Source organism: Dipodomys spectabilis, unplaced genomic scaffold, assembly GCF_019054845.1.
Source record: "Dipodomys spectabilis isolate Male_0828 unplaced genomic scaffold, ASM1905484v1 ptg000566l, whole genome shotgun sequence".
Lineage (NCBI taxonomy): Eukaryota > Metazoa > Chordata > Mammalia > Rodentia > Heteromyidae > Dipodomys > Dipodomys spectabilis.
In genome coordinates this window covers 916,073-988,161 of record NW_024871243.1, presented here as the reverse complement: position 1 = coordinate 988,161, position 72,089 = coordinate 916,073, and the positions used below count along the sequence as shown (strand labels likewise).

At 41.2% G+C, this 72,089-nt stretch overlaps 1 long non-coding RNA gene and 1 pseudogene across 1 annotated transcript; both read right to left on the bottom strand.

Annotated features, from left to right (window-relative positions):
* Window positions 1–42,223: 42,223 nt before the first annotated feature.
* Window positions 42,224–50,993, bottom strand: LOC122100144. Its single transcript, XR_006146109.1, has 2 exons — window positions 50,954–50,993; window positions 42,224–42,328 (listed from the first exon to the last, which is right to left on the bottom strand). It is a non-coding gene; the product is annotated as an uncharacterized LOC122100144 (long non-coding RNA).
* A 15,120-nt stretch (window positions 50,994–66,113) lies between these two features.
* On the bottom strand, window positions 66,114–67,236 carry LOC122100142 (annotated as a pseudogene).
* Between the last annotated feature and the right edge of the window lie 4,853 nt (window positions 67,237–72,089).

Below are 72,089 nucleotides of genomic sequence, written 5' to 3'. Positions count from 1 at the left end.
AAAAAACTTGAAATAATGAAGCATGAATTTCGTGAATCTACAAAGTGAAGGTCAGTGTGAAAATATTCTTAATTGCTAACATCAGGTTTCTTCTACACTATAATAAAAGAACATCATTTTAATAGAAAAATGGTTAAATTTGTTGTTGTTAACATATTCCATCATCTTTAGAAAGTATACATTTATCCCCATCCTCTTACATGCATGCTTGTAGAGTAATTGGCAAAGGTGCATTGGTCAACATTTTATTTCCTTTTGAATGAATGGCTTCAAGAAAATGTGCTCTTTGACTCCTTAATATGTCAACGGCAAAAACAAAAAGCAAAAAGCAAACAAACAAACAAACAAACATAAGGATAGGAGTTGTCATTCCTTACTGACTGGGCAGTGCTATATAGTACATATTCTCAACAGACTGATTAAATTTTGATCTATATTTTACCACTGTTAATTTGTTCATTAAAAATATATCTAAACACCATAAATTTTGTTCTGCAAAAACATTTTCAGTGTTTTCAATAAAAATATATCTAGATTACCAAAAGATACAATTTAGTTGCAAAATTTTGTAATTTTTAGAAAGTGGCAAGGAGATAGTCATTACACACTGCACATTAAAAGCACCTTTATATAATTATATTTATATTTATATTATTAATCATATTCTAAAACTATAGTTATGTACTGATATTAGTTTGTTTCATTTTTGTGAATGCATTATAAGCATATAGTATTATAGTTGTGAATACTGTGTACTGTTTTATTATTTGGTTAGATCATGGCTCTTGTGACTAATCTATTGGAAAATCAAACTAGATTCAAAGTTTGTTATCATTACTATTGTTATTTGCAAGTAATCTTTTATAGGATGGCTAAAAACTCATCTATGATTTATGCATTTAATTCAATATTTTCTAAAATATAATTTGAATATACATATAAATCACACTTTTCAGTTCGATAATTATGTTCATTCAGCTTTATTCCTTGCTCTGGTTCATCTTCTGCCCTTTCTATATTTAAACCATCTCCCTAAAATATCTGGACTAACATTGAGTCAGCTGCACAATCAGTTATACACTCAGCCTTTTTCTAACGATTCACTATAAATGAGACCCAGCCCTTCCTGAATAACAATCCTGTAAAAACTTTTTTTTATAAATGATCATTCATTTTTACAAAGTAGTTGCTAATCAGCAAAGCACTTTGTTGGTAAATATTGCCTCTTTCAACATTCTCATCAATTCCTCCTGTACCCATCTTTTCATGCAAAAATTCCTCTTACCATTGGTGCTGCAGATGTCAGTATGTTTTCTCCTTACTTCTTTCTAACTGTTCTCTTTTCTTTTCCTTGGATGTTCCCTTCCTGTGGCAGTGGTCTCCCAATCCTCATTGCTCTGTTTTATTTTAGCTGGTGATATACTGCAATTATCACCCAAAACCCTGGCAGAGTTCTTGCTCGTTTCTACAGCAATATAGATGGTATTTTCAATTATCTTTGCATTCAGGTCATTAACATTTGCCTTTCCAGTGTGCAGTCATTTGTGAAGAACTCAGAATGTGGAGTCTGATTTTCTGGTTCCAAAACCTATCTGCAACACAAGTGTTGAATGTCTCTGCAGGTTATTTACCATCCCCTTGCCTCAATTCCCTTCTCTGTAGTATTGACAGATATTCTATAGTACAGTTCTGAGGACTGCTTGAATTTTTATGTGTATAATTATATGTATGCATTCATTAGATTACTGTCTTTATGAAGTAGGCTTAGTGAAAGTGTTTAATTCCATTGTTAAGTTCAATTTTTTTTTTATTTTTTAGTCCAGCTCAAAATAGATGTCATTCTTTGTTGCTAGTGGTAGTATTTTCAGGATCCTTAATCTCAGTTCCAATAATCTCATTCTTAATCTCTACAAACTCCTTTTCTGACTTTTTGCCTCAAGTGCCAAGTCCAGGATTTGTTGTCTACATGGATTTGCACATATTTGCTTCTACCTTATTGTTCTGCCATTCATTACATTCCCTGTCCTGACTTCTCTGTCTACTTACTTGAAGTCAGTCCTTGGAGCATGCATTACAATCAAACCAGTATGCGTTGCCTCTTTTTCTATTGCTCTCCCACCTCCACAATCCGTGGTGAAATTCAAGCCATCATAAATACAATCTTCATTTTGTTTACTTGTACATAGCTGAATATGAATTGGAAAAGCAAACAACCAAACATGATAGGCTTCATTTCAACTTCATGATCAGTAACCTCATAGTGTTTTCTCTTTATTGGTTACCACTCTTTACCTATTTCTTTAGAAAACTCTCATTTTCTATCTTGTTTCAAACTTTCTCATCTTAAAGACTTGCATCTCCATTCTGTTCTTACTGATTTTTTCTAATGTTTCTAATTTTGCCCGATGTATTAGTAAAATGTGGAAAATCTTCACAGGATTATGATATTTCTATACAGGAACACTTACTTGCATCACTCCTTAGACCAATTTTAATTCCTTCCTAACACCAGATAAAACTTTGTGTCTTTGGCTACCTGATGTAGGTGTTTATTATTTCATTACAGCTCTCCCATTCCTGGATCTTCTTTCAGTTATCTTCCTTCTTCTCTTGTTTCACAGGTTGCCCTCTCATTGAGTAGCCAAACATGTTCTTTTGTATCTTATTAACCTTCAGTAACAAAACATGTTCGAATGTCTAACTCAATGGCAGAGCCCTTTCCTAACAAGGCCAAAGCCCTCCATTTGATCCCCAGTATGGCAAAACTATTCTTGGATTAACATTTTTTGATTAATGAACATTCTATGCTCCTCTGTCAAGAATGAAAAATCATTATTAATAGCAGCGATAATTCTGTCTTTATTCAGGGGTGAGCCAACAATGATCAGAGACTCTGAACCTCTCATTCTCAAGATTTAGATAATAGCTTCCCAATATACACTCCTGCAGAGGAAGGTGTCCAAGTTAACTTGTAATTTTTTAGAATCTTAAGACTCACTGAAAAGGTTTTCAGAAGCAGACATCACTGTTCCTTTTTCATTTGGTGCTCAAAACCCATCTGGTCTTCAAGCTTAGTCACTAGTTGAAAGATCAAAGTTTCTCACACAGCTTCACAACACAGCCAGAGTCTGGTGTATTACAAACTTCTCCTCAGTATAGCAGCTCCATTTGCTTTACTCAATATATCCAATTCACAGCCTTGACATCTGTTATAATAACACAGTTCCCATCAAAATTGTTGACTTCCCATGTGCCACATGTGACCAAGCACATTCTTCCTCCTGTTGAAGATGCCTCCCCTCCCCATTTCTTCAGAGTGCAACGTGAAAATGAAGCCATTGGTTGATCATTTTATGGCAATTCTTCACCAACCCCAATTGGTATTATTTTCACATTTCTACTTTATTAAATTTTATTGTTATTACTATGATGATATACAGAGGGATTACAGTCTTTTTGGTCATGTCACCCTTCCATTGCTCTTGCTTGATCCTTTTTCCTCTCCCATCCCTGCCTACAAATTTCATAGTTTACTTTCAACATAGTAAATACCACTGCTGCATTTGTTCCTTCTTTGTCTCTCCCTTGTGTCCCCCTTACTCTCCCAAAGACATATGAAGTGAGAAACAAGACAAAATAAAACAAAAACAATAATAACAATCTCTTTATTCCATTTTCTGGAGTTTATTTTAATAAACATTTCATTTGATTTTATAAGGCATACAGACATTGAGAGCTTGTATTCCTCCACTAAGAATATCCTCCTTTGATCTCACTGTGTGTTATTTTCACATTTTTTATCTTTTATACCATATGTTCAATATTTCACTATCTGTCTTGAATAGTAAAGGTCTCCTCACAAATCCTAGGCAGCATCTATTCTAGCTGCAAGGCCTGGTTGATCGCCACAAAAAAATGTACCTTTAATGAAGGCTCTCTGACTCTGAGGTGAGATGGGAGACTTCAGAGGTAGAGCTGTGATGGGAGAGGAAAGACTCACACTTGTTCCAGCCATGTTAATGGTAGCCATGCCCTCCCTAGCTGCCTGGCATCTTGACGAACCTCAGAGATGTTGCTCTGGGCATCCAGGATGAGATTTACTTCTGCTCATTCTTGGCCCAGCTTAGAAAACTCTCCTGACAGAGAATTTCTAGGAGTACAGTCAGCAGAGCCTTGTCTGACCTGATGCTCATTCATGCTGGAGGACATGGTGAGTGGGGCAGGGACTGCGCTGTGGGCATTAGTGACCACGAAGATGTAAGATTTGTCATGAGCACCACTGACCCATGGGGTGGGGTGTTTATGTCTCCCATAAGTGGGGATGATGAGGGCCAGCACATTATGAGGATACTGTACTATCCCCTACTCTGGTTCCAGCTAGGGTTGGCACTGACCTGGGTGAAACTGAGTGTCACCCATCATAGGGAGAAGGCTACGTCCAGGGGTGATGGCAGCCACCGAGAATAATCTGCCATTATTCCTGAGAAGTGCTTTCTGTGAAATGCAGTCTCTTTGAGGAATTTCTGCCTCACCTGGCTTCTGGGACAGGCATGTGTGAGCTACAGCTGGACTCTTTGTATCAGCCACTGCTATGACTTCATGGTTTCCATCCCAAATGAACATTCCAGGGATACCTTAGGCTGGAACACTTGGATTGTCTGGCGAGACATTATCAGCATACAGATACAGGGTATATCTGTGTGCCCGGAACTTGTGATCACCTGTGTGGCTGGACTTAAACTTTCCTGGGCCAGTCAGGCTCTGGAGGGCATGATTCATGTTTTCTTGGAATTCTTCAGCACACCAGTGTGGCTTAAGAGTCCAGAGCAGTGTTGAGCCACGGCAATACATTGTCTACTGTCCTAGATAAAGTTCTGCATTGACTTGGTAATTCTCACGAGGACATGGGTCCTGGTGTCAATATTCCTAGCAGAAAGAAGATAAAGGCAGAATCTAAGGTACCCACTTAGTTACCTACTTATGGCTGTGACAAAATATCTGATATCAACCAAGCAGGAAAAGTTCCATTTGGATCATGATATTAGGGCTTTCCATGCTAGAAGGTTGTTCCAGAGCAAAGCCTTACACAATAGGAGAGTTGCCTCAGGCAGTCTGCACAGCCATCCTCTTGTTTATACACAGTCTTTTAATCAATAGAGATGGAGTGCCATAATCTTTATGCCCAGCTTATCTTCTATCACAGATGTCCAAATCTGCACCTCCTGAGTAGAATTACAGGTGTGAGTGACCATGCCTGTGATCGCTGTAGTTGCTGTTCACTGTCAAATAGAAGAGTGGAGACATACCCATGTGTTTCACAAAGCATATCTCTATTTGTGTCTAAGAGCATCTCAAGAGAGCATTAGTTCAGAAAAGGATAGAGACCTGTCCTGAATGTGTATAGTAACCTTCCGTAGACTATGAATCTGAGTGAAAGAAAAATGAAAACAGGAGAAAGCAGGGACACACAGGTCCCTTTCACTCCCCCCCACACCTTTGTGAGTTCCACAATTTGAGCTGTTCCCCTCTGTTACATCCTCCCCACCATGATGGACTGAAATAGCCAGGCAAATAACCTTTCCTATTTTCAGTTGTCTGTGTAAGATACTTTGTGACAGCAATACACATCTGACCTGTGGAGTTGACAGTGGGAGATATTTGGAAATGCTCGGGACTGAGGATAGAGAAGGTCCCTGATGCTGTAAGCAGATGTGAATGGGTAATTATAGTTTGAGCTTAAAAATGCCAGAATTATGTTTTGATTAGACAAGGCTTCTGCCTGTCCTGTATGGTCTTTGGCCTCCTTCCCTGAGGGTTGCCTGGCCGGTCCTTGGATCTCTAAGGTCAGTGTGTGAAGCTGCACAGAATTTTGGCTTTACAGGAGTGGTTTTGTGCTCTTGTTTCCCAAGGTTGGGACTCCATGTCCCAGCTCTTTTCCCTTTTGCTATTTTCTGAATGGAGGCTCTGTGGATGCCTGGGTAATGGCTGGATGGGATGGCAGTTCTCCTCTTCACAATTTTCGCCTATATGGGATGTCGGGTGTATACCATGGGTCCTAGCTTTTTATTATTGAGATGGTGTCTTGTCAACATCCCTTAGGCTGTCTTTGACTCCTCTCAGTCTCTTCCTGCCAAGTGCCTACGTAGGATTATAGGTATGTGCCACCATGCTTGGCCCCTTTCCCCAATTCCTGACAAAAGAAAGCTCATCTGAAACCCTACTCTCACTGGCAACTAGACAGCTGTGATGACACATAGGAAAGAATCTTGTTCTGGAAAATGCTTCTTATTTTTATCTCTTGCATTCAAGCATCTAAAACAGAGGCTCAGAAACCACAGGCCCCAAGTGTGGTTGCCATAAAGCTCTGGACTAGCTTCTACTGAATGTGTGGCTCTGCCACTGCCCCGATTCTCACCTCCCCCAAAGACAGCCAACATGGCTGTATTCTCCACTAACCCTTCAACTGAACAATGAAGAAACTCTACAAGAGTTATAACATATTGATATTTTCTCTAAACATTAGTCTCTTTAATTTGAGCATAATCTCATGGTCCCTTCTTGAAAGGTTATCGTCAGGCTGAGCTCAATATGTAGACACAAGTTCACTACTGATATTCCCCTTTACTTTATCTGAAACATTTTTTACTAGAATATGGGAAGAAGAAAATAGGAATATAGAGATTGAAAGGTGAATTAAAGAAAAAAGGAAAGGTGAGTGGGCATGGTGGTGCATGTCTGTAGTCCCAGCATTTGGCAAGCTGAGGCAGAAAGATCAGATGAACCTAGGACTTCAGGGGAAGCTGAGGCAATACAGGGAAAACCATCTGTGAAACATTTACTACAAAACAAGATAATTTCCTACAAAATTTAAAACTGAAAGCAATGAAAAAAAGAAAGAACATGTTCATGGGTACAGAGGTCAACATTGAAATGTAAGGAAAGAGATTTAAAAAAATGAAGTATGTGCTGATGGTCTTTCAACATCAAAGCAAGACCTTCCTGTGATGGGTAAAGGAGAAGTGAAGATGGAGAATTCCAGAGGGCTGACATGGAGGTGACTAAAGCCTTAAAGATACTTTACAGCATCCTTTGCATCACCACTCACATTTCATGGTTTCCTATCTGACCAGAGTTAGAGGCAGGAGTCCCGCTGTACAACCTTTCTTCTTCTTTGCTACTATTTTATTTTATTTTTGCCAGTCCTAGGGCTTGAACTCTGGGCATGGATGCTGTCTCTGAGCTTCTTTTGCGCAAGGCAAGAAGCACTCAACCACTTGAGCCACAGCACCACTTCTGGCTTTTTTGTGTAGATTATTGCAGATAAGCGTCTCCTAGAGTTTCCTGCCTGGGCTGGCTTCAAACTACGATCCTCAGATCTCAGCCTCATGAGTAGCTAGGATGACAGGCATGAGCCACCGGTGCCCTGCTCTTCACTCCTTTTACCCTTTGTTCTCCCCACCACAGCTATGGTGTCTACTTACCTGTGCTCTCCACCTGCCCCAACCCACAGATCTGACAAATGCTCTCCACCCACTTATTCATGTCCTCCTTTGTCCTGGCTAATAGGTAAAAAGTGTGCTCATTATTCTGAATGGCAAACACAAAGCCATCTGGTTGCCTCTCATTCTGGAAGGTCACACACACACCTCACGGAGGCTCAGGTCAATGTACCTCTGGGGCTTCATAGAGAGGTCATTCTTGTAGTATACCACAGCACCTTCATCATTGCTTGTCTGGCTGCTGCACTGTGTAAATCAGAATTTCCTCCAGACCTAGATACCACCAGGAAAACACACATGTGGGGTATAATAGGTAAAAGGTGGTAGGTGTTAAGGCTGCAGCAGGCTGCATTGGAGGCTGTCTCTTTTTTAGGATTTCTACACTGTGAGAAATGGAATACAGATTTAGAATCTGCATTTGTGAAGTGACAATCTCTGTCAAAAGTTCTTATCATATGTGGCACTGCATACTTCCAGCTAAGACATGGGATGATGTCACAACACCACAGAAAATGCATCCACCCAGACCCAACATGAGGGCAGGGATCTTGTACTTTCAGGTAGATTCATCCTTTGAGGCCATGAGATCTCAGTCTACAAACAGGGAGCCTCTTCCCATGAGGCATGAGTGGAGCCACAATAAATCCTGATTAAGCAGCTGATAAGGTTTCCTCTCTTCAGTAGGGTATGTTTTGAAACTGTGCATAGCTAACATTTGAGGTTCACGGTTTGAAGCCAGCCCAGATAGGAAAGTTTATGAAACTCTCATTTCCAATTAACTACCAAGCAAAATCCAAAGGTAAAGGTGAAGCTCAAGAGAGTTAGAGAGCCATCAAATAGAGGAATCACTATGGGACAGTGCGCTTGCACACACATCCCTAAAGAGTAAGTGGATACAACCTACAGCATCTACTCTATCAAGCCATGAAAACAATGATGTGATTCAACCTCTTTACACTGGCAATAGGCTATAATCCTAAGGGGCAGATATTGGGAAAGACCCCTCCACCTCCCTGCCTGTGCCCCAGCATGAGGGCAGCATTGGGTGACAATACCTTCCCTCTCTCCAAACCAACAAAACCCCCTCCACCCCCTACTTGGGGATCCATGCTCTCTGGTTCTGACACCTGAGGTGGGAACCTCATTCTGAAGTGTCTGTGGTGAGTCACTCAACACTTGGGCACATGAAGTGGCCTGTGCCATAACCCCCACTACCCCAGCCCCCCCAACATCCCCATCCACAACCCTCCCACAACCTCTTGTCCTGGGGAACCCTCCTGTCACTTCCTGAACTCACATGGAGTCCAAACTTTTTCTCCTGGGATGAATTCTTCAGCCAGCCAGAGCACACAATGAGCCCATGGTCCATGGCCAGTGCAGGGAACTGAGCCAGAGGCCAAGCTCCAGATGCTGAGGTCCAGCACCTGCCCTGGGACCCAGGTCCTCCCTAAGCACACATGTGTGCCCCAGCGATGGTTTTGCCCCTCCCCAGCCCATACCAGAAGTCCCCTACCCCCAGTGGGAACTCTCAGCTGGCTTCAATTGGCCACCTGACTCTCAACCCCCTGGGCTGAGATTGGGGGTGCAGAAAGCCTTGAACTCCAACAACAGGTGTCTCCCGGAGCCAGGCAGAAGGCAGGGTAGTTCTCACTAAGAGGTGAGAGAGCACTTCTGCACACCATCCTTCCCTGGTGGAAACAATGAAGAAACATCTGTGTAAGTATCAGGAGAAGAAGGTAGGACCCACATATGTCTCATGCAGCAAGGCTCCCATGGATGGAGATGGATGGCACACAGTCACTTTTTAAACAAGAAGGAATTCAGGAAAGAAACTAGAACTCTTTCAAGAAGAATGATCCAGCTAATCGATGTAAAGACATAAAGAGGTGAGTAGAACACTTTGTTTCAGATGGTAGACAGTCTGCAAAATCCATGGGGGAGAGAATGAAATTGAGGGGGTCTGAGGGATCCAGGCATAGGCACAGAGGTTGGGGCCCACGTAGGGTGGGGAGGGGAGAAGCCACAGGCTGGGGGGCAGACAGTGCAGGCACTGGGCCACTGCTTCTGGAGTTTGGCCTCTGGCTTGGGTGTCTGTGCTCACCATGGAAGGTGTGCACATCGTGTTCTCTGGCTTGCTGAAGAAAGCACCAGGGAAGATAAGTGTGGACCCTTTGTGAGTGTGGGAAGGGGCAGGCCCAAAGCTGCTGGGAGGGGCACAGAAGGGGTGCGGGCAGGGGTGGTGTAGGGACGGTAGGGGGGGGAGTCAGGGTCAAGGCACAGGTGGCTCTGTAGGTGGGATGGGTGCCCTCGACCCCTTAACCTCCCACCTCCACACAGACATGGCAACGTGAGTAAGGTTCACACTGCATGTGTTACAGCTTGAGTGCAGATCCACAAAGGGGGGACATCACCCCAATGCTGCCTGCTGGGGCACAGGTGGGGAGGGGCTCTTCCCCTGTGCCTGCCTCTCCATGTGGCAGCCCAGAGCCTGTGTAATCTGCTTGAATCACATTATTGTTTTTATGGCTAGATAGTGTGCATGCTGTAGAGTTTAACCATTCACTTATTAGTGTTAGGGGTGGGGTGGGGCACATGTGTTTGCAGATACTGGAATTTCGACTCAGGGCCCGGGTGCTATCCCAGAGCTTTTTTTGAACAGAGCTAATAGACCTAGACAGCTTAATCCACAGCTATACTTCTGGCTATTTTCAGCAGTTCATTCCAGTGTCTGATAGACTTTTCTGCCCTTGCTAACTTTGTACTGCTATCCTCACATCTCAGCCTCCTGACTAGTTAAGGACAGGCATGAGTTACTGGAACTGCAGAATTTTTTTTTAATTTGGCTCTGCAATATGCAAGAATTTTCTTGTTGTAAGATTGCTTTTGAAAGGGAAATATTCTTTGGAATTTTATATGGAAACAGAATCTCATTTGCAAATAAAAAAAAAGTGTAACCAGGCACCAGTGGCTCATGCTTGTAATCCTAGCTACTCAGGAGGCTGAGATCTGAGGATCACTATTCAAAGCCAGCCTGGGCAGAAAAGTCCATGAGACTCTTATCTCCAATAAACCACTAGAAAAACAGAAGTGGCACTGTGGCTCAAGCTGTAGAGTGCTCATCTTGAGCTGAAGAGCTGAGGGCCAGCGCCCAAGCCCAGAGTTCAAGCACCAGGATCGACCAAAAAAAAAAAAATTTTTTTTAAAATATCTTTGTTGTAAAGGTGATGAAGTATGTGTGTGGGGGAGTTCAGTTTCCTAAGTAAGATAATGAATACATTTCTTTTTTTCTGATCATATATTTTTAATGGAGAAAAATAATTTCCCTTAAAAACTCATAAATAAGTGCTTTGAAAAGTTTCAAAAATCAGTACCAACTTCTAGTGCAACAAAATTAACTTACTTGCAGAAGAAATGGAAAATGACTTTTAGTTCCAAGACAGCCCATGTAACAGGAGATACTTGCTTGGCTCAGATGTGAGATGCCATCGCACAGCCACATGGTCAGAGAACACACTTGCTTATTGTACGTCAGTGACTCAGGAGAGTTCAGTAATCCATGATTAAAAACCTAGAACCATCATAAATCCCAAATTTGGATTGTGGGTTAAGAAAACAATTTCATATCTCAAACACTGAAAAGCAGTATCTGGAGGCTGGGATGTAACTCAGGGCAGAGTGTTGATCTAACATATACAAGGCCTTGGGTTATAATGTCAGCAATACCAAACAATCAAGAAAAAGTAGCTAAATCTCCAATGGCCTTAAATCAACAGATTAAGGTGATGATCCCATCCTACAAATAGAAAATTCTACACCATGAAATTCTGTTTCAAATACATTATTTAAAAACACATATAATTACTACCAACCTAGAGTGCATTTCTTTATAAATACTGTTACATATTCCTCATTTTCTTCCACTTATCCCCACTACTCCCCTTCATTTCCAACAAAGTGTCTACTGAGTATCACTGTTTTATTATTTGATCCTTTGCCCTGGTTTTTCTTTGATTCTGTCTCCCTTCCATGGATCAGACAAACTCATATACAAGATAAAGGGTACAGAAAACTAAAACAGAAAAAAAATAGAACCATGCATAGGTAGGTAGATGTCATGATTCTGTAGTGAGGAGAACCATGCTATCTACTCGCCAGGGAAAATAGCCAACGAGAAGAAGGCACTGGCTGACAATCAGAGGGACTCCAGTCCCTGATGATAGTTTGATAGGCAACCAAGAAAGATGGGTTGTGATGAAGCAAAAACATTTTGTAAAGTGTCTTTGGGGCTCTAGACACTGCTTCCTTGGCAATCTGCCATTCTTCTCTTCATTTCTCTTGTACACCAACTACTTGCTGGCCTAAAAAGCACATAAAAAAAATCTAAAAGTACCAAGTCTTGACTTCTAAACCCAGTTCTTAAAACAAATAAGTTCAAGATTAAGTGTTACAGAGCAACCACAAACATACATATTGAAAACTACTACAGTTTTCATTTTGCAAGTGCCTATGTGGCAAACAGAGCTGCTTTTTCTATCATGGTATGTTCTCTTCCATTACATTGAAATATAAAGCAAGAGGAAAGCTGGGTACAAGTGGCCCAGGACTGACAACATAACTACTCAGGCAACTGAGGTCTGGGAATTTCAGTTAGAGGCCTGCCCGGGCAGGAAAGTCCAAGTAGGCCCCAGACTCCCTTCGGAGCCCATGTTTCGGTGAATGTCTATGAGCCATGGTGCAGCTTCTTTACCCCTTGTGCTCACCGCATGGGGCTGGAGGCTTTCTGCATACTTGGCTCAGGGGGTCACATGCCTGGGGGCCAATTGAGGCCAGTGAAGGTTCCAGGCCTGGGGGTGGGATGGTGTGTACCACATAGAGTGGGGAGGGAGCAAAGCCAAAGGCTGGGGCAAATGGGTGCCAAGGGCAGGCCCTGGACTGCTGCTTCTTGATCTATACCTTTGGCTTGGGACCCTGCACTTGCCATGGACGGCAGGTACTTATTTGAATGATCTGGCTGGCTGAAGAAAGCTCCCCAGGAGTAGTGTGAACCCTCTGTGAGTTTGGGTAGGGGCAGGCAAGATACCTCAGAGGCTCCTGGAGGGGCGGAGATGGGGATGTGGGGTGTGTGTATATAGAAACAGGGGGGGTTAAGGCATGGGTGGCTGTCCTAGAGGTGGGTACCTCTGCTCAGGGCAGAGTGAGGTTCCCATGGTAAGAGGAAGGAGGGGAAGAGGGAGTCCTGCCTGGGGCTAACCCCTCTGGATCACCCACAGCCCTTGTAAGGAGACTGAATCACAGAGAATACATACTGTACAATAAACTCATACAAGGTATTAATGTGGAAAATCTTTGCTCAAAAGACAGGCCTCTTGTGGGAAGGGATGACTGGAAAGACTGGGAGAGTGAAAGGGTAGTCATAACATTGTCCAAAAAGAAATAGACTCATGCCAGGAACTGGTAGCTAACAGCTGTCATACTAGCTACTCGGGAGCCTGAGATCTGATGATCATGGTTCAAAGCAACCCTGGCACAGAAGTCTGTGAGTCTGTGAGACTTTCATCTCCAATTGACCACTAAAAAACCAGTAGTGGCGATGTGGCTCAAGTGGTAGAGCACTAGCCTTGAGCTGAAGAGCTGAGGGACAAGATCCAGGCACAGAGTTCAGACCCCACAACTGTCTAAAAATAAATCAATTAATATATATATATATATATATATATATATATATATATATATATAAGAATTATTAGTAGAGAAAAATCCTATAAAAATGTAGCACATTATTCAACTGTTACCTACAATGTACCAGACAGTGTTTGTTATCATATTATAACTAAGGCTATCTTTCCATGTACTAGAGTGAATACTGATAAATTATTTCTGAAATATATGTACACATGAATTCTAGAGATAGAGTTAACATTGTCATTCATCTTGAAAACTTGGAGAAAGTACACATAAAATGGTTCAAGGACCTCAGGAAGAAAGAAGGGATCACTTCCCAGTGCTGAGGCCTTGGGCAGTGTGCCTGGCTGCCAGCATCACCTTCACACAACCACAGATCAGCCAGACTGCCTCTAAGCCTAAGGTACCAGAGCCAAGAGGGCAGAGCCAGGATTCTAATTTAAGTGCGTGGAGACAGCAGAGAAAGGGTCCTGCTCTTCTACTTGGAGTGGGGAATTGCATTGAGAATGTTCACCTGGCTCCCTCCCACCCATTCCAATGGTTTACAGGATCAAGGAAGGAAAAGGTACTAGCACAGTTAAAGGACAGGCTTTCAAATCTGACTCACAGTAAAACACCAATTCCCAAAGGCCAGAGAGCAGGGCCCTTGAAGGCTTCTGCTCCAGTGAACTACCTCACTATTGTTAACCTAATGATAGCCTGAGGCTTTCCGAGAACCTGAGGGAGGCATTTTAATTAAACTCATTACTTGAACAGGCTGAGAAAAAGCCTGACTTCTTGTGTAACTCTGTAACAAATTTTTCAGTTTCCTGCCAATGCTGTCCTTGTAACCAATTAAGTTGCTTTTACAGCCTGCTTCTGTTTTGAACATGTAATTCTGCCCCCTAATCTTGCAGACCTAGATCTCTGCACCCATTCTGCCTTTGTGAAACTTGTTCTTTTTTGGGGGGGGATCCCGTTGTGGGGCCTGAACTCTGGGCCTGGGCGCTGTCCCTCAACTCTTCAGCTCAAGGGTATCACTCTACCACTTGAGCCACAGCACCACTTCCGGCTTTTTTCTTATGTGGTACAGAGGAATTGAACCCAGGGCCTCATGCATGCAAGGCAAACACTCTACCACTGAGCCACCTTCCCAGCCCAACTTCTCTATTCTTGAAATATACTGTTACATTGAAGAGTTCTTCCTGCTAACACAGCTATGGGATGGATCCTGAAAATGTCATTTGAACCCAGGGTTGGTTAATGATGTCTCTTTTATGCTTCTAGATGCTTAAGAAATCTACAAGTAACTTCTTACTTATCACATAAGGCTTAGGAAGCAAATTTCTAAAAGTTTGACCTTTCAGAACCCTGAAGGACAGAAGGTTATTATCCTAGAGGCTGAGAGGTGGGCAGACAGATTTGCTGCACTTAATCCCTTTGTTGCACTTATTTCTGGCTCAAATCCTAGTTTACTTCCTAGCTTGGTGCGCTTAATCCTAGCTACTCAGGAGCTGGACCTCTGCTTCTGGACCTCTGCCTTTAGTTCAGGGACCATGCACTGGCCATGGTCAGCCCTGCCAGTGTACTGGCATAGGTGACTTTGCCAAGATTTGTCGTAGGCCTCTACAGCCCTTATGTCAGAGCTCTACATAAGCACACATTTTCCACTATTTATTTTTTTTACTTTGCTCTCTGTTTTGTTTTGCTTTGTGCCACTGCAGGAGCTTGAACTCAGAGCATTGTCCTTTCCCTTTCTCCTGAAAGCCAGTACTTTACCATTGAACCACAGCTTCACTTCAGGCCTTTTTGTAGTTCATGGGAGGTAAGTGTCTCATGAACTTTCCTGTCCAGGCTGATTCCTAGTGGTGATCCTAAGCTCTCCTACCCCACCCCTGAAGAGCTAAAATGACAGGTAAAAGCCCCTGGGGCCAGGTGCTGGTGGCTCACACCTGTAATCCTAGCTACTCAGGAGGCTGAGTTCTGAGGATCTCGGTTCAAAGCCAGCCCGGACAAGAAAGTCTGCGGGATTCTTATATCCAGGTAACCACCAGAAAACCAGAAGTGGCTCAAGTGGTAGAGCACTAGCCTGGAGCTGAAGAGCTGAGGGACAGCACCAAGGTCCAGAGTTCAAGCCTCATGACCAACAAAAAGAAAAAAAAAGCCCTTGAGGCCTGGCTGTCTTATCTATGTTCATCAATATGTCTGTCTCTTTACATAACCATTAACCAATGTAACTTTCAAATTCATCTTACAAGTTTCATTTCATAGATATTTAGTAGAATTCATCAAGAAGTCAAATGTGGGCCACAGTTCTTCTATTTTTAAAAGGATATCATGCATTAGTAATCAAAGACATACAGATGTTCTGAAATTTCTGAAGTCAGTTTTTGTAACCTCTAGACATTTTCCCATGGTGTTTAATGTTTGGAGCTATTGGTATTGTTTGTAGGATACCCAATGATGGTATGTAGTTCTTCATTCCTGTTCTTCATACTAGTTTTTCTTAATGCCTTTCTCCTTTTCGATAATGAGCTTATCTTTTTTTTTTTTTTTAAATCCTTAGTATTTTTATTAGGTCTGTGAATGTTGCATGATCTCAGTGTATTTATTTTATTTAATTTTTTCTGGGTCTTCAATTCTTTTTTTTTAATTTTAATTTTAATTTTTTGTGAACATACTGTACAGAGGGGTTACAATTACATGGGCAAGATAATGAGTACATTTCTTATCAAGCATTGCAGCCTCCTCCTTTGTTTACCCTTTACATCCCTTCCCACCCCCTCACCCAATCCCCCCCCACACACACCAAAGTTGTAAAGTTCATTTGTGACATGACAACTTGTTCTTCTCATAGTTGCATCGGGTCCACCTGTATCCTTAAATGACTTGTTTTTCCCCATCTCCTCCACAAATTATACTGACATCAAATATAGTGAAAGCAGGGGTTATACTGTGGGGGAGGGACATACAAAGCTACAAAGAAATAATCTTATAAATGAGTTATAAACAAATGCATGAAAGAAAAAAAACGTTTAAATACATATCTAAGGGTTCATTTTCCTAAGATCACATTATCTGACCTTTCCTGCTTGACTCATGCATATACTAGATATTGCAAATAAAGGAAACCATGGGACCTATGTTTCTTTGGGCTTGGCTTACTTCACTTAATATAATTATTTCCAAGCCTTTATAGGAGAAACCCTAGGCCTCCTTGGCTCAGGCCGAAATTTTCTTAATAGAGAACTGGAAACACAACAAATCAAAGAAAGTTTGGACAAATGGGATTGCGTGAAGTTGCAGAGCTTCTTCATGGCAAAGGACATAGCTAGCAAAATCAATAGAAAGCCCATAGATTGGGAGAAGATCTTTACTAGCCATACAATGGACAAGGGTCTCATATCTAAAATACACTTGGAACTCAAAAAATTAAATCCCCCAACAACAAATCCTCAAAGAAACAACTGCCCAATAAATAAGTAGGCTGAAGACTTGAAGAGAAACTTCTCTGAAGAAGAAAGAAGCATGGCCAATAGACACATGAAGAAATGCTTAACCTCCCTAGCCATAAAAGAAATCCAAATCAAAACAACATAGAGATACCACCTCACCCCAGTTACAATGGCTATAAGAACTCTAACAACAACAGATGCTGGAGGGGATGTGGACAGAAGGGAACCTTACTTGATTGTTGGTGGAAGTGTAAACTTGTTCAACCACTTTGGAAAGCAGTATGGAGGTTCCTGAAAAGACTCCACATAGAACTCCCCTATGACCCAGCAATCCCACTTTTGGGCATTTACCCAAATGTTTACAAACAAGAGCTTATCTTAGGCCTTGCTAACTATTTATTCCACCTCTCGATCCCCACCACCTGCCTAACTAGGGCTTGAACTTATGACCTGAGTGCTGTCCCTCAGCTTACTCATTCAAGGATAGCACTCTACCCCTTGGCCCACAGCTCCAATTCAAGCTTTCTGTGGTTAATTAGATATGAGTCTCATAGATTTTCCTGCTCAGTCTGGTGTCAAACATGTCATATCTTAGCCTCCTGAGTATCTAAGATTGCAGGCATGAGCCACTGCCACCCAGCTACAAAGTCCTATTCATGACAGTGCCCATATAGAGATGTTGTTTAAACAACCGCAGATGGGAGTCGTTAAGTCTGAAACTTCAGGTGTTCATTGGGAATCATCCCTCATGCCGTAGACATGGGGATCTGGCCCTACTCGTTGCCTCAAATCCCAGACCCAATGGGCAGCAAGAGGCTTGGGAGGTTACCACTGAAGTCACAAGTGTCTGTGTGAGAGGCCCTATGTGTTCCTGGCTTGTGCAGTTCCTGAGGTGTGAAGGGGAAGTAGACCCAGAATGTGGAAAGTAGTTAAACATGCTGTGGCCAGGCATGTGATCCTGGGATGGACACAGGGTCAGTAGGTCCAGTGGACACAACCTGAATGTCCTTAGCATGGCTGTTGGGCATGGTCTGTGGTACCAAACTGACAGCTGACAGCACTGTCCCCTCAGAAGGGTGGCCCAAGGAACACAACTCAGGAAGAGTAGGGATGGAATGGAGCTATTCCCAGGAAGCCAGATGGTGTCTTGGAGGCTGATGTATGTCCATGAATCATGGGTGGCCACTCAGCTGCACACAGGCATGCCCTAGCAAAGCACTTGCCACTATCCCTCCCACCATTGTTACTTCCTCTTTTCCTTTCCCAATTGAAGGTGTTATACCCAAGTCCTAGAGATCCTCCAACCACTGAGAGACCAGGCAACCCGAACTGCAAAATGCAAGGTTTATTCAACAAGCCAAGGCTCGGGCCTTGTCCCATACCCGCAGAAGGCAAAAAACACAAAATTACAGCAATGCTATGGTTTAGGGACAAGTTCGATTCTGAGCGGTCAGGGACCAGGTGTCTGCTTGAACCATCAAGGCAGACAACTCTTGTGGTTAATCATCTGCTGACTGGGTCACAAAACCATCTTGTTCTTGGGTGTTCTGCAATCTTTAAAAAACAGTTCTCAAAAATTTTGCACAAACATCTTATTGTTCAGCTCATTTTTGCAACCTTTGCAACATTAACTCGGAACAGGAATTAGAGACTGACACAAGTCTACTTTAGAAGCTGTCACAATATGGCTTTAGTTTGGTTCTTACATTCCCCCCTTGAGTTTTGGCACAGTTATCAATCTTGATATCAATCTCAGTTTCAACATCAGATGTGTTTACAGGAGTATAAGTGTGTTGTACCATTAATTGTATAGTCGCCAACCTTTCCCTTATATATTGTAACAATCTGTTTAGCAAGCAAGGCCCAACAGTAAGCAATAGCAGTAATATAAGCAAGGGTCCAATGAATGTAGAAATTAAGGTAGTTAACTAAGGAGAAAAATTAAACCATGATTCAAACCATCATTGTCCAGCCTCTTATTTTTTCTTTCATTCTTCTAATCATTCCCTAACTTTTGCCATGTTATTTTTTACTACCCCTGAGTGATTTACATAAAAACAGCATTCTTCTCCTAATGCAACTCATAGTCCACCTTATTGTAAAAATAGTAAGTCTAGTCCTCTTCTATTCTGTAAGGCCACCTCTGTTAAAGAGGTTAAAGAATCTTGCAAGTGGGAAATTGAGCTTTCTATTCTTTTAATATCATCTATTGATTCCCTCATGGCTGAATAATGTTGTTCCTGTCTTGTTAAAGCCGCTATTCCTGATCCTAACCCTCCAATGTTTGCACCTAACAGCAGGCTAATTGTAATAGCCGTGAAAGGCTCTCATTTATATCCATCTTTCTTAAATTTTGGAGCTTCATATAAATCTAAAAATTCCTCATTACTATGGTAAAAAAAAAATTCTTGGTAACAATCTTATCATCACACAATATTCCCCTGCATTTATTATAACTTTTATATGCACACAACTAGTTAGTCCAGATTGATTACACACCCACCATGTATTGCTAGGAGGGATCAAATATTTCATCTGTTCATTCCCCTTCTCAGGCTGTTTTATGATTTTGTTGCATATCCAGTTCATATCCTGAGGTACTTCACCTATGTAGATCCCTTGACCTGTAACTCAGCCCATTGTTAATCCAACTTGACTAGTCCATCTGCACTCCTTTTGGTTCACAGACCTGGTTACATTACCTACCACTGCTATCCCCTCATAATAAGGTGCTACAGTGTCATAGCATAGCCAACAAGAGTTAGTTAATTCTGAGGTAGAGGCATTTAATAATGCAAAGGAACCTATAACCAATTCTATTAGTGGATTTTTAGGCAATGCTAGTACTAGGTCCACTGGTTCTACTTTTCTGGGGGTTGCTGCCCTACTAATGTAGTGTGTTACTCTGTAACTATAGGGCTAGTTACGTTTTCAGGTTGGGGTGGTGCAGGTGGGGCTTTCTCAGGCCGAATAGGCTGAATAACCTGGTTAGGGCCCACCAGGGTGATTCTAATGACTTCTTGTCTAAGGTCTAAGGTTAATTCTGAAAATTAATCCATGGTCATAATCATCCTTATGTAGCCTCAGTCCCCATGTCCTTTCTCAGTAAACGTAATAGTTAGAGGATTACACCGGAATTCTTTGCACGGTCCATCTAGAATTGCTCCACAATTTTTTTCACCCTGATAGGTCCATTTTCTAGCCATAGTAATAAGGTCCCAGTTAGAGGACGGCTTCCAATGTCCATCTCCTGTGGTTTCACAACCCCATTCTTTGCAAAAATAGTCTTGTTCATAACCACACCTTTTTGCAAGATCTGGGAATCCTCCCATCCCTAGGACAGACATAGATAGGCCATCTCCCTAAGTAATATCTTCTGGCTGGGGTTGCACATCCTCCTGGCCTGTTGTCTAGCCCATGTGAGTTACAATGTCTTTTTGTTGCTGTACAAGTTGTTTGGCCATTGCATTCAGGCAGTTTGCTAGGGTCATAATGGTAGGGAATATCCCAACTCCCAATTGCTAAATCACATAAGTCTATTGTTAAGTCTGGCCACCAGGTATTAAGTGGGGCTTCTGTTGTTGCCACAGGGATAGGTTCGCCCATTTAGGAGTCACCAGCCAACATAGTTGGTAAGGGGCAGAAGGGTTAATTCCCTTTACCACAGTATTTATCAATAGTAGAATCAGTCCTTGGACAATCTTCTGATCTTCAATTTTAGTGGGTTGTTTGGGTGAGGCACACCCTCCATGCTGACACTGAAGATGCTGCTGGTCCTCCTCCTCAGGATTGAAGGGATCAGCTGGCTTGGCATGGGTGTGGTGGATCCATACAGTTACTCCGTCCACCTTTAAAGCTGTAGGAGTGGTCAGAATCACCATATGCGGCCCTTTCCACCTGGGCTCCAGTGTCCTTGGGTGATGCCTTCTGACCAGGACCCAGTCCCCAGGCCTGAAAGAGTGAGGAGTGGGTATAGAAGCAGATTCATAAAAGGCTTTTATCTTAGGCCAGATTTCTCCTTGCACCTTCTGCAAGGATGGAACAGTGGTTATTATGTCTCCATCACCCAGCTCCGCCAATAATTCCGATTGGAGACTAAGGATCATTGGAGGTGGATTGCCATACATGATCTCAAAGGGAGTCAATCCTAACTGGTAAGGAGAGCTCCTAACTCTGAACAGGGCCAAGGGAAGAAGGGTCACCCAGTCTGTGCCAGTCTCCAAGGCTAATTTAGTCAAGGTCTCTTTTAGTGTCTGATTCATTCTTTCAACCTGTCCTGAACTCTGGGGTCTATAAGCACAGTGCAATTTCCAATCTGTCCCCAGTGCAGTGGCTATTCCCTGACTTACCTCGGAAACAAAGGCTGTTCCATTGTCCGACCGTATTACTGCAGGAAACCCATATCTTGGGAGAATTTCCTCTACAATCTTCTTGGTCACTATTCCCGCAGTCTCTTACTTGGTTCGGAAAGCCTCAGTCCATCCTGAAAAGATGTCTACAAACACTAGTAAATACTTAAAACCAAACTTTCCTTTCTTAAGTTCAGTGAAAGCCACTTCCCAGGCCTAGTCACCCTTATTCGGCTTCCATTAATTTCCTCTCCCCTTCTGGCATTAGTTAGCTGACATGCTCTACATTTTTTAACAATGTCTTCTATTAGTCCATTTCCTTCTCTTATCTTGATTTTCGAGCCTCTTAGCAAGTCCTGCATCCTCCTGGTTCCCATGTGTGAGGCACGGTGAATTCTTTTTAACATCTGTAATCCTAGAACTCGGAGAATTAAAAATTTTGAGTTAGCTAGGTGCCACCATCCATCTAGTTTTTGGTCCATAGGGAGTTTTGATGCCCATTCCTCTTCTTCTTTAGTGTAGTCTGCCCTTACTGGTAGCATTCTAGGTCCAGGATGTATGTGTCTGGCCACCAAGGTGATTAATTTTCCAGCTGCTGCTTGTCTAGCAGTCTGATCGGCCAATCTGTTGCCTTTCGCTGTCTTGGTGTCCCCTTTTTGATGCCCTGGACAGTGCATGATGGCCAGCTGTACTGGCTCCCACACAGCTCTAAGCAGTCCCAAAAATCTCTTTCTTATTTTTAATAGTTTTTCCCTCTGCTTTTAGCAGGCCTCTTTCTTGATATATAGTTCCCTGTATATGGGTTGTTGCAAAAGCATACCTACTGTCTGTGTAGACATTCATTCTTTTCCCTCCAGCCACGTTTAAGGCTTTTGTTAATGCTACTAGCTCCACTCACTGGGCTGAGGTCCCTCTGGGCAATGCTTCGGCCCATACTGCGTGATCTTCCGTGGTCACTGCAGCTCCCGCATATCTGTGTGCATCCCAGGTGAAACTGCTTCCATCGGTGTACCGGGTCAGGTCAGGATTCTGCAGTGGTTGGTCTTGTAGGTCTGCTCTGGTCCCATGGACATGAGCTAATATTTCCTCACATAGATGTAGCGGCTGCTCGTAGTCAGGATCTGGCAGTAGAGTAGCTGGGTTGAGGGAAGTTGGCATGCAAAAGGTTAAGTGTCCTGAGTTGAGCAGGAGAGCCTGATAATGGGTCATCGTGGCATTGCTTACCCATCTATCAGGTGGTTGCTTAAGAACTCCTTCCAGAGCATGGGGAGTGGCCACAGTCAGGGGCTGTCCCAGTGTTATCTTAGTGGCATCTTTAACCAGGAGAGCCACTACTGTTATTATTCTTAAGCATGGTGGCCATCCAGTTGCCACAGTGTCCAGCCTTTTTGATAAATAGGCTACAGGCCTTTTCCATGGTCCCAGCTTCTGGGTTAGCACCCCCTTAGCCACTCCTTCCTTTTCATCCACAAAAAAAGGGTAAAAGGTTTAGATACATCTGGCAAGGCCAATGCTGGGGCCTGCAAGAGGAGTCGCTTCAGAAGTTCAAAGGCCTGCTGTTGTGCATCAATCCAAATAAAGTTATTTTCTTTTAGTTTTGTGGCCTCATACAGGGGATGGGCTATTTCTGCAAAGCCTGGTATCCACAGTCTGCAGAATCCTGCAGTCCCCAGAAACTCCCTCACTTGCTTTGGAGTTTTTGGAGAGGGTATCTTTAACACAGTCTCTTTCCTTGCCTCAGTCAGCCACCTCTACCCATCTCTGAGGATATATCCCAAATACTGTATTTCTGGTTTACAAAGCTGGGCTTTCTTAGCCGATGCCCGATACCCCAGCTCTTCCAGAGTTTGTAACAGATTGGCAGTTCCTTCTCTGCATTCTAATTCGGTCTTAGTGGCTATCAGTAGATCATCAACATACTGCAACAGACTCACCCCTGGGTTCCTTTCCTGATACTCATGTAGGTCTTCATGAAGTGCTTCATCAAACAGAGTAGGGAAATTTTTGAATCTCTGGGGAAGTCTAGTCCACGTTAGCTGTCCACTGATGCCTCCCTCAGGATCATACCACTCAAATGCAAACAATACCTGACTTTTCAGGGCCAGGGGAAGGCTGAAAAAGGCATCTTTTAAGTCCAGGACTGAAAACCATTTCCTATCCAGAGGTAAGGAACTCAGCAAAGTATAAGGATTTGGCACAGTTGAATGAATGTCCATTACTCTTTTATTTACTTCTCTCATGTCCTGAACTGGCCTATAATCAGAGCTGTTGGGCTTCTGAACGCGCAGTAAAGGTGCGTTTCAGGCTGATTGCATCTGTATGAGGACTCCTTTTATCAACCTCCATATATGTGGAATTATGACTTTTCAAGCATCAATGGACATAGGATACTGCTTTATTTAAACTGGGTCTGCTCCTGATTTCAGCACTCTGGGGGACTCTGTATGACATCTGGATGAGGACTAAATCTAGAACTCATTTGAGCAAACCTGTTCTGATTCTGGAGGTGTCCAGAGGTCAGACTACAGATGAATGCCCACCATTATGAATATAATCCATGTTGACCCCATTATCATTGTACTGCAAATATAATATCCAGTGCCTCAGGCAAATGGAAATCTCTTGGAGGAGTAGTCAGTTGGAGCCTCCTATTTTCCCCCAAACACTCATCAGTTTGGTCATCCCAACATGTGAGAATAAATGTGCTCATTTATTCTACAATTGGATCTGAAATAGCTATTACCTGCCAAGATCCAGAAGTAGAAAACTGGGACTCCATTCCCAGATCCTCCTCCTTGCCTCCATGACATGAATCTCTTCTTGTATAAAACTGCCTCTCTGTGCCTGTATGGAAATTGGAGATTGCAAGGGTTTATGTATAAAACTTAAAGGGGTGAAAGGATCCGAGAGTTGGCATATAAAACACAATTGTTAGGCATCAGTGGCTAACATCTGTAATCCTAGCTATGCAGGAGGCAGAGATATTGAGGGTCATGGTTCAAAGCCAGTCTAAGCCAAAAATTAGAGAGAATCTTATCTCCAATGCACCAACACAAAGATAGAAGTAGAGGTCTGGCTTAAGTGGTAGAACACCAGCTTTGAGCAAAAGAGCTAAAGGACAGTAAGCAGACCCTGAGTTCAAGCTCCAGGATCAGCAAAAAAAAGGTTGAAAATTTTCATAATAAAAAAGACTTGGGGGGAAAAAAGAAGAAAAACCATTCCACACGTCTTCCCTAACTTAGGGGAGTTGTGCCCCAAACCATGCTGACAATTGATTCTGAAGCATGAATAAAACCAAGATCTCAGAGTAGATAAGGAAACCTGAGGTTGCTGAGACTCTAGCATTTCTTTCCTTCTGTCTTTTTTTTTTGTTAGTCGTGGGGTTTCAACTCTGAACCTGGGCGCTGTCCCTCAGCTTTTCAGCTCAAGGCAAGCGCTCTACCACTTGAGCCACAGCACCACTTCTGGTTTTCTGAGTAGTTTATTGGAGATAAGAGTCTCAAGGACTTTCCTGCCTGGGCTGGCTTTGAACTGAGATCCTCAGATCCCAGCCACCTGAGTAGCTAGGATTACAGGCGTGAACCACCAGCCCTGGGCTTAGCATTTATTTCTAATTGGAATACCAAAGCAGAGATAGCCACATTTTCTAGCAAGATATGAGAAATTGTTTTCTGCAGAACCTAAACATCTTGCAGAGAAAAGACTTCAAGAAGAAAATACCCTTCAGAATTCTCCTAAGTCAGCCCAACCAATCATCATAAAATGCAAACATACATGCACACAAAAAGGTCTGGATGAACCCTGTCAGTGGTACCCATGCTTAAATGAAAGCAGACAACCAACGAAGATTGATGTAAGAGAAAAGACTTGAACAACAATAGAAAAAGACAAGACAGGAAACATATACTTTGGAGGGGTCAGAGGTGAGAGGAGAGAGGAACAAATACTATTCAGGAAGATGAAAAACTGAAAGAGAAAAACAAAATCTGTCCTTAGTAGCCTGTGAGAGAGAGCAGCCAGAGACACTGAATCCATAAAGTTAAAATATGATTCTATTAAAGGAGTCATAACAAAGCTGAAAGAACTCTTGGAAAATAAGGATGTGATTGGTGAAATAAAAACCTAAGGATCCTAAGACATAGTAGAAGATAATCTAGCAAATATAAATACATAAAAGACTAAACAATGGATAACAAGGAAAAAAATACTAGAAAGACAGATAATCCATCCTGAAATTCCAGCACCTGTGTTACAGGAAGTCTGATACAGAAATGAGGGAAGAATAGAAAGGCAGTAATCACAGAATATTTTCTAATTCTTTCCTATAAGGAAATAACCTGAGTTTCCACAGTGAGAGGCTCAGCACAAGCTGAGCTATAATTACAAGCTCACGCCTGTAATCCTAGGTACTCAGGAGGCTGAGATATGAGGATCATTGTTCAAAGCCAACCTAGTCAGCAAAGTCCCTGTGAGCCTCTTATCTCTAAAACTCAAAAACCCAGAAGTGGTGCTGTGGCTCAAGTGGTAGAGCACTAGCTGTGAGCACAAAAAGGTTCTGGGACAGTGTCCAGGCCCTGAGCTCAAGCCCCACAACAGACAACAACAAAAACAAAGATCAGTACAGGATAAAACAGGCTTAAGTCAAGGCTAGTGCTCAACAATCAATGATCAAAGAAATTTCTCATTTCTCCAGATGAAGAACAAAAGATACAAATGTTGTTTTTGGTGGTGATGGTATTTTTGCTTTTTTTTTTTTTTTCTTCTGTGAGGTGAGTAAAGAAAGGGCCCAGAAAGGGAGGAAAGGAGAATAAACAAATGGACTCATGCTATTCAGTAGACACTATGTGGAAAATGACATATAACTTGTGGGCAGGGATGGGAGGGGGAAACAGGGAAAGTAAAGGAAGGGGTGACAGTGTCCAAAAGAAGAAATGTACTCATTACTTGACTTATGAAATGGTAGACCCTCTGTACAACACATTAAAGTTATATTAAAATATATCAACAATAAATTACATTAAAATTATATTTAAATTTTTGTATTAAAATTTAAATTATATTAAAATTAAAATCATATTTAAAAAGCTAAAAATTCCCCTAGAGAAAAAAAAACCCACGTGAATACATACCAATGCTCATTCCATAGAACTTCATGAAACTTTAAAGAAAATGAAACCAGTCCTTTTAAATGAGAAGAGAAAATTATTTTATAACCCAGAGTCCTCTTCCCAAGTTAAAGGTCAATGAAGTGCAGAAATTAAACCAGTGATATTTCAGAAAACAGTTTTCCTTTCAATGTTTGTTCCTGTGTGTCTATTCTGAGAAAATTCCCAAAAGAAGTTCTTCACTATGGTCAATAGACACATGAAGAAATGCTCAATTTCTCTAGCCATAAAAGAAGTGTTAATCAAAACAACATTGAGATTCCACCTCACCCCACTTAGAATGGCTAGAATAAAGAAAACTAATAACAACAGATGTTGGAGGGGATGTGGACAGAAGGGAAGCCCATTGCATTATTAGTGAGAGTGGAAACTTGTTCAACAACTTTTGGAAAGTAGTATGGAAGTTCCTCAAAAGACTCCACATAAAGCTCCCCTATGGCCCAGCAATCCCACTTTTGGGCCCCAAATGATCACAAACAAAACTACACTAAAGCTACCAGCACAACTATGTTTATCTCAGCATTATTTAACATAGCTAAGCTATGGAACCAACTCAGATTCCCTCGGTAGATGAATGGATCAAGGAAGCATGGTGTATATATATATATAAAAGTATATATATATATACTTATACAATGGAATTCTATGCCTCCATCAGAAAGATTGATATCGCCCCATTTGTTAGGACATGGAAAGACTTGGAAAAAATTATATTAAGTGAAGTAAGCCAGGCTCAAAGAAACATAGGTCTCATGGTTTCTCTTATTTGCAATAACTGGTATATGTCTAGGACATGCAGCAAAGGTCAAAAGCTATATACATATGACCATATAAGATGATGTTAAACAAAATGAACCCAAAGATAGACAGTGGGTTTTTTTTCTTTCTAGCTATTGTTTTTAACATATTTATAATGTAGTATGTGATTTTTTTGTTTCTTTGGTATGTTCCTTCCCCATGGTAAAATCCCTGTTTTATTCTAGTGTCCTGCTTCTTGTATATACATTTTTCTAATTTGGGGAGGGGAAGGGAAAAAACAGGTGCTTAAATAGGGATAGAGGTAGGCTCATTGTAACAATGAGATGTACAAGACAATATGTTGAAAACAAACTTTACAACTTCAGGCACAGGGGAGGGGAGTGGGGAGAGGAGTTGGGGAGGTGGGGAGGAAAGGAATGGTAGGGGAAAAACAAAGGAGGGGTAACAATGCTCAATAGGAAATGTACTCATTACCTTACTCATGCAACTGTAACCTCTGTACAGTATCTTTACAATAAAAATATATATTAAAAAACAAGCTCTTCACCAAGATGACAAGAGCAAAAAAGCAAGGTGATAGACATGAGGTTTAGTTGGGGAGAAGAAGAGAAGAAATTCACAAAGATGACAACAGGAGAGACCCCAATAGGAGAGTGGACAGAAAACACAGAAACAGGCACATATACAGGTTCAAACAAGTCAGAAACTCAACAGGTCATAGCTCCAAAAATATGTTCTAGAACATTTCCAGAAAGTATGTTCTTGAATGGGTTCTAGAATAGGCACTGGAATAGTTTCCAGGATTGGGTCTGGAACATATTCTAGAATCTGTTGTACAATGTTTTCTACAATCAGTTGTACACCCAATATGTCTGAAAGTAGTGAAGAGAAATTAGAACACATAAGGACAGTATGGTTGATGGAGGCATATTTTAATCTTTAATTTTAATTTTTAATTACATTTAATTTTAAATTACATATGTATATAATTTATACATAAATTTTATGTACAAATTTATTTATATATTTATATAATTTTATGTAATTTATGTATACATATACATTGGCATATATTATATTATACATTATATTATACATATATTACATTATAATTACTTTAAATTATATACATATATATGTATTTATACACAAATTATATAAACACAAATTATATACATATATGTAAAGGCAAGTCCACAGAAAATAAAGTTAGAATCATGTCTTTGTGGCTTAGCAAAGAATGACATTCACCTAAAGTAAGCTTCCAATATTCATGTAATCACCTATGTAGTACCCACAGGAAGGATTCAAAGGATGAAGATGGGATTTGTGCATTAAAGGGGTATTGGGGATGACCAATAACTACTATTTCTCTTTAGTGGAGCATGTGTGCCAGAACTGGGACTTGAACTCAGGGCCTGGACCCTGACCCTGAGCTTTTGTGCTCAAGGCTAGCACTCTACGACTTGAGCCACAGCTCCACTTCTAGCTTTTTGGTGTTTAACAGGAGATAAAGCGTTTCACAGACTGCTTTTCTGCCTGAGTTGATGTTGAACCATGATCCTCAGATCTTCAGCCTCCTGAGTAGGAAGGACTTACAGGTGTGAGCCACCGGTGCCCAGCTGACACACACTATTAAAGGTACAAAATTGAAATTGTTGGTTACTATATATATATATATATATATATATATACACATATATATATACATACATATATATATGTATATATATATATATATATATATATATATATATATATATACTCAATTATCCTTGAAAGAAGTATTTGATTCTGTAAACTTTTATTCAAAATGAAAAACTATCCAGGCACCTGTGGCTCATATATTTAATCCTAGAGACTCAGAAGGCTGAGATCTGAGGATCTTAATCTGAAGCAAAAAGAAGCTGGAAGCGGAGCTGTGGCTCAAGTGGTCGAACTAGCCTTGAGCAAAAGAAGCTCAGGGACAGCACCCAGGCCCTAAATTCAAGCCCCAGGACAGGCACAAAAAATATTTAAAACCATATTTAGATGCATGGAACTGAATTCCCTAAATTCAAGCCCCAGGACAGGCACAAAATATTTAAAACCATATTTAGATGCATGGAACTGAATATGGAGCTTATATATAAACCCCACCATCTAGAGCCAAGTGATTTTTGACCATGCCCAGAAAAGACAAGCAGGCACTGGAAAAGGGACAATCTTTTCAATACATAAGACTGGAGAAATTAGATATCTTCCCTGCAGATGAATAAAATCAGATCCCTATCTCTCAGCAGTTTTAAAAGAAGAAATCAACTCAAATGGATCCATGATTTAAATGAAGATTTGAAACTGTGTGATTATGATGTTTATGTGTAACATTTCAATCAGGTAATACTTTATTTTCCTCATGCATTTTCTTTTGAGACTGGGACTCAATTTGGGTATCTGATGTTTTTGCTCATCGGCTGGTGCTCTATCACCTGAGCCATGCCTCCAACCCCAAACACCATTGCTTTATGACAATTGCAAATTAGGGACAAGTACTGGGAAAAGCAGACTAGCACATTACTTACAGGAACACACAAAGGATCAAGGCCATCACAAGCCAAGTCCCTATAGAATAATGAGATGAGATTGTTTTTACAATCAAATGACTCTCAAACTCTTACCTTTCCTTCTGGCCTCCTCAATTAGAGCCAAGCAGCTTTTGGTTACATTCATATAGGTAAACTTTCTTCTCTAAAACCTTTTTCTTATTAGACAACTTAAAAAGTAAAAATAATCCAGGTGCTGGTAGCTCACACCTGTAATCCTAGCTATTCTGGAGGCTGAGATATGAGGATTGAGGTCCAAAGCCAGCCCATGAAGGAATGTATCTGAGACTCTTATCTCCAATAAACCATCAGAAAACCAGAAGTGGTACTGTGGCTCAAAGTGAAAGATAGCTAACCTTGAGCTGAATAGCTCAGGGACAGTTCCCAGGCCCTGAGTTCAAGCCCCATGACTGACCAAAAAAAAGCAAAAATACCTTTTTGAATACACAGATGAACAATTACACTTTCACTAAGCTCCCTTCCAAAAAAAGGACAGAATACAAACATACATAGTCACACAAAAGAATTTTTTTATTGTGAAAATACTGTACAGAGGGGTTACAATTACATGGGCAAGATAGTGAGTACATTTCTTATTAAGCATTGTAGCCTCTTCCTTTGTTTACCCTTCCCTTCCCTTCCCTTCCCATCCTCCCTCCCCCCACCCCAAGTTGTAAAGTTCATTTTCGACATGACAACTTGTACTTCTCATTGTTGCAACAGGTCCACCTGTATCCTTATTTAAACGACTTGTTTTTCCCTTCCCCTCCACAAATTATACTGACATCAAATACAGTGAAAGCAGGATATTCCTTCCACATACTAGAAAATGGGTTTTGCAAGATTGGCCAAAAGAAAGAAAATTGTAAGGAAAAAATAGTCTCATATAGTAGGATGCTACGAGAATATTCAAGCTTCAGAAGACAATATGGAAACAGCTATAAAAAATTAAATCACATTTCTGAATCAGCAGTTTCTTCACTAAGCATTTAGCCTAAAGTATGCTAAGGAAATTGTAGAGCTGCATATAAAGCAATCAGAAAAGAAAAAGAAAAAAAAAAAACACAAGCATCTGTCAATACCAAACGGGGCTAGACACCTGTGGCTCACACCTGTAATTCCAGCTACTCTGGAAGCTGAGATCGGAAGACCAAAGTTTGAAGCCAACCCAGTCAGGAAAGTCTGTGAGATCTTATCTCCAATTAACCAGCAAAAAGTGGAAGTGGAGCTATGGCTCAAGTGGTAGTGCTAGGCCCCAGTACTGACACACACACAGAGCCATTGGGTTGCATCATTAAGTATTGCACATCCTTACAATATAATCCTGCACACTCTTTAAAAAGAATAAATTCAACATATCTCACTGGCACAGAAAGGCTTCTAAAATATATGGCTTAGCTAAGAAAATCAAGGTTCTACACAACACCCTCATATTTTTTTACATGTCCCAAAACTGCTTTCCAGAAAGGAAAAGCTGTCACTTTGGAGAGAGGCTAAAGCTCAGGAGGAAGAACTTTGGTTTGGCTGCTATTTGGTTTTGTGCTGTTGGATGAACTTTGGGCCTCATATATGTTAGACAAATGTTTTACCATCAAGCTATACTTCCAGCTCTTGCTTGGTTTCTAAGCCTTTTGGTTTCGTGGCCCACCATAACTAAGGATCATTTATTTATTTTTAAATCACCAATTGTAAAGAGAGAGATCATGCATGAAAAGCAATGGATTAGTTCTGGCTCTAAGGATGAAAATGACTTTCTGAACTTTTCTTCAAAAATTAGCAACAAGCTGGGTGCCGACAGTCATGCCTACAATCCTAGCTATTCAGGAGGCTGAGATCTGAGAATCCTGGGCAGACAAATCTGGGAGGCTTTTATTTCCAATTAACCAGCATAAGAAAGTACAGGTATGGATAAAGTGGTAGAACACCAGCCATGAGCAACAAAGTTGAACAAGAGCAAGCAGAAGGTTCTAAGTTCAAGCTTCAGTACTGGCATGCGCACGCAGGCACACACACACACACACACACACACACACACACACACACACACACACACGGTTAGCAGCAATCTCAGAACTAAACTTTCAGACTCTTGCTGACTACTCTGGAGGAATGGGAGCACTTGTTTCTTCTCATCCTTTAGAAGAGGTCAGGGACTACTGGCTGCTACCAGTAGCTCGGCATCAGCAACTTGCTCAATACATGCAGGAACAAATGGGAGTTGAATGAGGTAATGCCTGACAAACGTGCCAGAAGGAGGTGACCACCCTTCCCCGAGGGAGTTAAGGCCCTCTGTCCCTCTGAGACGTGACCCCTAACCTCTGAATCCTCATTTGGGAAGAAGGTGACTGTCACACTGACTTCTTTGTCTGGCATGATGGATGAGGAGGATCAGAACATAAACGGAAGGCTTCTGCATTGGTGGCTTCTATTGGCTTTCTGAACACATCGTGCAGCTGGCTGGCTGGCAGGAGCAGGGACCATCAATTTATGACAATCCCTAAGCAGAAGCAGCCTCTACAATGCTGGTTCGGCAGTAGCCCAGGGACCAGAGCCAAATTTTCACTCTCCTTGAAGCTGTAGCTCCTCCTGCACCAAAGCAGAAGAAGGAAGAGGCCCTGGTGTCTCTCTCTCTCTCTCTCTCTCTCTCTCTCTCTCTCTCTCTCTCTCTCTCTCTCTCTCTCTCTCTCTCTCTCTCTCTCTCTCTCATGGGACCTGAATATATCACTGTTGTTGAGACGATGTAGACCTGGGCAACCCAGATAACTTCACCAGACCCAGCCCTGCCAAGTGACACACAGGGATTTGCGACCCATGTCAAGATGCCATAATTCATGTTGCCAACAACCAGGCAGAGCTCTGCAGCTGATACAGCAGTCCAGGTAGAACAAGTTTGACTGATGGAGCCCATGAGGCATGAGTCTATTCCCTAGCTTTGCTGTTTGTCAGTGAGTTAATCTTGGACAAGCTGCTTAACATGTGTCTCCATTTCTTAACTATAAAATGACAAGTGTGTGTGTGTGTGTGTGTGTGTGTGTGTGTGTGTGCGCGCGTGTGTGCATCTGACAGTCCTAGAGCTTGAACTCAGGGCCTAGGCACTGCTTCTGAGCTTTTATGCAGCTCAAGGTTGGTGCTGTACATAAAGCTCTTTATTTTTGGTGGTTAATTGGAGATGAGGCTCTCAGATTTGCCTGCTCAAGCTGGCTTCAAACCATGGTCCTCAGATCTCAGCTAGAATTGTAAGTATAAGCCACTGGCCCACAGTTTGGCAATTTTTATAAAAGACAACTGCTTTGATTGTAGGCTTGTTGTGAGAACGGAGGGAGATAGGCCGTTTGTGGAGGCCACTGTGTAGCAGGCAGTTCAGGAAGTAAAATGGGATCCTATTTATGATCAAAGAGATTGCATCTGGTGATCATATCACATATGGCTTCTTGAAAGGGTAAGGGATTGGGAAGAAGACAGCTAAAACATTCTTCACCAGATGGAGGTGGCCAGAAATGAACAAAAGGAACCATAGAAACAGGAGAAAAGGAAGAAGAGGTAACCAGAGTCGGGCACCAGTGGCACATGTCTGTAATCCTAGCTACTTGGGAGGCTGAGATCTGAGGAGAGATCTGAGATCTCATCATTCAAGGTCAGCCTGGGCAGGAAAATGTATGAGACTCTTTTTGTCAATTAAGCACCAAACACACACACACACACACACACACACACACACACACACACCGCCCATCCCATAGATGGCTTATTGATGCAATTACATGGTTCAAAGCCGATGGCACCTGATGGGGAAGAAAAAGACAAAACCAGAAAGGGCGGGATGGCCCCAGCCCTACTCCCTGGGGCCGGCTGTACAAGTGCCAAGTGCCTTTTCCTTGTGAACCACAGAGGCAGGTGCGGGCCGGCAAGCAGACAGGACCACAGCTCTGGCAAAAGGAGGAAGTGGTAGTTAAGGTTTCCCGGTAGCTCTCCTGATCCTCTCTGGACCTCAGGACCTCTCCTAGGCTCCCCAGTGCTTTCCCTCTCTGGTCTCTGCTTGGCCTGCTCCAGAGGGACAGACAGAAGTTAAAAGAGCAAGGTAAGTTTCCTTTCACCCCTACCCCATCTCCTCATCCCTGTCCAGAGGCAGGGAGTACAGAGGTGGACACACAAGGAATCAAGAGCTCCGGGCTGCTGCCATTGGATCAGTGGGAAACTGGGCTGTTTGCATTTCCAAGTGCTGAATGGCCAGCCACTGTGATGTCCATGTTGATAATTCCTGATGCTTTGTATTCCAGCAAATGTTTAATCCCTCACTGATCAATAATCCTCACTAGGCTGTTCTTTTTTCCTTTTTTTAAAGAACCAAATCCCTTTTTACTCTTCAAATCCTTGAATAAAATTAGGCTGCTTTAGCCCTGGATGCATTATTTCTCAAAGAAGCTGTGTGGTTTCATAACCTCAGTTGGGGTATTTTTAAAGGGACTGCCTAGACACACTTGCTCTTGGTGTCACCTAACTTGTCTTTGCAATTGCTGTGTGTTATAAGCTGGTTTCCTCAGACACTGCTTTCAACACAGATCTACTTTTTTTTCCCTCAAAAGAAGAAAATAATACAAAGTGAAGTTATTTGCCCTAACTAAATCAGTGAGTCTAATCTTTGCATTCCTGGCTTACACTTAAGTCCTTCTGTACAACTTGATTTCTACCTTCCATCTATAATTTCTTTCCAAAACCATATTGAAAGGAAAACAACTCCATTCCTAGGCCATCTTAAGAAGCTGTACTTCTTTCTTAGAGGCACGGCTGAATGTTTTGGAAAATGCACATGACACATGGAAAAAGACAACGGCTCTGTGCTCACAGGGGATGGGCTGGCAGGGGGTTCTCACAATCCACTCCAGGTCCACCAAAGTTCCACAAACAATGGCAACAGAAAGAAACTGCCTTTCATCTGTAGCAGCAACCAAAGCAGCAACTTTCACCAAAGCTAACCCAAGCCAGGAGTGCGTCCTACACACACCAACCACTTCCACAGTTATCCCATAAGAGCCCCAGCAGCTCACCACAATATTTATTAGAAAAACACATAATTTGTGGTGGAGAAAGAAGAGTCTCTCATACAAAAAAGAAAAGAAAAAAAAGGGGGGGAAGCTCTTTCAAATGCAATTAACCAAAAGACATATTTCCCCTGTGTTTGTAAAGATCACTCTATGAGAAGCACAGTTTTTGTGTGAGGGGGGGGGGGAGAGAAATGGGTTGTCCCCACTAGTTAAGAAAGACAATTAAATTTTTGGAGATTACCTTCATCATTAAGGAGAATGGGCTTTATTCATATTTACAGACCTAAACAGACTTCAGTTTCCAGGTCGCAAATGAATCTCTTCTCGTCTCAGATGCACATGTGGACACTGACATGGGCTGCTATTGAGTTGATTGGATAATAATCTTATTCTCAAGCTCCTGCTGGAAAGAAGAGCTCCAGAGGAGGGCAGGAGGGGGAGGGGGAGATGGGTGAGGGAGGGAGGGAGGGAGGGAAGCAAGGAAGGAAGGAAGGAAGGGATAAAAAGAAGAATCCAATCATGTATTCTTCCTGGTTGGAAAAAAAAAAGTAACCCCAGTATCCTGGAAGGATTTCAAACACAGGCGAACAGTGTGCAGGAGGGTGTGTTAACAGCATGCCTTAGCGGTGTGGCCTGCCTGAGACACTCTTAATGAATATTACTTCCTTCCCATTGGCTGTTCTCGCTAGAAACCCAAACCCATCCCTCCTTTCAGAAGTCAGGAATTCAGCTCCAGCCAAAGTCCAGAAAACATGCTCACGCAGGGACAAGGCCCCACCACCGATCCATAACCTTTGAGGTTGTGTCCTACAGTCAACCTGACCAACAGTACATAGGAGTGAATTTTTTCTGCCTTGGGTTGTGTTCCCAGCTTTGTGTCTGTTCTAAACTGAAGGTCCATCAAAGAAAAGAAAAATCGACAGCTTCCTTTAGAGAGAACATGCTGTTCTAAATGCTGGGGAGAAAGAACTTTCTCAATCAGGCTTCCAAAACCAGATCTGAAAGGTTGTCTATATCTTAAAACCCACCCAGGTGATTTTTTTTAAAAAACTCTGTGCCAAAATAAAGTAAAATCCCCAATTAATATGTGTCCTTTTGTGGACTTAAGCTTCATCTCCCTCTGAAATGCCACATACCAACGCACACTTTGAAAAGCTGTTCAGAATCACTTTGAGCAGCAATATCTAAGCAGTATACAAATATGCATTCAGGTGACAGGATGACTAAGTTTTCTTTTCAAACAATGCTCTTCTCCCTAACTTCTCCTGTCTGCTTACTGACAGGAGACTTGATCTTCTCAACATTTTAAAGCAGATTAATTTTTGAGAATTTGAGAAGATATAATTCTTGCTCATAAGAAAAAAAAGCAACAAAAAATTGAAGGTGGGACAGAAGAAATGGAGAAAAATATTTTATTTTAAAAAATAGTAATAATAAAATATTTTGTGGCCCATTCAGTATTTCCCATATATAATTTATTAAAATTAGATCAAATTATGAATATTAAGTGCTCATTTGAACTAAAGTGCTTCCTCTTTCATACATACATGCACACACACACAATTTGTGTTGTATCAGTTTCAGAAGGCAACAGAAACTCTAAGGATACAAAGAAATATGGTGTCCCCAGCCTCTAATACAAAGCATGCTGGGCAGCCCTGAGCTCCTGGATTACTGAAAGGTGTTTCTGTGCACATAATAGCAAGGCCTCCACCTCTCCCTCCCTGCCTGTAACTCATTGCACAGCTGCAGGTAGCTGTGGCTCTAGTCCCCTTATCTAAGGTCCTTGGTCCTTGTTCCATAAAGTATTTTCCTTACCACTATTAAATAAATGAGATGTCCTTCCTGTAATTCTAGGTTTCTGTGTTTAGAATGGAGGTGATTTTGTTTTTAATGCTTTGCTAAAGAGGGAAGAATAAAACTGAGCTCTTGCTCCAAGAGTGTTTATTTATGTTATTATAAGAGCAAACTAACTTTTCAGCACTTAGATAAAAAAATCAGTTTGGAAAGGCTAAACAACTTTCCTGTCCCTACCCCAAGAGTGGGGGTAAAATAAAAATATTCATTTGCCCTAAGACGATCACATGAGAGTTGTAAGATTCTTCCCCCCACCCTTGAGAAAAGAGGGTAAAACCTGGGCCATAACCAGTGCCTGAGTCTGCCATGACCTCACCTAGGTGCCTTCAGCCTATGTCTGTGTGGTGTGTGTGTGTGTGTGTGTGTGTGTGTGTGTGTGTGTGTGTGTTCTTCAGCCTATGTCTGTGTGGTGTGTGTGTGTGTGTGTGTACACCAATGCAGACAAAGTCCCTATGCGTGGCCGATAGCCTGGTGTACTAGGGTGGCATGGTTCCTCAATAAGTGTAAATTACATCCACGTCTCCAGATTTGTTTCCATGAACTATACTAGAAAAATGCATCTTAACCAAAGATAGATATATATTATCACAGATACAAGATCATATATAGTATGTGATATATCATTGTATGATTCAATTCATACAGAGCTGAAGGCATAAAAATAACTTAAGTGGATATTGTTCAAAGTGGTAGTCATTCTGGAAGGTAGCACCTTGGAGAGACCTTAACTTATAAGGCACTTTTTGGAGTGCTGGAAGCGTTCCATTTCCTGATGGGAGTAGTACATATAGGGGGACTCGTGTGTATATTTTGCCATTGGATTTTATACTTCCTAGTATGTGAGTCATTCCTCACCAAAAAGAAAAAAAGAATCTACCAAGTAAGTTCAGTGACCATTGATGACTTCTTTAAAATCCATTATTTTTGCCAACTTCAAAAAAAAATCTGTGAGAAAAAAACGGATTCTTTGCTCTGTTCATTATGAGAGCAAAATCAAATGTGAATAATTTAGTGACGGGTTGAGGTTTGACATCTCAAAGCGTTTGGGGCCTAAATTTTTCAGAAGCTCTTGGTTTCACGGTTCACGTTGGCACTCCAGGGCTTCACACCATCATAATTCAGATATCTGCACTTGGCAATTTTATATGTGGACGTCTACACGTCACATTCTAATAGCACATCAAAACTCATTACATCCAGAAGCAAGTTTGTTATCTCAAAATAGGCACCTTCTTAACCACCCGCCCCCACCAAATTCCTTCACTTTGTTCTATTTTTGTGTCAGAGAGTTTCTCCTCTTCTCATTACCCACTTGGAAATTTGTCTTTGAGTAACTCAGCCGTGCTTTCATACTGACTTTCCACATCTCTCACATCCTTCTCTTGGCCACCCCTCCTATGAGCATATTAGCAATGAATGCCTAATTAGTATTCTGGTTCCTGTCTCTGCCTCCACAGCACCAGTGGGGAAATCTTCCCTCTGTGCTCCTGACAGTCCTCTGCTGCCGCAGCACAAAACCCATCCTCAATGTGACATTCAAGGCCTCCTCTAGCCTCCTCTCCCCATGCCTCCACTGCAACCCTACTGTCCCTCTGCACCTCACCAGCACAGGAAGGGACCGGGCATATTCTTCCCCCACCACCCCTGCTTGTGCCTCGAATCCTTCCTTTCTATGACATCCAAATATTGCATATCCCCTAAAGACAAAACATTCACTGTCTCCCTGAGATGATTTCTGGGAAATGGCTTTCCCCATTGAAATGCCTGTGTGGTTCTATCAGTGGTCAGGCAGGTAATTCTCACCTATGCCAATGTCTCCCAGTGTCCGCTACCCCTTTTATATCGTGGTTTTGTTATCAGTGGTGGCACACATCAGTTTATAAATACAATGCACCTTGATCATGCCACCCCTTCATCATTCTCTCCCAACCCGCCCAAAACCAGCCCTGTTCTCAATTCTTGGTTTCACATAATACATGTTAAGTATTATGGTTGCCTTCCTCTCTTCATTCATTCACCCTCCCTCCCCTTGACCTACTCATACCTTTAAAGTGCCAGTTTCCTGGTATTCATTTCGTTGGACTATGAGTTTGTTTTCCTGAGGAATTTTACCATCTGAATTCTCCCCTGCAAATACCATACTTCAGTTAATACATCTGTGTACACTTGCATACAAACTGTGTCTGTTTACTTGTACACTTATGAATTAGTTTCTCATTTCCATGTAAGGCCTTGTCTTCACAAAGTAAAATAAAAAAATTTCCAAGTTGAAAATTATATTAAGTGAAGTAAGCCAAGCCCAAAGAAAGATAGGTCCATGGTTTCCCTTATTTGCAATATCTAGTATATGTCTGAGTCAAGCAGAAAAGGTCAGATGAGGTGATGTTAGGGAAATGAACCCAAAGATATGTATTCAAATGTTTTCTTTCATGCAATTGTTTCTAACACATTTATAAGATGATTTCTTTGTTGCTTTGTATGTCCTTCCCCCACAGTATAACCTATGCTTTCACTGTATTTGATGTCGTTATAATTTGTGGAAGGGAAAGGGAAAAACAAGTCATTTAAACGGGGATACAGGTGGACCCATTGTGACAATGAGAAGTACAAGTTGTCATGTTGAAAACGAACTTTACAACTTCGGTGGCGAGGGGGCGGGGAGGATTGGGGGAAGGGGGGGGATGTGAAGGGACAGGAAGGGGAAACAAAGGAGGAGGCTACAATGCTTGATAAGAAATGTACTCATTATCTTGCCCATGTAATTGTAACCCCTCTGTACAGTATTTTCACAATAAAACAAATGTAAAAAAAAAATTTCCAAGTTGATGAACTCCAAAGCCAAGTGTTATTTTTCTCTATGATTCAAGTGTCTCAATGAAGATCTGCTCAGAAGTCGAACTCACAAATTACTAAGTTAGAAACATCAGCAGGGAATCTGTGTTTTGTTTGCATTGCATTTAAAATGTCCTTACTAGGATATATATCAACAATAGAATGATGATCTTTTATGTTTGCACAGGCTTTTATGCCCCACCTAAAGTATCTCCTGATTCCCCTACCTTTCAAGTGAAGACAGCAGCTATAATTGGGGCAATTTCTTTTCTTTTTTTTTTTTTGGGTCCAGTCGTGGGGCCTGAACTCTGGGCCTGGGTGCTGTCCCTCAGCCCTTCAGCTCAAGGCTAGCACTCTACTACTTGAGCCACAGTGCCACTTCCGGCTTTTTTCTTTTTGCTCAGGGACTCAGGCATGCAAGGCAAGCACTCTACCACTGAGCCACCTTCCCAGCCCTGGGGCCATTTAACAGAGCAAAGCCACATTCTGGAGACAGACAGTCCAATTTCCTTTGGAACAAAGAGACGAAGTTCTCCAACTCTGGCAGACCTGAAGTCAATGCCAATTCACGTGATTACCTGACGCTGAATTACTTAACTTCTTGTGTAAAAAGATGAGGCTGCAGAGGTGCCCACCTCCTATGTGTTGTGAAGATGATTTGAGGAAATGCCAGGCATCAGGTGCTGTGCAGAGAAGAAAGCCACCAGGGGCAGAACTCCCATGCTGCACCCAGAACCTCCCCCTACACCTCGCCCCCACTACGCCCCCCACTGCTCCCACCGCACCCCTCCATCCCCACCTTGTGGGCCTCCCCACTCCTGGCTGACCAGTCACCCCCTGACCTGGGCCGCCCTCCCACTGGACCAGACACCCCTCCACCACTAATGGGATCCTGGCTGCACAAGGCCTCTGTTGGCTCTGCAGGCCGGGGCCACAGTGCCCTCCAGCGGCCACCTGCGGAGCAGCACCTGCTGCCCTGTCCAGGGGGCGGGCCCAGAGCCTGGCCAGGCAGCTCCCCCGCAAGGCACAGGGCCCCACCCGGCCTCCCTGCCATGCCAGGTGCCCTCCTCACCAGTTGCTCTGAGATGAGGGTGAAGTTGGTCCAGACTGCCTCCAACTGAGTGCCTCTGACCTCTGCCTCTGGGACCGCGGGGACCACGGAGTGGCAGGCGTTGGGCACAGTCAGGGTGGGAGCCAAGGCCGGGCTGGGCCTGCCAACCCTCAGCCCCGCTGGCCCCGCTGACCCCGCTGACCCAGCGACCCTACGACCCCGGCCCCACGCAGAGCAGCGGGCCCACAAGCTCTGTGCTCAGCTCCCTGGAGAGCCACGGAAGGGCGGCCCGGAGCATAAGGCAACATTCACACCCAGCACCTAGGACAACGGAATGACTCACACTAACACCACACACACAATCACACACACCACACACGGTCACAGTCCACACACCACACACGCTCATTCAATCACACCACACACACCACATGCTCACACTCAATTACACCACACACACGCTCACTCACACACCATACACCACTCACACCACAAACCACACACGCTCTCAATCACACCACCCATTATCCTCACACCACATACATTCACACTCACAATCACACTACACACGCTCATTCAAATCACACCACCCACACACCACACACGCTCATACACCACACACCACACACCATACACGCTCACTCACATACACCACACACGCTCAATCACACCACACCAGACCTACAGCACTCACACCACACTCAGTCATACCAAACTCACACCACACAGTCATACCATACCACTAACGCTCACACTCACCACACACCAAAAATACCACACACTACACGCTCACACTCACTTAATCACACCACACTCACACTCAATCACACACACCACACATGCTTGCTCACAATCACACCACCCACACACCACACTCACACCACATGCTCACACTCATACCACACCACACACAAACCACACACGCTCAGTCACTCAATCATACCACACACACCACACACACTCACACTCAATCACATCACACACACACCCCTCACGCTCACACACACCACACATCACCCACACTCACACTCGCACATACACCACACACCACACACATACACAACCCCCTGGTCTGTCACCTTGAGCTGAAGAGAGCAGAGAGAGCACCCAAGCCCAGAGTTCAAGCCCAACAACCGACCCCTCCAAAAAATATCCTGAACTGAACATAGCATATATGTATATATGTGAAATAACATGGCAAAATTCCTTTGTGTAATACACACTTAAAAAAATGAATGATAGGAAAGTAATATAGGCTCTTCTGGGTGATCAGGTACTAGCAGGAGGGAAGATGGCCAAGGAGAGGGCAAATTAAGTACTTTACACATGTATGAAAATAGAATAAAACTTATTTTCAACGATTTGTATGCATGTATGGAAATGTCTGAGAGCTAATATAGTAGAAGCCAGGCACTGGTGGCTCACGCCTGTAATCCTAGCTACTCAAGAGGCTGAGATCTGAGGATCGAGGTTCAAAGCCAGCCTGTGCAAGGGAAGTCCTTGACACTCTATCACCAATTAACTACCAGAAAACTGGAAGTGGTGCTGTGGCTCAAGTAGTAGAGCTCTAGCGTTAAGCTGAAGAGCTCAGGGATGGTGCACAGACCCAGAGTTCAAGTCCTACAACTGACAAAAAAGAAAGAAAGAAAGAAAAAAAAGACAATACATATGGCTTTAAATCTAATATATTAAACTTTATTCTTAGGAGTAAATAACCAAGCATTTCTCAGTTTTCTGAGGTGTCTTTAGCAGTATAATAATTTCAGTAGTTCATCTAGACATAAAAAGTCAAAGTTTATTCCATTAATAAGAACACAATTTAATCCAAAATTACTAAGACTCTTAAATGCAATCTTATTTTCCTCTAGCTATGATGGTATTTTTTCCTCCAAGACTGAATAAATAATACTAAACTAAGTGGGTATCCAATGACTCACTTGTACACTTGAAAATTTCACTTTTGGATTGTTATCTATCTCCCATAAGCCTTCATTGAAACCTTTTCGTTTATTTGGTTTGCCATACTTTTCCTTATTTTCTGAGTAAGGAAATATATCCTTTGGTCCTAAAAAAGCACTAAAACAGAAGAAGATAATAAGTGCAATGCAACCTCAAATAAATATATACATAGTACATTACTAAAATAACACTATTATATGATGCATTTCATAAAATACAAATTAAAGGGAAGACAAGGATATAAAGTCTGATGAATTCATTTCAATGAACACAATCTCACCAAGACATGAGAAGGCTCTAAGTACTGGCAGAACAAATGTTGGAAAAGTCTTTTTGGGGAGAGTATGTATGCAGATATTGGGGCTTGAACTCAGAGCCTCCCACTATTGCTTAGCTTTTTTACTTAAGGCTACAGTCACTCTACTACAGCCATAGTTCCACTTCCAGCTTGGAACACAAGAGAGCCACACAGACATTTCTTCCAGGCTGGCTTAGAATTTTGATCCTCATATCTCAGGCTGAATAGCTAGGAGTATAGGTGTGAAACACCAGCCACCTGGCTTCTAAAAGATTTTTAGGTTCCATTTCTTTGCAGAACAATAAATGTTTTCTGTTTAGAGGTAGGGATAAAGTAGGCTATATTTTATTCCAAATACTACTGTTTTTTTTTTCGTTTACAGTACTAAGGATTGAATCCAGGGTCTCACAGAAACAAGTCAAGCACTAAACCACAGAACTACATGTCAATCTGATATACTTTATTAATTCAGTAATGAGTTCCTAGATCCATAACACCATCTCATTTACATAAACTTTATTTTTGGTACTGATCCTGGGCCTTGAACTCAGAGCCTGGGCACTGTCCCTGAACTTTTGTGCCCAAGGCTACAGCTTTAGACCACTTGAGGCATAGCTCCACTGGTTACTGAAAATGGGATTCTCATGAACTTTTCTGCCCAGACTGGCTAAGAACCTCAATTCTCAGATCTCAGCCTCATGTGGCTATTAGAGGCAGGAATCACCAGCACCTGGTCTCATTCAGTTTAATTGAACAGGCTTTTCAGGCCCAGAGTTCAAGCCCCACGAACGACAAAAAAAAAATAAATAAATAAAAAAAAATAAAAACAAAACAAAACAAAAAAAAAAAAACTTCCCCCTCAAACTGGACAAAGCCAGGCTGGGGAGAAAAAAAATCACCAAGTCGGAATAACCAGCAAAGAGATGGTCTGAAAGCATGGTTCAAGTGGTAGAGAACCAGCCAAGCAAACGAACCGGGCTCAATGCTTCAAAGCTCAAGCTCAAAATCTAGTACTGTGAAAAAACAGAAAGTACCTAATTTAAACATCATTATATACTTATAATTAAATATGAACAGATTTTCATGTCAGTAATTATTTAATGCATTTTGCTAAGTGGACCTATCAATCTATTGTTTGAGCACTTTTTCTGTGCCAATAGTGAGGGCTTGAACTCAAGGCAAGGCTTCATACTCTTGCTGTCCTTTTTCTGCTCACAGGTGGTGTTCCATCACTTGAGTCACACACTCCAATCTGCTTTTCTGCTGGTTAATTGGGATTCCCAAGCACTTTTCTTTGCGCTTCAAACCAAGATACTCAGATCTCAGTTCTCCTAAGTAGCCAGGAGGCTGCAATATTTTAAGAGTCTGGGACCAGTGGCTCATGCCTGTAATCTAGCTACTCAGGAGGCTCAGTCTGATGTTGGTTTGAAGCCAGCCAGGCAGTAAAGTCCAAGGGACTCTCTGATTAATGAGCAAAATCCTGGAAGTGCAGGTGTAGCTCAAGTAGTAGCAAATACCAGGCCACTGAAAAAGCCAAGCAAGAGTATAAGACCTTGAATTCAATATTCAGCATCAGCACACAAAAAAATAAAATAAATATTGTAACAGTAAATATACTGCTCAATGTTTGATCTTCATAATCAATTCCAAGTATTGGTGGAGTAAAGAATATGCTCAAGACTGATAAGTCAAAAACAAAGCTGATAAAAAAAGAACTGTCCATGGGGATACAATCCCCTAAGATTCCTGAATAGTACATAAATTAGCCTAGAGACCGCACCGCTAGTTACCAAGGAACACCTTATGGTGGCTGTGGCTATGGTTTTCTCTTAGAAATGTTCCATTTTCAAATGGCCTACAAAAAGTGTTTTATATGCAAAATGGAAATAGGACATAATCTAATTACATTTTGATAGCAAATACAAAAAAATTGTGAAGCCAGGAACCCATGGATCACACCTGTAATCTAGCTATTCAGGAGGCTGAGATCTGAGGATCATGGTTAGAACCCAGCTCAAGCAGAAAAGGCCATGAAACACTTATCTGCAATTAACTATCAAAAAGGTAGAAGTGAAACTGTGGCTCAAGTAGCAGAGCACCAGCCTTGCACCAAAAACAAAAACACTAAAGGAAAATGCCTAGGCCCTGAGTTCAAGTGCTGGTACCAGCTCGAGAAAGAGATTAAAGGGAGGAAAGAAGGGAGGAAAGGGAAGAAGGAAAGAAGAGAGGGGAGGGAGAGAGGAAAGGGAGAGAGAAAGGAAGGAATGAAGGAAGGAAAATTGTGAAAGTTCAGAGGAAAAAAAATCAGAACACAACAGGTTTAGAAATTCTAAAATATAAAAATATTATTCTTTCTCTTTAGTGGTTAAATTGTAGAACTTTCCTTTTATTATTTGCTTTTTAAAAGCAATGAGAAAATTAAGCAGTAAATTCCAAATCTAACAGTAAACTTATGTGGATTGAAGTTCTTTTGCAAATATATAGAAAAGCAGTTATGTCTCTGATTTTACCTTTTTACTAAAAAGTATGGATGCCCATAAGAAAGCCCACACAAAGTCACCACAAACTTAGAACTTTTTTTTTTTTTTTGGGTCCAGTCATAGGGCCTGAACTCTGAGCCTGGGCGCTGCACTTGAGCCATAGCGCCACTTCTGGCTTTTTTCTTTTTGCTTATGTGGTGCTAGGGAATCGAACCTAGGGCCTCAGGCATGCAAGGCAAGCACTCTACCACTGAGCCATCTTCCCAGCCCAAACTTAGAACTTTTAAGTCAAACCAAAGGGGCCATAATCAAAATATGAAGGCCTATCAGAGACAAGGACATCAAGATCAAGTCATTTATCTTTGTTAAGTAGTATTTTCTAAACAAAACGTTTCATTTTCAACTTATCAACTCTAACTTGCTGCTTCATTTACCTATTATAAAATCACAAAATATGAAACAAATCTTAAAAAGGATGTTTACTAAAATTTTATAACAAGTCAGGCACGAGTGATTCATACTTGTAATTCTAACATGTTGGGAAGGTAAGAGCTGAGGATCATGGGTAAAAGCCCATGAGACTTTTAACTGCCAAAAATTCAGAAGTGGAACTACAGCTCAAACGGTAAAGTACGAGCCATGAGCAAAAAAAAAAAAAAAAGAGAGAGAGAGAAAAAATCAGAGAAAGTGCCCAAGCCCTGAGTGAAGGCCCAGGCTTGGCTCAATAAATAAATAGATGCTATGACAGTAAAAGGTAGAATGTTGGGGAAAACAACCAGCAGAAGGAGAAAGGACAAACTGGGTGCCAGTGGCTACGCCTGTAATCCTAGATACTCAGGAGGCTGAAATCTGAGGATTACAGTTCAAAGCCAGCCCAGGCCAGAAAGTCTATGAGACTCTAATCTCCAATAAATCAGCAAAAAATTGGAGTAACACTGTGGCTCCAGTGGCAGAACACTAGCCTTGAGTTGAAGAGCTGAGGGACAGAGCCCAGGCCCAGAGTTCAAGTCCCACAACTGACCCCCCCCCAAAAGGAACATAATTTCAACAATGTACATTATATGCATGTATGAAAATACAACTATGAAATCTCTGTAAATTTACTGTAATTAAAAATTATATGCATATGTGTACACCGTTATATGTTATAGACCGCGATAGACAATTTGCTCCAGGAAAGTTAGAATGAACTTGTGACTTTAAATGAGCATCATTATTCCACAATACTGTGAAATTTGGGAAATTATGTAATCACTTAATCACAATTTAAAAAAAAAAAAAAAGAACCTCGGGGAAGGTAGGGAGGTAAGGGGATGGTAGGGGGGAAACAATGGAGGGGGTAGCAATGCTCAATAGGAAGTGTACTCGTTACCTTGCTCATGTAACTGTAACCCTCTGTATAGTATCTTCACAATAAAAAATTTAAAAAAATTATATGCATACTATACACTATACTATATAGTATTTTTTAAGTTTCTAAAGTTGAACATTAATAAGAGATAAAAGCAGCAAAGTATGACTAAATTTTCAAGAGTTTGGAGAGTTCGAAGACATTCTCTCAATTAGCAAAACTAGTCAGCAAAATTCAAACTGAGCTGATCTAAACTTAGTAATACTACAATAACAGCTTTAGAAAAAAAATATGCAATGTTACTATTAATTTATAAATCCCAGCAAGTATTGTTCCCAAAACAAGTCTTTCAAAGTCATACAATTCTTACTGGCATTTTATTCAACACATACTTAGCATTAGTCTAAGTAATTATTTATGAAAGCACCTTACCTGTGTCCTAAAGTTCTAAGATAGATGATATTCCTATTTTACAAATTCAGAAGGACATAAAGGTAAGTAATTTGCTGAAAGTCACATAAAATAGGCAAATGTGACTGCTGTAATCTACTTGTATTAAACCCTGTGTCAAGTGTTACAAAGCAAATTCATCATCAACCCATGACTTTACTCTCCAAGCTTTTGGGAAGTACTGACTTTGCAAATGTAAATGGTATACTTAAAAGAACACTGATAATAGCTGGGCACCAGTGGCTCCTGCCTATAATCCTGGTTACTAAGTAAGCTGAGAGGATGAGAGCTGAGGATCACAATTTGAAGCCAGACCAGCAGGCAAGTCTATAAAACTCTGACCTCCAGAAATGAATCTATGGCTCAAGTGGTAGAGTGCTAACCTTGAATAGAACACCCCGGCCCTGAGTTCAAGCTCTAGGACTAGAAAAAAAAAACAAAAAACAAAAAACACTGAAGATCAAAAACACTAAAGTATACTTTGAAATAAAAATGCCACTAAATTTTTATGAAACAGGTAGTTTTATTTTTTTTTGGGGGGGGGGGAGGTCGTGGGGCTTGAACTCAGGGCTTGGGCGCTGTCCCTCAGCTCTTCAACTCAAGGTTAGAGCTCTACCACTTAAGCTACAGTGCCACTTCCAGTTTTTAGGTGGTTTATTGGAGATAAGATTTTCACAGACTTGGGGCTGGGAAGGTGGCTCAGTGGTAGAGCGCTTGCCTTGCAATGCATGAGGCCCTGTGTTTGATTCCTGAGCACCACATAAGCAAAAAGGAAAAAAGCCAGAAGTAGCACTGTGACTCAATTGGTAGAGCGCTAGCCTTGAGCTGAAGAGCTGAGGAACAGCGCCCAAGCCCAGAGTTCAGGCCCCACGACCTGACCCCCCCCCCCAAAAAAAAAAGATTTTCACGGACTTGCCTGCCTGGGCTGGCTTTGAACCACGATCCTCAGATCTCAGCCTCCTGAGTAGCTAGGATTACAGGTGTGAGCCACCGGCATCCAGCTTAAAGCAGGTATTTTTAAATTTGAATGTATCTTAATTTCCTTTATTTTGGTCAGTCATGGGCCTGAACTCTGGGCCTGGGCGTTGTCCCTCAGCTCTTCAGTTCAAGGCTAGCGTTCTACCGTTTGAACCACAGCGCCACTTCCAGCTTATTTTGCTTATGTGGTGCTTAAGTGGTGCTGAGGAACCCAGGGCCTCATGCAGGCAAGGACTCTACCACTGAGCTACTTTCCCAGGCCTTAATTTCTTGATTATTTATAGCCTCGTTTTTTTCCCCCTTAACCATCTTAATACCTAATTAACCAAGTAATACCTAATAAGTTTAGGTACCCAGTGTAATGCTGTGATTTAAATACAGACTTTGGGCTAAACATGCTTCTCAGTGGTAACACTGCTTAGCAAGTTCAAGACCCTAGGTTTAATCTTCAGCATTGAAAATAAAAGTTCTCCATTTTTTAATGTTGGGGAAAGAATAGTCACTTTTAAATTTAAAATAGTAACCTAATGCTGGTGGTTTTAGCTCACTGAAGGAGCACTTGCCTTGTATGAACTAGGACCTCATTGGATCTCCAAGACTGTTAAAAAAAAAAGAAGTAACAATGGTCTACACAAGTGCCCTATAAAACTGTAAGAATGTGTATATATACATACGCATATAGGAATATTTTACAAAATGTCTTAAAATCAGAGAAATCAGAAGTAATTTTTTTGGGGGGGGAGGTCTGGTCATGGGGCCTGAACTCTGGACCTGGGTGCTGTCCCTCAGCTCTTCAGCTCAAGACTAGCACTCTACCATTTGAGCCACAGCACCATTTCCGGCTTTTTTCTTTTTGATTATGTGGTGCTGAGGAATCAAACCCAGGGCCTCATGCATGCAAGGCAAGTGCTCTACCACTGAGCCACCTTCCCAGCCCACTCAGAAAGAATTTTTTAAAGTTACAAAAATAAAAAATTGGAGGCTGGGAATGTAGCTTAGTGGTAGAGTGCTTGCCTAGCATGCCATGATGCCTTGGGTTTGATTCCTCAGTACCACATAAACAAAAAAGCAAGAATTAGAGCTGTGACTCTAGTGACTGTAGGGTGCTAGTCTTAAACAAAAAAGCTAAGGGACAGTGCCCAGGCCCTGAGTTCAAGCCCCAAACTGCCTCCCTTCCCCTCCAAAGAAAATTCAACTAATGCCAGCTACATTTAATACAGTATTTGTAAATTTGGTAGGCTCAGGATCATCCCCAAGGCTTGTTAGATTGTTGAACTCCATAGCTTACAGACTGACTCAGAAAGTCTTGGATAAGTCCTAAGAAATGTTTCTTTAGGGGCTGGGAAGGTGGCTCAGTGGTAGAGCGCTTGCCTTGCATGCATGAGGCCCTGGGTTCAATTCCTCAGCACCACATAAAAAGAAAAAAACTGAAGTGGCACTGTGGCTCAAGTGGTAGAGTGCTAGCCTTGAGCTGAAGAGCTGAGGGACAGCACCCAGGCCCAGAGTTCAGGCTGCCCCCCACAAAAAAGATGCATTGTACTTATAAATTTATCAATTTGTTGAATTGAAATCCCTTTGTACAACTAAAGACAATTTTTTTTAAGTTTCAAAAAAATAATAATTTGTGGTATTTTATAATACCACTAACATGAAATGGCCAGAAATGGTGATTCAACCGTGTAGATTAGTGGTTGTTTAGAACTGAACAGAATGGAATGATCATGAATGCAAGAAACTGCTAAAATCTAATGAAATTCGTATTAAAATCAACTTAGTGGTATACATGTTGTGTATATTATCACAGCGAAACATAACTGTTGAAAAAATTATGTGAGAGCTAGGATAATGGTACAGGATTATAATCCTAGTTACTGGAGGGGCAGGTAGGACTGTAGTCCAAGACTAGCCTGAGGCAAAAATACAACTCCCTTTCCAAAAACAACCAGAATTTAAAAGGGCTGAAGGATAATTGACTAGTAAGCATGAGGCTGAGTTCAAACCTCAGTACCACACATACAGATTAATAACTGAAAGCTGGTTGCTAAGAAACATTAAATCAGACATTGTCATTGTAGCCATTTCTAGGAATGTAATTATAATTAGAAGAGGAATACCAAGCTTTGTTTCTCTTCATCCCAAATAAGCAAGCCTAAGCTACAGAAATTATTTTAAGTTCAAAACCAGTCAAATTATATAGTACTTAGAAGGCTATTAAATGATAGGTATATACAAATATAATCATTGGAAACCCATGAGATAGCTCCCAGAAAATCTTATGCATGTAAAAGTAACAGCTCAATTTTCAGCTAATTTTTGAAAAATTAAAATTGTCTCACCAAATCAGTTTGTGCCCATATCCACTAGGGACAGTAGAACAAATCAGTGGCTCTACTACCCATAAGCCTCTAGTACACTCAAAGGAACTGTCCAGATTTCATCTTCTCGTATTTTGTACAATATAGCCTAAGGCATAAAGCATAATATAAGATAATCCTTATGGAAATCACTTAATTGGGCCAGGCACTGGTGGCTCATGTCTGTAATCCTAGCTACTCAGGATGCTGAGATCTGAGGATTGAGGTTCAAAGCCAGCCCAGGCAGGAAACTCCTTGAGACTCTTATCTCCAATAAACCACTAGAAAACCGGAAGTGGCACTGTGGCTTAAGCAGTAGAGTGCCAGCCTTGAGCTGAAGAGCGCAGGGACAGAGTTTAGGCCCAGAGTTCAAGCCCCATGACTGACAAAAAAAAAAAAGAAGAAATCACTTAGTTGGGCCAGAGGCATGACTCAATGGTAGAGCACCTGCCTACCAAGTACAGGACACTGAATTCAAATCCCAGAATTGGGGGGGGGGGGAAGTCCATGTAATTTTACTGAACAGAAATATTGAATGTCCTGTAAAAACTTCCCATACAAACTTTCCCCCATTCTTTTGCTTCCTTCTCTGATTAAGAAAATTAAACTTTCAATCAAAATTAAATCTACAGTGTCTTTACTATCTAAAAGTAAAAGATACATAGTGCTTCCTCAACACAAAGAGGTAGCTTGAAAATTTATTCTAAAGTTCAAAAATAATTTTAAAGTTTTGTATTTCTTTCCTATTCCTCTTTAAATTAATCTCTACTTTTTCATTTTATGCACAATCCTGAAACTTCTAATTTGCATCTAAAAGCTAACAGGACTTACGTCTCATGAGTTCCAAAAAAGAAAATGGGTAGTTTGTTTGTAGGTAGTTTTACAGCTCCATCAGGAACTTCATCTACCTAAAAGAAACATTAAAAAAAAATTACCATCATTCAGTCATATACACTTCAACACATCTGAATAAGTTGATAACATATTCAAGACAGCTGAAGATATAAATCAGACATTTTACAGGTTCCAAATCTTATTCCCAACTCTGAAACCTAAGAAGTTTCATAAAACAAAGGTGTCTTTTTCAAACTCACTTTGTTGCAAAACCACAGCTAATTCAGTCATTTCTTTTACGCAGTCATGTTTCTATGATTTCTCTGCAGAAAGTTATGTGCCATGCTAGCAGTAGCAAAACACATGGAATATGTACCACCATTAACTTCCTCAAATCCCCAAATTCTCAATTCTTAAACTTATCTTAATCCAAGTATTTCACATAAAGAATGTCAAAATCTACATGAAGAAATGCTCAACCTCTGTAGCCATAGAAGAAATGCAAATCAAAACAACATTGAAATACCACCTCACCCCATTTAGAATGGCTATAATCAAGACCTCTAATAACAACAGATGCTGGAGGGGATGTGGACAGAAGAGAACCCTACTGCATAGTTTCCAACCACTTTGGAAAGTACTATGGAGATTCCTCAAAAGACTCCACGAAGAGCTCCTCTATGACTCAGCAATCCCACTTTTGGGCATTTACTCAAATGATCACAAACAAGACCATACAAAAGCTACCAGGCCAACTATGTTTATTACAGCATTATTTACCATAGCTAAGATATGGAATCAACCGAGATGCCCCTCAGTAGATGAATGGATCAAAAAAAAATGTGTTATATATAAAATGGAATTCTATGCATCTATCAGAAAGAATGACACTGCCCCATTTGTTAGGAAATGGAAAGACTTGGAAAAAAAATTATATTAGGGGCTGGGAAGGTGGCTCAGGGGTAGAGCGCTTGCCTTGTATGAATGAGGCCCTGGGTTTGATTCCTCAGTACCACATAAGAAAAAAGCTGGAAGTGGTGCTATGGCTCAAGTGGTAGAGCGATAGCCTTAAGCTGAAGAGCTGAGGACAGCGGCCAGGCCCATCCATAGTTGAGGCCCCACGACTGGACCCCCCCAAAAAAAATTAAGTGAAGCAAGCCAGGTGCAAAGAAACATAGGTCCCATTGGTTTTCCTTATTTGCTATAACTAGTATATATCTGAGACAAGCAGAAAAGGTCAAATAAGATGATATTAAGTGAAATGAACACCAAGATAAGGAATCAAGTGGTTTTTTTTCTTTCTTGCTATTGTTTGTAACGTATTTATAAGGTACCACATGATTTTTTTGTTTTTTTTCTATGTCCCTCCCCCACGGTATAACCCATTTTCACTGTATTTGATGTTAGTATAATTTGGGAAGCAGAAGGGAAAAAATAAATTGTTTAAACAGGGATACAGGCTGACCCATTGCAACAATGACATGTACAAGACGCTATGTCAAAAAACAAACTTTAAGGGCTAGGAAGGTGGCTCAGTGGTAGAGCACTTGCCTTGCATGCATGAGGCCTGGGTTTGATTCCTCAGCACCACATAAGCAAAAAGAAAAAACCCGGAAGTGGCACTGTGGCTCAAGTGGTAGAGCGCTAGGCTTGAGCTGAAGAGCTGAGGGACAATGCCCAGGCCCAGAGTTCAGGCTCCATGACCGGATAAAAAAGAAAAACGAACTTTACAATTTTGGGGGGGGTAAGTTGTATAGGTGGGAGGGAAGGGATGGTAGGGGGAAAACAAAGGAGGAAGCAACAATGCTTGATAAGAAATGTACTTATTAGTTTGCTCATGTGATTGTAACCCCTCTCTACAGTATCTTCACAATAAAAAAATTATTAAAAAAAAAGAATGTCAATCTACTTCACAATTCTAAATGACATTCTAGAAAGCATAAACAGAGTAATGTAAAAGCTGACATTAACAAAACTTTAAAGCAACACTTCCCACTCTGAAATGTATAATGAAAACATACCTCAATTGTATGGCTGAATCACATGGGGTTACCTGTTCCTTTATTAGTTTTCAATCTTTCAAGCCACCAAGCACTAGTATGTTCTAAGAGTTAAATAACATTTCTATTTGAAATTTCAAAAACATGGGGTTAGAGTTGTGGTTCAGGTGGTAGAGCACCAAGCCAATGAGCAAAAGTATCAGATTACCAGGGTCTGAGTCCCAATCTCAGAGAGGAGTAGGACAAATACAAAACATTTTAATTAGAAAACAAGTTGACTGCAAATACAAGAGCTGACCCTACTATCTATCTGTGTAAGCATTACAGAATAGAAAATCTGGACTCATAATCTATAATAATGAGGGTTTCAGACAATAACAGAATAATCATCCAATAGTTCTAAGAACCTTAATTTCTCTACTTGTCCCCTCCATCCTTATACTATTATGTTGGTTCATATGTTTCTTTCTGCTAGTAAACAGCTTTAAGAGTTTGTTCAAACACTTACTACGTGTTAGGCAAATATTTTAAGTTATTTTCAAAAGTACTGCTAATAGGAAGAGGTGACAAATTTCCAAAACAGAAATGTACTCATTACTTATGAAATGGTAACCCCTGTACAAAACACTTTAATAATAACAAAAACTTATTTTTAAACTACCACTAGTGCCGGCGCCAGTGGCCTGTAATCCTAGCTACTCAGGAGGCTGAGGATCGAGGTTCAAAGCCAGCCCAGGCAGGAAAGTCGGTGAGACTCTTATCTCAGATAAAACCACTAGAAAACTGGAAGTGGCGCTATAGCTCAAGTGGAAGAGTGCTTGCTTGAGCTCAAGAGCGCAGGGACAAGAAGCTTGCAATATGTTTCAAAGTCAAACCATATACAAACGAGTTAAACAGATTTTCCTAAAGGGAACTGCTAGCTTAAAATACCAAAGGATTATTATATTAAGGATTATTCTAGTAAGACTCTACTGAAAAGGTAGACTAGGGGAAAAAAGGAAACAAACTGAAATTGATAAAGACCTGGAAGGAGAAGGGATCAAGGCACATTGGAAAAGTCCATCAAGCCACATACTGCAGATTTGGGCACACTACTGTACACATTGTTTTCATGAAAATATATAAATATAAAACAAAATCAATGAACAAAGTGATCTTTGTTTTGTTTTTTGTTGGCGGGTCCGGTCAATATAAATATAAAACAAAATCAATGGACAAAGTGATCTTTGTTTTGTTTTTTTTTTTTGGGTCCGGTCGTGGGGCCTGAACTCTGGGCCTGGGCGCTGTCCCCCAGCTCTTCAGCTCAAGGCTAATGCTCTACCACTTGAGCCACAGCACCACTTCTGGCTTTTTTCTTTGTGCTTATGTGGTGCTGAGGAATCAAACCCGGGGCCTCATGCATGCAAGGCAAGCGCTCTACCATTGAGCCACCTTCCCAGACCCCAAAGTGCTCTTTTAATACTTGGGAAACACTTAGCTTCTCACTCCATGATTCTCTATCTAATGGGTATTCCCCCACCTCCTCTTCCTAGGTACCATAACTAGAACTGTGATTTATTTTTAAGAACTGTCTTTTGAAAAGAAAATTAAGTATCAAATAGTTTGAAAATAAAACAACTTTGGAACATCACAGTTATATTTTGAAAAAAGGGTTTTGACTGTACCTAATTAATAGATCCCAATATTCCTGGGTTCTGAGGACCTGAATCCCACCATAAATTGATTTAAAAAAAAAAGACCTTTCCCTGAACTAAATTCAGAAAGTCTCATGAACTGCAATTTGTAATCCTTTTGTAAGCAAAAAGTGTAAAACAACTTAATCATAGCTGACACTCAAGAATTGATCATCTGCATTAGATTCCATTGGTATTTTGTATCTTACTCAAAAAATTAAAGAAATGGTAATGGTTCACTAAATTTTAAACATACAAACTCCTACTTGGGTCATTTCACCTACAATGGAGCCACTCCCTAGCTTGTTTTCCACCAGCAGATCATTCTGTTTAACTCTTTCTGAAATGACTCAGGCCAAAAATGCTATCTGGAAAGGCTCTGCTTCATCTTCCAATGGCGCCTATTTACAATCTTTCTTGGTAGTTGTAAACTACTTAGAAGTAGACATCATCTTATGCATTGCCTATACTTGGCAGATAATCAATTTTTCTAACAAATATTTAAATGGATGAGAAGAAGCAGGTGATAAACCCTGATGGAAAGATAAGGCATAGAGGGTCAGAGTGCTTGCCTATAATCCCAGCTATCATAGAGGTGAAGGTAGAAGGATCAGGAATTGGAAGCCAGCCTAGGCAACTCAGTGAGACCCTGTATTAAAGAATATAGATGGTTGCCCGGACTCACGCCTGTAATCCTAGCTACTCAGGAGGCTGAGATCTGAGGATCGTGGTCCAAAGCCAGCCCAGGCTGGCAAGTCCGTGAAACTCTTACCTCAAATAAACCACCAGAAAACTGGAAGTGGCACTGAGGCTCAAGTGGTAGAGCTCTAGCCTTGAGCTGAAGAGCTGAGGAACAGTGAGTGTCCAGGGGCAGAGTTCAAGCCCCACGACCAACCAAAAAAAAAAAAAAAAAGAATATAGAGGATTAAGAATATAGCTCAGTGATAGAGCTCTACGTTCAATTCTCAGGAACAAAGACACCTGCATGAGGATATTTTATCTTTACTTTATGAATTTTTCATGTACTAAGAGGTTAACCCTTTCAAAGCACTGATTTTTCTTTTAGGACAAATACATTCATTTTAATCAAAATCTTTTGCATTGTATTGGCTCAAGTGGTAGAACACTGACCTAGTACATGCACTGAGTTCAAACCCCAGTCCTGTACTCCCCCAAAATTAACGACAATCCTTTCCTTTATACTTTAATATAATTATTCATCTTAATACACAATAGTACTAACATACCTTACACTTTGTTGTTTTATAATTATATAATTATATATTCTATATATAATATATAGTATATATAATACTTATAGACATTTCATGTGATGTTTTAAATCTGATGTAAACATAGTGAGAATTAGCAAAAATATAGGGAAATATAATAAAAATAAAGAACATTAGTGAACAAATGCAACAGTGGTATTCACTATGTTGAAAAGTGAACTCTATAACCTGTGAGTGAGGACAGGATGGAAAAACAGAGAGAGGGAAGAGGTGACATTGTCCAAAAGAAATATACTCTTGGGGGGCTGGGAAGGTGGCTCAGTGGTAGAGTGCTTGCCTCGCATGCATGAGTCCCTGGATTCAATTCCTCAACACCACATAAACAGAAAAAATTGGAAGTGGCACTGTGGCTTAAGTGGTAGAGTGCTAGCCTTGAGCTGAAGAGCTGAGGGACAGAGTTCAAGCCCCACAATGAACAACAAAAAAAAAGTACTCTTTTCCTAACTTATTGTAACTGTAATTCCTCTGTACATCACCTTTATAATAATAATTATAATAATAAGTTTTTGTAAGAATAGTAATCAAAGATCCAGTTCAGTCAGAGGCGTGATAAAGTCAGTGTAAATTTTCCACCGTGAATATCAAAAAGCAATCAGAACCTGGGTGCCTATAATGCTAGCTTCTCAGCAGACTGAGTGTTGGAAATCTCCATTGGAAGGTACCCAAAGCAGGAAATCCTGTGAGACTCTTTATCTCCAATTAACCAGCGACATGTAGGAAGTGGAGCTGTGGCTAAAGTGGTAGAGCACTAGCTTTGAACAAAAATAGTAAAGGGAGATGCCCAGGCCCTAAATTTAAGCCCCAGGACCAGTTACACCCCCAAAAAACAAAAAAAACAATGAGCTTTGACCAGTAGGTTAAAAAAAATTTTTTTAAATGGGGCAGGGAGGGATGTAGTTGTGGACATGGGAGGGAAGAGATGGCAGGGAAAAAACAAAGGAGGAGGCAACAATGCAGGATAAGAAATGTACTCATGCCTGGCACTGATGGTTCACTCCTGTAATCTAGCTACTCAGCAGGCTGAGATCTGAGGGTTGAGGTTCAAAGCCAGCTGGAGCAGGAAAGTTCGTGAGACTCTTATCTCAAATAAACCACTACAAAATAAGAAGTGGTGCTGTGGCTCAAGTGGTAGAGCTGAGGGATAGTGATGAAGCCCAGACTTCAAGCCTCATGACCAAAAAAAAAAAAAGCATGCATTTCTTTTGTTATATATGTTGTTATCTCTAGTGTCAGCTGTGCATTTCTCCTATAGAAACTGACATTTGAGTAAGTTTTTTGGGGGGGGTCTGGTCATGGGGCCTGAACTCTGGGCTTGGGCACTGTCCCTCAGCTCTTCAGCTCAAGGCTAGCGCTCTACCACTTGAGTCACAGCACCACTTCCACGTTTTTTCTTTTTTTTTGCTTATATGGTGCTGAGGAATTGAACCCAGGGCCTCAGGCATGCAAGGCAAGCACTCTACCACTGAGCCAACTTCCTAGCCCTTGAGTAAGCAGTGCAGGTGGATTTTGGAAATACTCTTAAGTCAGCTGCTTCTTGTAGTCACAAATAAATCTTTGAGCAGTAGAAGGCTAGTTACTTCAAAGAGGAGGGATGGGTAAAAATTATTTTGGAGATACTTGGGGTTCACAATTTTTAGGTTTAGGTAATTCTGAAAGCTCTCAACCAAGGTCCTTTATTTCCTAATTATCTCCAAATTGAAACTTTTTAGGAGAAACTTGGTTAGACTCATCATTAAAGATAATTCAGTGTTCAGCATAATTAGAGTCTGGGTCTTGAACTTGTATGTTCTAGGGCTACAGGATATAAGAGATTCTTTAAAAGCCACCATGGAAATTCTCTGAGTTTTCTGAGTATCTTCTAGTACTGAGGCTTGAAATTAGAGCTTCTTACTCTTCTTTGGCTTGCTTGCTCATAGCTGGACACTCTACTACTTAAGCCTCACCTTTAATTCTGGCTTTTTGCCGGTTAATTGAAGACTTCTCCTTCAAGTTTCAGCCTCCTGAGTAGCTAGGACTATAGATGTAAGTTACTAGTACCTGACTTTTTGTCTGTCTTGAGCTGTGTTCCTGAATCACTGAGATTGTTTTTGCAAATTGTTTAGTAATATTTAGTCCTTTGTCAAAGATAATGCAATAATGGTGAGTTGCTTTTCTACTTCATTTTCTAACTGTTTGGTTTCAAATGGCACTTCATCTTAAACAGCTTTGCATGATAATTTAATTATCTGTGGTCCTGCTGTATATTGTGGATTACTAGTAGATTACTTGCTGCAGGATCTTCACTATAGTTAGACTTACCTAAATTAGCCCCCCAATGTCTGAAACCCATCTTGAGACCATTTCTGATTCCAAGATGTGAGTATTATTATTGAAGTTCGATCACAAAAATGGAAGCTGAATCAATGAACTTCATTGGAGATATCAGTAGAGCGTATTGATATAAAGATCCAAAGAAACACAGTGGACATTAAAGTAACCTATAAAGCCAGAATTATTTGGAGAGATCAAGGAATAGAGAAGGAGGAACTATTTAGAATTATTTACAACCTGAAAAAAAAGGGAGAATGCCTGTGTAGAGAAAATGAAAACGATTTGGATGGATTTGAAGCAAACAAGGAAAAAAACTAACACAAAAGAGGATCCAGTGCTAACTATTTTAGTATTATGAGAGGTGAGGGAATGGGCAGGGAGTAATGGAATGAAGCTGGAACAAAATATTAGAGTTACCTTAAATTTATAAATAAGGTGATTTTTTTTGTTTTTAAATTTTTGTCTATTGCGGGGCATGAACTCAGGGCCTGGGTGATGTCCCTGAGCATTTTTTTTCTCAAGGCTAGCACTCTACCTCTGAGTCACAGCAACACTTCTGTTTTTTTGAGTGGTTGATTGGAGATAAGTGTCTCAGGGACGTTTCTGCCCCTGCTGGCTTTGAACCATGATCCTCAGCTAGGATTACAGGTGTGAGCCAGTGGGGCCTGGCTGTTTCTCTTCTTACATGCTAATGGACATTTTTAAATTACTATGTCATATGGTTTTTTTCTTTCTCCTTCCCCACTTTTTTGCCCTTGTGGTGAATATTGAACTCAGGATCTTGTGTGTATTATGCTCTGTCATTGATCCATACCTCCAAACCTCATTATTTATTTGTTTGTTTTTGTTGGTTGTGGGGCCTGAACTGGCACTGTCCCTCAGCTCTTCTGCTCAAGGCTAGTGCTCTACCACTTGAGCCACAGCCCCACTTCCAACTTTTTCTGCTTATGTGGTGCTGAGAAATCAAACCCAGGGCCTCATGCATGCAAAGCTAGCACTCTACTACTGAGCCACCTTCCCAGCCCCACTCACTGGTTCTTTATTTGTGAAGAAAGAATGTAGTTCCTGCCACATACATATTATAGCAGCTAGTAGTAATTTCTGATGTGTCTTTCAGAAGTCCCTTTGTCTTTTCTTTCCTTGTTTGATTTTGACCCTAGGGCTTGAACTTAGGGTTAAGCACTGTCCCTGAGACATTTTACTCAAGGTTAGTAGTCTGCAACTTGAGCCACAACCCCATTACTGGCTTTTTTGGTAGTTAATTGGAAATAAGAAACTCTTGGGCTTTCTTGCCTAGACTGGCTTCAAACCATGATCTATAGATCTCAGCTTCCTGAGTAGCTAAGATTATAGGCATGAACTACTTTCACACAGCCTTTTGTCTTTTCTTTATTTGATAGATATATAGACCACAGTCTGATATAGTAAGCAGTTTAACTGGATTTTGTGAGGTACTCTTATAAAATCGAACCTATATACCTTCTGTAGCATTTAATTCCTTGACTCAGTAGTTCTGTAACATTTGGTTTGTGTCTTTCACAGTGCTTACCACATAAGTATTTAATACGAATCACTGATTAAATCATATGATTTTAGAATTAGAAAAAGGACCTTTTAAATCATCTAGTTCTCTCTGACCTATTTCTATCATAATTGTTAATGGAGGATCATATATTAGTAGTTTGTTATGATTTTTGCAGAGTTGCCACTTTTTTTGGGGTGGGGAGGGGGGTCCAGTCGTGGGGCCTGAACTCTGGGCCTGGGCGTTGTCCCTCAGCTCTTCAGCTCAAGGCTAGCACTCTACCACTTGAGCCATAGTGCCACTTCCAGCTTTTTTCTTTTTGGTTATGTGGTGCTGAGGAATCGAACCCAGGGCCTCATGCATGCAAGGCAAGCACTCTACCACTGAGCCACCTTCCCAGCCCCAAGAGTTGCCACGTTTACTACTATATGTTTTGCCACTGATGTCATAATCAACAAAAAATAATATAGACAATGTTTAATAAATTGTACTTTTAGCCAGGTGTTGTTTGTAATCCTAGCTACTCAGGAGGCTGAGATCTGAGGGCTGTGGTTCAAATCCAGCCCAGGCAGGAAAGTCTGTGAGACTCTTATCTCCAATGAACCACCAGAAAACCAGAAGTGGCGCTATGGCTCAAATGGTAGAGCACTAGCCTTCAGCTGAAGTGCTGAGGGACAGCACCCAGACCCAGAGTTCAAGACCTATGACCGCCCGCCCCCACACACAAGCAAAATTGTACTTCGATGCAGTTTTCTATGTGATTATGTTTATAGAATAGAAGTAGAGAAAATAAGTTTTTTGTTTTTTTGTTGGTCGTGGAGCTTGAACCCTGGGCTTGGGTGCTGTCCTTGCGCTCTTCAGCTCAAGGTGAGTACTCTACTGCTTGAGCCACAGCGCCACTTCCAACTTTCTAGTGATTTATTGGAGATAAGAGTCTCATGGACTTTCCTGCCTGGGCTGGCTTTGAACCGTGATCCTCAGATCTCAGCCTCCTGAGTAGCTAGGATTACAGGCGTGAGCCACCGGCGCCCGGCTGAGAAAATAAGTTTTAATTACTTATGTTTTATGTTCTTTAAGTACTTACTTATCATTAAAAGGCATGATTTTTCTTTATTTGTATAACAATTCATATGAGAGTTTAAATGTTTTTGGCTAAGCTTGCTAGTTTACTTGTATTCTGCTACTTGAGCCTTACCTCTAACCAAGCTTTTTGCTACTTATTTTGGAAAGGGAAGTCTCATGGACTTTGCTGGGCTGGCTTTGAGCCTTTGTCTTCTGCATAAAGTAGCTCTGGGTTGCTAGGATTACAGGCATGAACTATAGGTGCCTGGCTTTAAGAGTTGGTTTTTTTTTTCTCCCTCTAAAGCAAGGAACTACTGAATATCATTTGATACAATAATATTTCTAGTATTTCAGAATATACAAATTTGTGAATTCTTACAAATGTATGGAATCAAATTTTTCTAAGAAGTTTAAATGGTTAAGTACATGATCTCACTATCTTAGAAACATGTTTTAATGTTATTTGTTAAGCTTACAAATTTGTTTTTAGTTGTCAAGCTCTGAGAGCCAGATTGCCAAGCTGCGGTCTGAGGTTGAAAAAGGTGAAGCATTACGACAAAGTCTGGAATATGATCTGGCTGTTGCTAGAAAGGAAACTGGCCTTGGAAGATGAGCTGCTGAAGAGCAATTAGCTGAAGCCCACAGGATCCAAGAAAAACTTCGTGGTAAGAATATTGTTATTTCAGGGCTGGTAAGGTGGCTCAGTGGTACAGCGCTTGCCTTGCATGCATGAGGCCCTGAGTTTGATTCCTTAGCACACTACATAACCAGAAAAAAAAGGCCAGAAGTGGCACTATGGCTCAAGTGGTAAGAGTGCTAGTCTTGAGCTGAAGAGATGAGGGACAGCGCTCAGGCCCAGAGTTCAGGCCCATGACCGGACTGCCCCCACCCCCACAAAAAAGAATATTGTTATTTGTTTTAATGTTTAGGGCTGTAACATTATTCTAGAGCATTGCTTGATGTGTATATTTGTGTAGGATCAATGGGAGGGTTTGGTTCATTGACTGGCCTTTGATTGATGGACTTTGCTGAGTGTGCATAAATCTGGCAATTCTGTGAATACCTACTTACTTTAGATTCTTTCAAAAAAAATTTTATGATGTTGAGGATCCAATCCAGGGCCTTGTGTGTGCTACTTAAGTATTCAGCCTCCTTCAAAATGTATTTCAAGGGCTGGGAAGGTGGCTCGGTGGTGGAGCGCTTGCCTTGCATGCATGAGGCCGTGGGTTTGATTCCTCAGCACCACATAAGCAAAAAAGAAAAAAGCCAGAAGTGGTACTGTGGCTCAAGTGGTAGAGCACTAGCCTTGAGCTGAAGATCTGAGGGACAGCGTCCAGGCCCAGAGTTCAGGCCCCACTACCTGACCAAAAACAAACAAACAAACAAAAAAATGTATTTCAAAATTACTTTTGCTTCCTACTACTACCATTGTTAAAGAAAGTCTTCCAAGAGTACAAAGATACCCTGGATTCTAAGGCATATTGGAAAAGACAGGAGCAGATAAATTAGATCAGTCAAAGCATTGCAAAAGTACTTAGAAGGTCCAAGAGACATACAAGTCTTCTCAGACACAGTCAAAAGATTAAACCTACAGATGTAGGGATAGATGAGGAAGAAGAAATAAAAACTAAAGGCTTTGAAAACCTATTCAACAAAATAATAGCAGAAAATGTTTGAGAATTAGAGTATCATCCTTGTGCTGGAGGCCTACCATACTCCAAACAGGCAAGATTAGAAAAGAAATGCTCCTAGATACAGTATAGTAAGCTATCTAAATATACAGAATATCGAAAGTGTCAAAAGAGAGGAAACAAGTAACTTACTATCACAAGCTCATTGTAAAAACAGCGGATTTCTCAACACAGATAACTAAATGCAAGGAGGACTTGGAAAGACATTATTCGAGACCCAAAAGACAACTGTCAACCCAGACTAATTTTACATAGTGAAGCTATCCATAAAAATTGGTTGAGAAATAACAACATTCCACAATAAACAAAAACTACTGGAATTTATGGCTTCCAAACTAGCACCACAAAAGGTAGTTAGGGAAAAATTACCCGCAGAAGAAGCAAACATCACAAAAAAAAAAAATGCCAGGAAACATGGCATACTTCTCTCAATACTGACATTGAATGTTAAAGATCTTAGTTCTTTAGTCAAAAGACATACACTAGTCAGGTTCTGGTGTCTCACATCTGTAATCCTAGTTACTTAGGAGGCTGAGATTTGAGGATCGTGGTTCAAAGCAAGCCTGGGCAAGAAAGTCTATTAGACTCTTGCCACCAATTAACCACTAGAAACCTGGAAGTGGAGTGGTAGCTCAAAGTAGTAGAGCACTAGCCTTGAGCAAAAAGAGCTTAGAGAAAATGCCCAGGATGCGAGTTCAACCCCAATGACTGAAAAATCGAAAGATGCGAGTTCAACCCCTATGACTGAAAAATCGAACAAACAAAACCCTCAAAAAACATACTTAGATCAAAAAACAATATCTAAAACAAGATCTAACTCTTTGTTGCCTATAAGAAACACATGACTTGGGGTAAAAGAATAGGAAAAAAGACCTTCCAAGCAAATGGACTTCAAAAGTGTTCATCATTAGCCATATTTATATCTGATACTATAGATTGCAAGCTAAAAATTAGTCTGAAGAAACAAAGTCGCTTCATATTAATGAAGGTAATGATCCATGAAGAAAAATTATGATTGTTAATAGATATGCACCAAATAGCTCACACTCAGATTTATTAAATATTTCTGAACTTACAAACTTTGGTAAATAATAATAAGAGACTTCAGTATTTCACTTTCACAGATAGGTTATCCACATGAAAACATCAGTAAAGAAATCCTAGAATGGCAGCATTAAATGGCAGTGTAGACGAAATGAAATCATCAGACATCTACAGATGTTACAACACAATACACATTCTTCTTGGCAGCTCATAAGACTTTCTAGAATATATAGGAAGTCTGAGAAAATATAAGAAAATTGAAATATTCTATCAGACCAAAATGGAATTAAACTAGATCTCAACAGAAAAAAGATACTACAGACAGTATTCAAACATAGACATCAAACATAATACCAAACCTCAAATTATCTTGAAGAACCATGGTAAGCTGGGCGCTGGTGGCTCATGCCTGCTGGTGGCTCATGCCTGTAATCCTAGCTACTCAGAATGCTGAGATCTGAGTATCACAGTTCAAAGCCAGCCTGGGCAGGAAAGTCCATGAGACTCTTATCTCCAATAAAACCACTGGAAAACCGGAAGTGGCGATGTGGCTCAAGCAGTAGAGCCTTGCCTTGAGCTGAAGAGCGCAGGGACTGCGCCCAGGCCCCCCATGACTGACCTCCCCCCCCCCAAAAAAAGAACCATGGTAACAAAAACATGGTATTGGCACTGTATGTATGTATACTTTACAGGAAATCATGTCATTTACAGGAAAGTGAATGCAATTGGAGGACATTTGTTCAGAAAACAAAATATCACGTTTTTAGTTATATGAAAACTATATATATTGGCAAGAACAAAATATGCTAAATTTCTAAAATTCTGTATTTTCATACTGTTAGACCAAAAAGGCTACAGGTTCTTATCTTTTAAAAATATGCACACATAAGTGCTTTGGTTTTTGTTTGCTTTGTTTTTTTGTTGTGCTGGGAATAAAACTCAGTTGCTTGGCAAGCACTATCTATCTATCTATCTATCTATCTATCTATCTATCTATCTATCTATCTATCTATCTATCTATTTGTCAGTTGTGGGGCTTGAACTCTGGGTCTGGGTGCTGTCCCTGAACTCTTCAGCTCAAGGCTAGCACTCTATCATTTGAGCCATTGTACCACTTCTGGTTTTCTGGTGGTTTTATTGGAGATAAGAGTTTCATGGCCTTTCTTGTCTGGGCTTGTTTTGATTGGTGATCCTCACATCTCAGCCTCCTGAGTAGCTGAGTAGCTACCAGCGCCCAGCTAGGCAAGCACTATCCCTCTTTTCTTTTTAATTCTGATCAGAAATCTCAAACTGCTTTTCATAAATAAATAAATAAATCACAAACTGCTTTTCATAAATAAATAGCATACACATTATTATACTGCTGAACCAAATTACAAAAGAGACTCAGAGACAAAGGTATAGTAGAGGGTGCATAATTTTTTTTTTAAGGATTTGACAATGAAGTGTCTTTTTATTCTCTTCCTCTGAAAACTTGCATGGAGAAATTAAACCAAGGAAAAGTAATAAAACTTATAGGCCTCAGGGGTCTCAAAGGAAAAACAGAATAAAATCAGGTATCCACTAATATGCTCAGACATTGCACACTTAGTGGTCCTGAATCAAAAATTAAGAATGGTTTCTAAAGGGATGGGGAAAACATCCACTACCCTTTACAAATTTAAATAGAGGGCAGCAGACATGCTTTACACTCCAAAACTATGGTAGCTGTCATTCTCAATGTGATCAAGGTAAATGTAGAAGGGAGATGTTCTAAACACAGCTATGATTCAGCAAATCTTAAAACACACTAAAACCATGATTACATTGAAGGAAAATGCACAAATACGGATTTTGAGGGTTTTTTTTTCATTTGAAGGTAATCTTAATGCTATTAAATTCACAAATATGCTAATTTAAATACCCACTCCTATGTATCTAAAACACACAATGCATACATGCAAGTATCTATTCTCTCCACATGTCAGCGCCCATTCGTATCATGGTTTGGAAATGAGGAGAATAGATTCCCCTTAAACTGCAAGTCAGTAGGTATTTCTTTACAGTTAACTTTAGCAAAATTCATACAAAATAGTGATTAACAATGATCTTTATTTGTTAACTCACAAGGAAACACCTTCAAAACTGCATTTCGTTAAAGTTTCTGTACTAAAATGTAGAAAAACTGAACTACACAAATATTGAAAAGTTAAAAATTCCTTAATTTTTTATTCCTGGTACCACTACCACAATTCACAGGGAAATATAGCTGATGTAATGAAAAGACAAAGACAAAGCTACAACAGATAAAAGACCTCAGGAATATACATCTAATTGACACTACATTGCATTAATCAATAGCTGCACTTTTTGCAAACTGTGGCTATGACAGTCCTGAACAAGAAGGGTTTCCTGTTTAAGCTGCAGTAACTTTTCTGACTATGGATCATCATTCCTTCTGTGGCAGATTTTTAGAGTTCCTCTAATGCATTTGGGACGACTGTCTCAAAGTAAGCTGCAGCTTTCCTGACAACTCCTCACTCTCTCTCTCCTGCTAAGAACTGTAGCCTTTTTTTCTGTTGTTTTAAAACCTTCTACTACCATATCCACCACTTCCACCACCAGATCCATAACCACCACCATATGGACTGCCAGAGCTTCTTCCACCAAAACTGTCCCCTTTCATGGGTCCATAATTTGATTGCTGTTGTCCACTGTAATTTCAATAATCATTATAGTTACCGCCACCAAAATTTCCTCCTTCATTGTAACCATCATATCCTCCTCCACCACCCCCATATCCTCCACCTTGGTTTCCATAACCTGGTCCACCACCACCATAGCCTCCTCTACTACTATAACCAGGACGGCCACCATAGTTGCCACCATCACCTCCAAATCCATTGTATCCACCATCACCTCTTCCATAGCTACCTCTGCTGCCACCACCTCCACCACCATAGCCTCCTCTTCCACCAAAGTTTCCATCACATCCAAAATTATCTCCACCACCTCCAAAGTTTCCTCCACGACCCATAATGTTGCCAGATCCACCTCTACGACCTCTTTGTGATCCAGCAGACTGCATCTCTTGTTTAGAAAGGGCCTTTTACACTTCACAATTATGCCCATTAATAGTGTGGTATTTCTGAACAACAATTTTATCAACGGTATCATGATCATCAAAAGTTACAAAAGCAAATCCTCTCTTTTTTCCACTCTGCCGGTCTTCCATAACTTCTATGGTTTCAATCTTGCCATATTTTTCAAAGTAGTCTCTCAAATTATATTCCTCTGTATCTCCTTTAATACCACCAACAAAAATTTTCTTCACTGTTAGATGGGCTCCTGGCTTCACAGAATCCTCTCTAGAAACCTCTCTCTTTGGTTCCACAACACGTCCATCAACCTTGTGGTGTCTAGCTCACAGGGTTGCATCCACCTCTTCAACACAAGAATAAGTCACAAAACCAAAGCCCCTGGAATGTTTTGTCTGAGGATCTCTCATTACCACACAATCTGTGAGTGTACCCCATTTCTCAGAATGTTCTCTTAAACTATCATCTGTAGTTTTGAAGCTCAGACCACTAATAAACAGCTTCTGCAGCTGCTCTGGTTCCTTTGGATCATGACCCTCCTCTCCCCGGTGACAGCAGCGATGGCCAGAGTCGGGCTGGGGGCGACCCGGGCGGCAGTTTTACCTCCATTTTGAGATTGGACTGGCCTCTTCCAACTCGAGTTCAATATGGGACCGAGAGGAAGAGGCCAAGGGTGCATAATTTTGAAACATATTTTGAAAGGGTATAAATTTGATTGAAAGAGATGGTTTGCAGCTATGAAAATTGAACAAGGAAGCATGTTGAAATTGTTTTGGGAAGGTAGGAAGGGGAGAAGGGGGAAAGGAAATTGATATAAGGGGTGAGATTGATTGGGACATATATTAAACATGTCTGGAAATGTAGCAGGTGTGAGCAACTGGTACCCTGCTCCTTTTTATTTGTATATGAAATTACTTTCCCTTCAAGAATGCTGATACAGTTAATTCCCCTCATTAGAAAATAAAGTTCTAGCTTTCTTTGTTTGTATGAGCTTTCTTCTTTTATGTATGTATGGTACCAGGGTTTGAGCCTAGGGCGTAAGGTTTGCAAAGTGGTGCTCTATGGCTTAAGCCACAACCCAGCACTGATGTATGTAACTTTAAAGACATTTTTACATGTAGCTATTACAGCCTTGACACTGAAGACTTTACCTGCTCATAGAGAGTTCTCCATTAGACCTCCCTTGTACCGGATCCTCTTTATACATTCGTGTTCCGTAGAAATACCAGTAGAGTGCCCCTGAATTGTCTTCCCCTAGAGGTTCTACACGGAGACTGTCTGCATCCAGACCCTTGGCGGAAAAGGAAGGAGGGTTGGGGAAAACAATGAACTAAATAAATGGAAGAAAACTTCAATACACGAACCTATCACCTGTTTCAAAATGCCAAGTACAGGATATCATTTTTCCACCTGGGCAGATAAAATACAGAATGGGATGGGGGTACCTTCTTTGAAGAACAAGATATAGAAATACTTGAAATGTTCCCTACCCCAACCACGGCTCCGACCCCTCCAAAAATGGAGAATTCCAATGAATGGTCTGACTACCTGGCTTAGATTTACTTTATACGTACACAAAAAGTAGTGGGTAGGATAAGATGCTCTAAGGCTCTGTCCCATGTAATCCACTATGGCAGCTCAGTCAGAACCCACAGCAACATTCTGCTCCAGCTGAGACTCCCAATTTACCCCAGGGCCTGACCTAGGCTGGAGTCCTGAACAAAGACTACTTCTAAATGACATGACCAAGAAAGGACTAGAAGTCATCACCAGGTCTAATCCTGTGTGATCCGGACACCTGCCAGCCGGGCATCCGTGGCTCATGTCTGTCATCCCAGCTACTCAGGAGGCTGAGGTCTGAGGATCACGACTCAAAGCCTGCCCAGGCAGGAAAGCTCATGAGCCTCTTTATCTCCAATTAATGACCAAAAAGCCAGAAGTGGAACTGTGGCTCAAGTAGTAAAGCATTAACCTTGAGCAAAACAAAAACAAAACAAAAAAGGCTCAGGGACAATGTCCAGGCCCTAGTTCAAATTCCTACCACACCCCCCCAAAAAAGATCCAAGAGCTCTTACGTCTAACTAACCACTAAGAAATAGAAGCAGCACTGTGGCTCAAGTGGTAGAGCACTAGCCTTGAGCAAAAAAGCTTAGGGACAGTGTCTAGGCTCTGATTTCAAAGCTCCATTCTCAACTACTGGGTTTTTACTGCACTAGAGAAAGGGCTTTCAGGGAAGCACCTTGAGTAGATCGAAGACATCATCTGCATCAAGCCAGTAATCACAGAGGTGGTGCAGAATCTCCACATGGGTATGAAGAGGCAGGTCTTGGAAACTGGCTTCTCTCAGGGGGTTGGGTTTCCCCTCCTCAAGCTCCCAGCAGTAGTTGATAATGTCTTCCAGGTAGCTGTGGAGTGTCTGAGGCCTATCCATAAGGCCCAGACAAAAATACATGAACGTACACAAAGCTGTGGCTTGAGAGCTGACAAACTTATCAACGGCAACAAGAAGGATCTGACTGTCTTGGCTGCTTTATGAATTAGACCAACTCACATGAAGTTCCAAAGAAGATAATCGTGTCCTAAGAGCTCCCCACGGAGAACTCTTAAAACACAGGTAGCAGCACATGCAAGTCAACAGCAAACTACGAAGTGGAGACAACTTCTAATCTTTTGCTCATCCTATTTATTTATTTATGCATGCGTGCATGCGTACATGTGTACATGCCAGGCCTGGGGATTGAACTCAGGGCCTAGGCATGGTCCCTGAACTTCTTCTGCTCAAGGTTAGTGCTCTACCACTTGAGCCACAGTGCCATTTCTGGACTTTTCTGTGTATTTGGTACTAAGGAATCGAAATGCATGCTAGGCAAGCACTCTACAACTGATCCACATTCCCAGCCTCCAAATACTCTTAAAGATCCATTTTCTCTTTACTTTCCTATTCAAAATATTAGGAAAGACCACTGGCTATAAGTTAGTATTGCGTGAATAAAGAGACAAAGACCTACTTGAAGTTACATGTTTCTTATAGCAAAGAAACCAAGACAGAGCAGTAGAAAGAGAATGAAAATAAGGATGAGTCAACTGCTTTCTAACACCCCAGGTTAGCCACTTGATAGAAGTCAGCAAAGAGCTCTTCAGCCAGCTTCAGACAGAAGACACTTCCCTTCTATTGGCCAGCCCACAGACAGAGGCAGAGGGCTGGGGTACTGGCTGCTTTTAATGATCAGCGGGCTGGAACTGGCAGAATTCATGACTAGGCAAAGCAACTGATTTAACAGCTGCAATGTGTTTGGGATATCACAGAAAACAGGCAGCTACTGACCTCTTAGAAGCACATGTCAGGGACATGAAAAGGTATCCAGTCTCCTTACTAAGGCAAAGAACCATACACAATGCAGACTAAGTGAAAAGTAGAATCGCCTCCTTCCACATGCTTCAAGCATTTGTGAGGCTTAACTAATGCATGCACATGATTGATGAGGCAATATTTAGCAGGAGTTCTTGTAAATCAGCAAGTGAAGAGGTTGTATAAGATAATCTGAGGCCTGGGGTAGAGCGCAGCAGTGCACCATCCCCAGTACTGGAGCCACAGCCACTGACTTACAGTGTCTATCCTTTATTTGTGTGGGTAGATGTGAATCCTGAGGCTTGAACTCAGGACCTGGGGGTGCTGTCCTTGAGCTTTTTTGCTCAAAGCTAGGGCTCTACCACTTGATCCACAGTTCCACTTCTGGTACTTTTACTTGTTAATTGGAGATATAGAGTTTCATAGGTTCCTGCCTAGGCTGGCTTGATCTGCAGATCTCAGACTCCTGAGTTACAGGTACCCAGCTTGAAAGTGTTTCTTCTTTAAGATCACAGAACCTAGGCCAAAATAGCTAACAGATCTTTTGTTTTGTTTTGGACAGGACTTTACAATGTAGCTAAGCCTGTGGATGAAATCTGAGGATCATGGTTCAAAGCCAGCCCAACAGACAACCTGAGATTCTTATCTAAAACAAAACAAAACAAAAACAGCAAAAAAAATCCTAGATGGAGGTATGGCTCAAGGCATACAGCACCAGCTGTGAGCTAATCTTAGGACCAACTCAAAAAATACTGAAATTGGAATTTTGCAATAATAAATGGGGTGATTTGACAAGAATACCTAGAGAAGTTCTATAAACACCTAACAACAAGACATCACAAAGGTGCTGCCCCGAGCTACATCACACGGCTGAGATGACCTGGGAAGGCCATGGTTTGAGGCCAGCCAAGCAACAAACACAGAATTGGGCATTTCACGCCTGTCATCCCAATTCTGAGGAAGGCTAAGATCTGGAACAGTAGGGCTCCAAATCAAGACAGCCAAAGGAAAAAAATCCTGGGACTTCTTATCTCGGCAGAAAATGCTAGCCCTAAATGCAGCGAGAAGACAACTTATAAGAAGCTAAATCTGGAAAAATCGCTAAAAGAAAGCATGTGAAAATGATCCTTTTGTAGTATCACTGATTTCGCACACAGAAAAAAAATGTGAAATATATAGGAAACAATATATTACATTGACTTGAACTAAATGAAACTTTTTTTGGAGGGAGGGAGGTCATGGGGCTTTAACTCAAGAGACTGGGCACTGTCCCTGGGGTCTTTCACTCAAGGCTAGCACTCAAAGCTAGTTCTCTATCACTTGGAGCCACAAAGCCTCTTTTGATTTTCTTGTAGTTAACTGGAGAGATGAGTCTTAGGACTTTCCTGCCAGAGCTGGCTTTGAACCACAACCTCCTGAGTAGCTTGGATTACAGGTGTGAGCCATCAGTGCCTAGCTAAATAAAAACTCTGGTTCTTTAAAAACATAAATGGAAAATACACACTAGGAGCAAATATTTACACTTTAACATTGTATGTCTAACAAGGGACTTACATCTAGACTGCATAAAAAATCTAAACAGTTCCATCTACAAACTAGTAAATACCCCTAACTGAACATAAGTAATCAAAAGATGTGAGTAAACGTTTCACCAAGAAGAGATGTACAAATGAACAAGAACGATGTCCAACATTCCTGGTCATCGGGAAAATACAAATTAAAATGAGAGTGAGTTACTACCTTAAAGACAAGAGAATCGGTGAAATTAAAAGAACAAATGTTGATAAAGATATAGAGCAAGCAACTAGACTTCTCCTATTTCACTAGTAGAAATATAAAATGTCACAATCACTTTGGAAAAAGAGTTTGGCAGTTTCTTGCCGTTAAACATACCATTACCATAAGATTCAGAAATTCTCAAAATAAATGAAAACACATTTACAGCAACATTTGCATGCAAATACTCAAAGTAGCTTTATCGTAACAACCTCAAAAGCAACACACATCCCTATCAACACATGGAAAGGATAAACCGCTTGCAATTTATTTTTCACTAGATACAATTTAATCCTTCACTTGGCCAAAATGAACAAATTGATACAAACAGCAATCA